At 45.1% G+C, this 72,089-nt stretch overlaps 1 protein-coding gene across 1 annotated transcript; it reads left to right on the plus strand.

Annotated features, from left to right (window-relative positions):
• The first annotated feature begins 15,820 nt into the window (after positions 1-15,820).
• LOC137372276 (UDP-glucuronosyltransferase 1A1-like) lies at positions 15,821-34,989 on the plus strand. The gene is made up of 5 exons (XM_068036011.1): positions 15,821-16,790; positions 21,513-21,644; positions 24,208-24,295; positions 25,722-25,941; positions 31,894-34,989. Exons 1-5 carry the CDS (start codon positions 15,861-15,863, stop codon positions 32,168-32,170), a joined length of 1,647 nt encoding a protein of 548 aa, XP_067892112.1. The 5' UTR covers positions 15,821-15,860; the 3' UTR covers positions 32,171-34,989.
• The last annotated feature ends 37,100 nt before the right edge of the window (positions 34,990-72,089 follow it).

The raw sequence follows: 72,089 nt of genomic DNA on the forward strand, positions 1-72,089 counted from the left end.
GGGTGACAAATGTGGCATCTCGCAGTCTGCAATCCACAGGTGCATCAAAGAGGTGTCCAATGGCCTTTTTCGATGTGCCAAAGATTTCATCTACTTACCAGGCAGCAAGGTCTGCAGCCTTCGCTGGATTCCCTAGAGTACAAGGGGTGATTGACTGTACTCATATGGCCATTCGAGCTCCCTGGGACCAGCCTGCTGTGTTTGTTAATCACAAAGGCTTCCACTCTTCAAAGATTCATTTGGTTTGCGACCAAAGGGAAAGTATCATGCAGGTCTGCGCAGGTTTCCCAGGGAGCTGTTTGAGGAACTCCCAGCTGCCAGCAGTTTTCGAGCGACCAGCCGAAGTGGACGGATGGATCCTGGGTGACAAGGTTTGCCCACATTGTATGTGGTTGATGACACCAATACGTCATCCCCAAAGCGCTGCTGAAAAGAGGTACAATGTTGCACACGCATCTACCAGAGCCATCATTGAATACATCATTAGCATGCTGAAAATGCAATTTATTGCTTTGACCAGTCTGGAGTGACTCTTCAGTAAACGCCACAGAGGGTGTCAGGAACAATCGTTGTCTGCTGTGCCTTGCACCCCCTTGCCATTAGATATGGCAACATTCTGCAGGTGGAGGAACAGGAGGAACACCAGTCCTCCTCAGATGAGGATGACTATGAAGAGGGTGTGGAGGAGGACAACAATGCCAATGATGTCGTCATTAATATATGAACGATGGAGAGACATGCAAGGAACATCATGGAGAACCTCATTTCTGCACGTTTCAGCCAACAGTAAGCCACATGATCAAGGAACCTTGGGAGGACAAACAACAATTCCCCACAGAAATTCCCTTTTGCATGAGGTCTTTTTCATCCCTGCAATCTTAACGAAGTGTGGCTGCAGATTCATGTGATTGCCATTTGAAATCGATGAATGTGACTATACACCATGTAAGTAGCATTAAGTTATGACCGTAGAATACAAAAGCTGTATTGGAAATAGTTATTAATCATCCAATGGGAAATCGGCCATCATTGAAGACAGAAGGCTAAAATTCCAATGAGATATGGACACTGGACATTTCCTGAGATGCTTTGCAAGCATCGTTGTGTTCCTCCCATAGCCTGCAAAAAAACATCTTTGTATCCACCTGTAACCAAGCAAAACATTACCGAGAGTGGATCAAATTTTGCAAGGAATAAAAATGTTTTAATACAGCTTTGCATTCATTAACATTGCTACATCACCTGTGCCCCACCTTCGTGCTCAAAACTGTTTCAATTTTCTTTCTCTCCCACTATGTCTAGGTGCTACCTCAACATTAACAGCTGAGGCGGAGGCAGTCTGCTCAGTGCGCTGCCCTGTTGTAGTAGATGACCATGGCGGGCGTCCTCTGGAGGAACGATGCCAGATGGCTCCATCCTACTGGGGTCGGCAGCAGTGGTGCTTGAGTATCCCCCATGTGCTCACCTGCTGGAGGTAAGTGGGGGGGGAGGGGGGGATGAGAAGCCGCTTTCCCTGGGGGTTTCCTGAGAGGAAGGCCCCGGGGCAGCTGGCACATACTCCTCCTCTGTCTGTGTGCATGATGGCACCTGCCTGTCTCCCTGAGGGGAAGGAGCACCTGGAGGGAGATCCAGATTCCTCATCCCCCTCTTGCTTAGATTCTGCTGCATGGAGCCCACAGCAACAGCAATGGAGTGCAGGTCAGATCACAGATGGCTCAAGTGCTCAACCAGACTCGCCACGGAGTTCAGCAGACTCTCTACTGAGGAAGCCATATGTTCAAATGCCTGGGACATGGCAGACGTCATGGCTTGAATGGACGCCTCCATGGCATGTGCTAAGCCACACAGGACCTCAGGCATCTCTGACATTTTCCACAGGGCTTTGCTGCACATCCAGCAGACTTCTCATAGCTATAAACAGAGGATCATCATAAGCGTGGGGCTGAGCAGGGGCCTGGTCCCCAGCAGTCCTCCAATTGTCAGGGGACCCAGCTGGCACATGCTCCCTCAGCTGCTGGGACGTGTCTGTGTCGTGTACACCAGATTGTGACCCAGATTCTAATCTTAAACCTCTGCGGACCCTGTGGATATATCTGCGCTGGCGGTGGTGGAAGAAGAGGCAGGTGCTGGTGTACTCTCTGGGGCATTGGCTTCTTCTTGCTCCCCAGAGGAGGATTCTTGGGTCACGTGATGTTCTGTGGTTCAAGTGCGGGAACCTGCAGTGGAGACACAAACAGAGACACTTTAAGCATGTGCTTCATGTGAGTTCTCACAATTTCCTTCAGTTTCCACATATGGCTGTAAGAGCTGAGATGACACTTCATCCTCACGCCTTGTGGATCCTGCCTCGCCATCTCTGATCGCTCTGCCTCCCTCCTGTCTTGCAATCTCGAAGCCTCCTCCACACCCGTGGTCAGCAGTCTTATGTCAGGGACTACCCTCCTCCCGTCTTAGCATGCTGATCTGAGCAAGTCATTGATACGCTTACAGCACTGCACTCATGTTGTAAGAGTTACCCCATGGTTCGAGACCTCCTTCACTACTTCCATCCAGGCCGCCTTGGTGAGGCAGAGGGTCTTCTGACTCCATCTGCAGGGAAGAGGACCTCCCACTTTTTTCTGATGGCCTGGAGGAGAATCTGCAGGGAGGCATCACTGAACCGTGGGGTGGGACGCTGCCTGCTGACTTCCATGTGATTCACTTTGGCTGCAAGGAAAATAAATGATATGAAGTTGGTGATGAGTTTCACGAAAGAAGGGAGGCAAAAACATTTTGATTTAAGTGAAAGCTTCAGCTAAGTTATTCTGAAGATACTTACATGAAAGGGAGGCTGCTGCTCCTTGAGACTTCCAGCACAGAATGTTTTATATCTGTGGCGATCATGGTGCTTGGGGCAGTGAAGGCGGGTTCCACCAATGAAAGGCCACACCGCCACATGACCTCACGTGTTCCCTGTGCCTTTTGTAACATGGCTAATTTAAATACAAATTCACGTGGGAAACGGGATTTGCAGCGGGAGCAGAAGTTACGACAACTTAAGTAGATAACTGCTTTCCACCCACTGCTCCACAGATGCTAACCTAAACAATGTTCACAGACTCTGTGCAAACCAAATACAAGGACATGCCGCTGTAATGTTTCACTTTGCTAAATAATATTTCCATTTAACAGCACAAACTGTCCTTTGTGTTATTGGTGTAGTATGCTGCATCATTACTGTTATTTTACTGAAACCCAGCTAAGTTTGATTGATGTTCCAATGACCCTAAATTTATTGGAGTTTGGAAAATCATGGCGAGTTCCATTGGTCAGATTTGTTCTTGCAACCCTCAGCTCAAATGCTTTTTTTCCCACAAAGTTGCCAGAAGTGCAAGCTAATAATGGAATGGCGAGGGCAGCGGGGCATGTGGCAGCTTGATAAACCCCAGGACCAGCAATCCATTTCCTTAATGAATGAGGTAAAAGGATCACGAAAGAAACAAGAATGACAGACAAGGAAATAGGGTGAAATTAGATTCAAATCAGGTCTAGAAAGAGAAATAAAGAGAGGGAAAGAAAGATTGGATTGAGAGAGAGAACATCGGAGACAAAGGAAAAGTAAAGAAGCATTTATAAATTTGACATTTTTAAAATCCCCAACAACAATTCACAACCTAAAGGAATGAGAAGTCACCCATTTAATTGTTCACCTTCTGGGCAAAAGTGGTGGAATGGCGGTCATTAAAGGGTACTTATGCTGTTAATTGCTGGGCTTACATTTCTGCAGTGAGTTTAAGAACATAGGAGCAGGAGTAGGCCATTCAGCCCATCGAGCCTGCTCTGCCATTTAATACGATCGTGGATGATCATCCACTTCAATGCCTTTTTCCCACACTATCCTCAGATCCCCTTATGTCACTTGTATTTAGAAATCTGTCAATCTCTGCTTTAAACATACTCAATGACTGAGGTTCCACAGCCCTCTGGGGTAGAGAATTCTGAAGATTCACAACCCTCTGAGGAAAGAAATTTCTCTTCATCTCTGTCCTAAGTGGCTTCTCCCTTATTTTGAAATTGTGTCCTCTGGTTCTAGACTCCCCAACCAGGGAAACATCTCAGCTGCATCTACCCTGTCTATCCCTTTAAGTATTTTGTCGGTTTCAATGAGATCACTTCTCATTCTTCGAAACTCTCGAGAATACAGGCCCAGTTTCCCCAATCTCTCTTCCTACGACAGTCCTGCTATCCCGGGAACAAGTCTGATGAACCTTTGTTGCACTCTCTTTGTGGCAATAATATCCTTCCTAAGATAAGGAGACCAAAACTGCACACAATACTCCAGGTGCAGTCTAATAAAGGTTCTATACAATTGAAGCCAGACTTCACTACTCCTGTACTCAAGTCCTCTTGCGATAAAGGCTAACACACCATTAGCCTTCTTAATTGCTTGCTGCACCTGCATGTTCGCTTTCAGTGACTTATTGACAAGGATACCCAGATCCCTTTGTACATCTGCACTTTCTAATCTCTTACCATTTAAGAAATACTCTGCACATCTGTTCCTCCAACAAAGTGGACAACCTCACATTTTTCCACATTATATTCCATTGTCACATTCTTGCCCACTCACTAAGTCTTTCCAAATCCCCATGAAGCTGCTTTGTATCTTCCTCACAACACACATTCCCACCTAGTTTTGTGTTATCCGCGTACTTGGAAATACTACATTTTGTCTCCACATCCAAATCATTGATATATATTGTGAACAGCTGGGGCCCAAACACAGTTCTCTGTGATACCACACTAGTCACAGCCTGCCAATGCGAGAATGGCCCATTTATTCCTACTCTCTGCTTTCTGCCTGTTAACCAATCCTTAATCTATGCCAGTATATTGCCTCCTATCCCATGTGCTTTAATTTTGCTAACCAACCTTCAGTGGGGGATTTTATCAAAGGCCTTTTGCAAATCCAAGTATACCACATCCCTTTATCAATTCTGTTAGTAACATCCTCAAAAACGCTCCAACTGGTTCATCAAATATGATTTCCCGTTCAGAAATCCATGTTGACTACGCCCAATCAGATCATTATTATCCAAGTGTCCATTTATCACATCCTTTCGAATAGATGCTAGCATTTTCCCAATAACTGATGTAAGGCTAATGGGTCTGTAATTCCCTGTTTTCTCTCTTCCTCCCTTCTTAAATAGTGGGGTGACATTTGCGACCTTCCAATCTGCAGGAACTGCTACAGAATCTACAGAATTTTGGAAGGTGATCACCGATGCAGCCATTATCTGCATAGCTACCTCTTTCAACCCTCTGGGATGTCGAATATCAGGTTCTGGGGAATTATCAACCTTCAGCCCCATTAATTTCTCCAGTACAACCTTCTTACTAATACTAATTTCCTTCAATTCATTTTCCCTAATCCCTTGGATGTCTACTTCTGGGAGATTTCTTGTATCTTCCTCAGTGAGACAGACACAAAGTAATCATTTAGTTTCTCTGCCATTTCTCTATTTTCCATTAAAAATTCTCCTGCCTCTGCCTGTAATGGACCCACATTTGTCTTAGCCAAACGTGTCCTTTTTACATACCTATAGAAGCTTTTACAGTCCATTTTTATATTTTTTGCTTGCTTACAATCATATTCAATTCTCCCTTTCTTTATCAGTTTCTTCGTTCTCCTTTGCCATATTCTAAAATCCTCCCAGTCATCAGGTTTACTACTATTTCTGGCAACTTTGTAGGCCTTTTTTTTTAATCTTATACAATCCTTAACTTCCTTTGTTAGCCACGGTTGACTGCATTTTCTTTTGGGGTTTTTGTGCCTTGAAGGAATGTATAGTTGCTGTAAACTATGTAATATTTCTTTAACTACTATCCATTGCCTATGTACTGTCATACCTTTTAATGTATTTTCCCAATTCAACTCAGCCAATTTGCCCCTCATACCTTCATAATTTCCTTTGTTCAAATTTTACACCCTGGCTTCAGATTGAACAACCTCACTTTCAAACATAATGTCAAATTCGATCATATTATGGTCCTTAAAGAATTTTGCGAAATTAATGTGCAAATGCTAGAACTTCATGAAATTTGTGCGCAGGTTAAGGGTGAGATACTGTTTTCGCAAAGCTAACAGTTGACATTTAGCCAGCAATTTGTGATAATTTGTAATTTACGGAGTATCTCTTCCTCTCTGGCTGGCTGATATGCGCATTAATAACAGCGAGCATTGTTCAGACGCCCTGATTTTCTCAGCAAGTTCTGGATCATTGCTTCTGTTTAACGTCACCCTAATCCCAAGAAACTGAATCAGCTGAGGATCACCTGGGAAGAGTCAAAGTGGGAACAATTGAACTATATTGTCAGGTAGCGTGATTGGAACGTACACCACATCAGCAAGAGGTTTGTGGAAAATTGGAGTGCAGGCCTCATTTGACTGGTTTGGTGAGCTCCCAGCATTGCTCTCATTGCTTATTGGCATTTCCCTAATAGAGGTGGGGCGGAAACTCAAGCATTAGCCAGTTGAAGGCAGCCTGCACCTCTGAAAGGGAAGGTTCCCTTTGGTTGCTTTCACCTGAATTGGAGTTGAACATTGGCAAATGGATGGCAGAGTTGAAGCAGAAAAGGCTGTTCTGACTTTCAGAAGCTGCTCCAGAGGTACCGGTAGAGGAGGTGAACAGGAGGAGGTGAGCCTGGGTGGCTGATGAGTTCCAAAATTGCCCAGCAACAGTGGGCAGGTATGGCACAGCAGACTAAAGCAAGGAATATAGAATATAGAGCCCAGGACCTGGCTGTAAGGCCAGAAAAAAATTCAATGATCTGATCAGAGCTGCGAAGGTTGGAATCATACTGAGACCACTCAGCCCTGTACGCTTGTAGCCCCAGCACTCTCAAGCCTGCCCTCCCCTGCTTCCCATCACTGTCCCCCAAATCACAATTGTACACTTCACTGAACTGACTTTGGCTGCTACTGACACTCTGCACCTCCTGCTGTCCTCGCCACCACTCCCCTCATCTCTTGTGCCTGACTCCTGTGCCATCCTTCATGTACCAGTAACACTAATCTACCCTGACAGCCATGTCTTCACAACTTTTCACCAGCCTGGGAGATTTTTAGGGTACATTTGGGACGCCATAGTTGACACAAAGCTCATTTCCTACACCTCCGCAGTTAATAACATCCTGGTTGCAAAATTAAGGCTTTATTTCACTGGAGTTGAGAGCGTTAAGTTGTCTTCAAGTTTAGGAAGGGTTATGATGTGGGAGAAAGTGATAGGTTGGGCTAAACGAGTTAAGTTATGAGGAGAGGTGGCATGCACCATGGGCGAATTTTCAGGCAGCGCCAAGGGTGGGAACCGAGGCAGATGGGGCCAAAAAATACTGGCACCAGCCATTTCTGCTGAGGCAGGTTCGGGCCGGCAGGGCTGCCCACCCCCACCAGGCCCAGTTGGCCTCGAGTTTCCCAATGCAACATGGGGCAGCTTAACTGCCTGGACGTGGGCACGAGTGACAGGCCAGGAGGATGTGAGTGCCCCAGAGAGGCCCACAGGCCCTCCCTGCCTGTCCGGATGCGGGTGTAGCCAAAGACCCTCCCTGTCGAGGGATTTCCCCCTTACAGGTGCAGCCTGGCTGCTGAATCTGCTTTTTATTTAAAGTTTTAAAAAAGCTGGTGAGAAGGCACCTCCATGTTGAAGCGCCCTCTCCATCACTTACCCTCTACTGCAGCCTGCTGCGCCCCTCAAGCTGGAGGTCCTCTGATTGGCCCTCCAGATTCAAGAACCTCCTGCCACCATTAATTGGACAGGGAACCTATCTCCATGGCAATGCAGGGAGCACTTATAAAGAATTTATCTACCTCTGCCTTAAAAATATTCAAAGACTCTGCTTCCACTGCCTTTTGAGGAAAAGAGTTCCAAAAACACACAACCCTCGGAAAGAAAAAATTTCTTCTCATCTCTGTCTTAAATGGGCAACCCCTTATTTTTAAATAGTGACCCCTAGTTCGAGATTCACCCACAAGGGGAAACATCCTTTCCATATCCACCCTGTCAAGACTTCTCAGGATCTTTTATGTTTCAATCGAGTTGCCTCTTACTCTTCTCAACTTCAGCGGATGCAAGCCTAGCCTGTCCAACCTTTCCTCATAAGACAACCCACCCATTCCAGGTATCAGTCCAGTAAACCTTCTCTGTACTTCTTCCAACGCATCTACATCCTTTATAAGGCGACAAGTACTCCAGTTGTGGTCTCACCAATGCCCTGCATAACTGAAGCATAACCTCCCTACTTTTGTATTCAATTCCCCTCGCAATAAATAATAACATTCCATTAGCTTTCCTAATTGCTTGTCAAACCTGCATACTCACCTTTTCCGATTCATGCACTAGGAGACCCAGATCCCTCTGCATCTCAGAGCTCTGCAATCTCTCACCATTTAGATAATATGCTTCTTTTTTATTCTGCCTGCCAAAATGGACTATTTCACATTTTCCCACATTATACTCCATTTGATAGATCTTTGCCCACTCACTTAACCTATCTATATCCCTTTGTAGCCTCATTATGTCCTCTTCACAACTTACTTTCCTACCTATCTTTGTGTCATCAGCAAATTTAGCAACCATACCTTTGGTCCCTTCATCTAAGTCATTTATATAAATTGTAAAATATTGATGCCCCAGCACTGATTCCTGTTGCACACCACTCATTACATCTTGCCAATCAATATTCAGATCCCAATCTAGGTCATCCTGCAGCCATGTCTCTTAATGGCTATCAGATCATACTTACTTATTTCTATTTGTGCCATCAATTCATCTGTTTTGTTTTTTGAATGCTATTTGCATTCAAATACAGAGCCTTTAGTTCTGTCCTTTTATTATTTTTGTAAGTCTAGCCTTGACTGCTGATTTACTCAGATTTGTACACCCTATCCCTTCCAGTCACGGTCTGTTTATCATTTCTCATATTCATACCTCTCCCTCTTGCCTTGTCTCTCCTCTTTGATTTACCGCATCTTCCCAAATTTGATCCCTTGTCCCCACTATTTAGTTTAAAACCCTCTCTATTTCCCTAGTTACACAGCTCGCTAAAACATCTGCCCCAGCACAGTTCAGGTGTAGACCATCCCAATGGTACAGCCCCTACTTTCCTCAGTTCTGGTGCCAGTGTCCCACAAACCGGAACCCACATCTACCATATCAGTGTTTGAGTCATGCATTAATTTCTCTAATCTTATTTGCCCTATGCCAATTTGCACGTGGCTCAGGTAATAATCCAGAGATGATCCCAAGATCAGCCATGATCATATTGAATGGCAGAGCAGGCTTGGTGGGCCATATGGACTACTTCTGCTCCTATTTCTTGTGTTCTTGTGTTCCTTCCCTACATCCATAGTCTCCTTCCCTACATCCACAGCCTCCTCTTCCCATATATTCGCAGTCGTCTTCCCTATATCCCGTAGTCTCCTCTTCCCCTACATCCGCAGTCTCCACTTCCCCTGCATCCGCAGTCTCCTTTTCCCCTAAGTCCGCAGTCTCTTTCAGTCCGAATTGCCTGTGTGCACCCTGTAATTCTCCGACCCTGGGCTACTTCTAGTTCCCAATGCCCTCTGCTACATCAGCAGCGATCATTCCTTCAGTCACCTTTCCCATACCCTCTGCAACTCTTTCTCTCCATGTTCAAGAATCACATTAAAACCTTTGTCTTTATCAGTTTTTTTGCCACCATTTGATCCTTGCTTCTGTTTTTCCCTTTCCATTGCTCGGTATTCATTTGCTGTCCGCCGTCCTGCAAAACATCCTGAGATCTCGCTTTTGATACTGTGAACGATATAGACGTGGAGACATGCTCTCCTGGCCGAACTCCCACCTTCCACCCTTCATAAACTTAAGCTCATCCAAAATTCTGCTGTCTGTATGTCTCAGCTCATTAACCTACATTGACCCCTGGTCGAACAATGCATCGATTTAAAAATTCTCATCCTTGTTTTTAATCCCTCCATGACCCCTGTCAATGTAACCTTCTTCAGCCCTACAACCTTCCGAGATCATTGCACACCTCCAATTCTGGTCTCTTGATCATCCCAGATTTTTAGTGCTCCACCATTGGCAGCCATACCTTCAGCTGCCAAGGCCATCTCTGGAATTTCCTGCCTTAACATCTCCACCTTTCTCTCCTCCTTTAAGATGCTGCTTTGAACCTACCTCTTTGACCATGCTTTCAGCACCTGTCTTAATATATCCTTCGGTGGCTTAATGTCAGATTTTGTTTCTGGTATCACTCCTGTGAAGTGCCTTGGGATCAAGGTTTTCCAAACGCATTGTTGCCATTTCACTTCTGCCTGTGATTCTATTTTGGCATTTTTCCAGAACTTGGTTCCAAATAAGAGTGCTCAATTACTTTTCTTTCTTGGCCTGACAATATATTTAGCATGTTTACAATAAGGGGTTGTCTGTCCCTTCGCAACACCTGCTTGAAATCTGAGACGTATTTTTAACAATCTTTCTTCGCTGGAATCCAACTGCATGTTTTCAACATTTAATTGGATTGTTAATTACACTCCAAAGTCAAGCCTGAATATCGGGTTGTTTCCGTGACAATTATATTGATAAAAATTAGCAAGTCATGATTTGAGACCAATTCTCCCTGTCACTGGGTGATCAACATCTGCGAGTCAGCAAGTCTTTTGTTGCCATAAATATACAGAACCTTTCATTAACAACTCAGTGTTAATAAAAAGTGGGCACAGCTCCTGAGACAATTGTTCAGAGCTGGATTAAAACCAGTTTGAAGGTGCATGTTCGTTGGCAGCCGGCACGTTTGCAAAGTTGTGTCTGTGTTAACTGTTCCCTAAAGTTCCTTGAACATTGTAAGGGCTAAAATGCACAACTGGAGAAATTTACTTTGAGCCTTTGCTGTTCAGCTAAATAGAACAGAGTTTGCAGACAAGGGAACAGAATGTTTGAGGTGAAAAATAAAAGCTTGTCAGAATAGGGTTAAAGGTTAATTGTAACCACGTGTTGGCAGGAAGTACAGATTCAGATTTCCTTTTATTTCAGTAATTTTCACACTGGAAATGGCACAAGCAGAAATATAGGAAACATGAACGAGATTGATTCTGTGGAAGGGGGATAGCAGCAGAATGAACTACTCAAAATGTAAACCTCTTCTCCAGATCATTAGTCCACAGTCCTGGATTACTTGACACAACTACTATGCTACTGTACCTCATAGGATTTGTCTTCAAGTCCGAATTAAAAATTTGCTGCATTACAAAAGTGACTGTACTTTCAAAGTACTTCATTGATTGTGAAGCAGTTTTGGATGTCCTGAGGTCCTGAAAGATGCAAATAAATGCCAACTTCTTTCTTTCTCAAAGTACAGTATCCTATAATGTAACTTTATTCCTATGTGAAATGAAACATATGAACAGGAGTAGACCATTTAGCCCCTTGAGCCAATTCCACCATTCAATGCGATCATGGCTGATTTGCAACCTAACTCCATATACCCACCTTTGCCTCATATCCCTTAATAACTTTGGTTAATAAAAAATCTATCAGCAGTTTAAAAATTAACAATTGATCTCGCATAAATTGCTGTTCGTGAAAGAGAGTTCCAAACTTTGTGCATAGAAGTGTTTCTTAATTTCATTCCTTCAAGGTTTGGCTCTAATTTTTAGCCTCCAAGTCCTGGACTCACCAACCAGCAGAAATAGTTTCTCTCTATCTACCCTATCTGTTCCCATTAGTATCTTGAAAACTTTATCAAATCACCTTCTAAATTCCAGGGAATACAACCCTAGTTTGTGTAATCTGTCCTTGTAATTTAACCCTTGGAGTCCAGGTATCATTCTGGTAAATCTACACTGCACTCGTTCCAAGGCCAATATGTCCTCCTTAAGGTGTGGTGCCTGGAACTGCTCTCAGTATTCCAGGTGTTGTCTAACCAGGGCTTTGTATAGCTGAAGCATGACGGCTACCCCCTTGTATTCTAGTTCTCTGGATATAAAGGCCAGCATTCCATTAGCCTTTTTGATTATTTTTCTGTACCTGTTCATGGCATTGAATGATCTTTGTACCTGGACACCTAGGTCTCTTTGAACCTCCACTGTTTTGATCTTTTCACCATTTAGAAAGTACCCTGTTCTATTCATTTTAGGTCCAAAGTGGATTTACCGACATTGAAATCCATTTGCCACAGTTTTCCCCATTCACTTAATCTGTCCATTTCTCTTTGTAATTTTATGGTCCAATCTACACTGTTTACAATGCCGCCTATCTTTGTGTTATCAGTAAATTTGGATATGTGGCTTTGTATCCCATCATCTAAGTTGTCAATAAATACGGTGAAGCGTTGCGGCCCCAACACAGCTCATTGCGGGACACAACTAGTCACGTCTTGCCAATTGGAGTGTCATCCCATTATCCCTACTCTCTGTCTCTGTCTCCTTCCGCTCAGCTAATTTCCTAACCACGTCAATAATTTGCCTTCAGTTCCTTGAGCTTCAACTTTGGCTAACAGTCTCTTATGAGGGACTTTATCAAATGCCTTCTGGAAGTCCGTATAAATAACATCCACAGACATTCCCCTGTCCACTACTTTAATCACCTCTTCAAAAAATTCAATCTGGTTCGTCAGGCCTGACCTACCCTTTACAAATCCATTCTGGCTCTCTCTGATCAGCTGAAAATGTTCAAGCTGTTCAGTCACTCTATCCTTAATTATAGATTGAGCAATTACCAACAACAGATGTTAGGCTAACCAGTCTGTAATTCCCCGTTTTCCCCCTTTCACCTTTCTTAAATAGCAGAGAGTTTTTAAAATTCTTTCATGGAATTTGAGCGTCACTGGCAAGGGCAGAATTTGTTGCCCATCTCTAATTGCCCTTGAGAAGGTGGTGATGAGTGCCCTCTTGAATTGCCGCAGACCATCTGCTACATATGAAATTTAGACTCTCCCATTAAAACCATGTTGCCTTTGCTACATGCTTGTCTAATCTCTGCATTTATACAATCTACCACTTTATAGCTGCTACCAGGGGTCCATACACAACTCCCATACAGAAATGCTTTTCTATTTATTAATTCTACACACAAAGTTTCCACTGCCTGTTTATCTCTCGCTATATCCTCTCTTATTGTGGAAGTGATGTCATCCTTAATCATTAAGGCTGCTCCTCCCCCTCTGCGATTTTCCCTGTCTTTCCTGTAAACTCTATAACCTGTTCCACATCCTGACCATTTTGCAGTCATGTCTCAGGAATGGCTACCATGTCATGCCCTCCAAGTTGAATTTCTGTCTGCAATTTATTCAATTTGTTCCTTATACTCTGTGTGTTTGTATAAAGAATGCTTATTTGGGCCACTCACTCAAATCTGTTCTGCAACTCTAATGTTTTACTCACAGAGTTTATGTTTTCTCTCCTTGTTTAATTACTTTACATCTTTTAGTTTTCCTTTTACCTGCAGTACTAAAAGCCCAATTTCTGACAGTTCTTTTCCTTCCCAAAAATACTTTATTCATAAAATTTGTAGAAGTACATTCCATGGTTTCCAGCACTCTCATTATATAATGGTGGGAGGGCCTTTCCCCATTGAACCTTAGCAGCAGCTACCCCAAGCTTTAGTGCATCCCTCAGCATGTAGTCCTGGACCTTGGAATGTGCCAGTCTGCAACACTCAGTTGTCAACAGTTCTTTGTACTGGAAGACCAGCAAGTTTTGGGCAGACCAAGGCGTGTCCTCTTCATCGAGTTGATGGTCTTCCAGGAGCAGTTGATGTTGATCTTGGTGTGTGTCCCTGGGACCAGCCTGTAGAGCACAGAGTCCTGTGTTACAGAGCTGCGTGGGATAAACCTCGACAAAAACCGTTGCATCTCTTTCCAGACCTACTTTGCAAAGACACATTCCAGAAGGAGGTTGGTGACAGTCTCTTCCCCACTGCAGTTGCCTTGAGGGCAGCATGTGGTGGAGCTGAGACTCCGGCTGTGCAAGAATGATCTGACGGGGAGGGCCCTTCTCAGCACCAGCCAAGCTTAATCTTGGTGCTTGTTTGAAAGTTCTGGCAATGAAGCATTCTGCCAAATGAGTTTGACAGTCTGCTCAAGGAACCATCTAATAGATAGGATCCGCCATCTCCTCTTCCTGCAGGGCCCCGAGGACGTTATGGGTAGACCACTGCCTGATGGACTTGTGGTCAAAGGTGTTTTTCTGCACAAATGTTTCCATGAGTGACAGGTGGTTTGGCATGGTCCCACTGGATGGAGTGTTCTGTGGCAAGATGCCCAGATCCGTCCTTTGCAACACCGGGGACAGATAGAACCTCAGCATGTAGTGACACTTGGTGTTTGTGTACTGGGGTTCTACGCACAGCAGCCACACACAAAGGTGACCATCAGGATGAGGGTGACGTTGGGTGATCCGTTATCAATCTCCAGATAAAGCGGAAGGTGTCTTGGGTCACTACTGCGATTGAGGAGTGGGGTGTGGGCCAGACGTGCGCCATCTACAGCAACACCGAGAGCGCCTTGTACCCGCAATGGAGAGGGAGTGTCGCTCCCACATGCCAAGTTTCTGTTAGGCTTTGGCTATATGCTTCTTCCAGTTTTTGGCGCATGCCCCAGCCCCACCAAACCATATCCCCAGCACCTTCAGGTAGTCTGACCTGATGGTAAAGGTGGTGAAGCATCAGTTGGCCCAGTTCCCAAAGAATATGGCCGCACTGTTACTGCAATTTATTTTGGCTCCCAAGGAAAGTTTGAACTGGTTGCAGCTGAGACGGTGACGTAATGGTAATGTCGCTGGGCTAGCACTCCAGAGGCCTGGGCTCGTAATCCAGAGGCCCGAGCTAATGTCCTGTGGACACAGGTTCAAAACCCACCACGGCAGCTGGTGGAATTTAAATTCAATTAATGAATATTTTAAAAATCTGGAATTGAAAGCTAGTCTCAGTAACGGTGCCATCTAGTTCACTAATGTCCTTCAATGAAGGAAATCTGCTGTCCTTACCTGGTCTGGCCTGCATGTGACTCCAGACCCACAGCAATGTGATTGACTCATAACTATGCTCTGAAATGGCCCGCAAACCACTCAGTTCAAGGGCAATTAGGGATGGGCAACAAATGCTGGCCTTGCCAGTGATGCCCACATCCCATTAAAGATTAAAATAAAAAATGTTCATCGGTCTATTTACCGACAGTGGATCCAAGCAGAAGATGGTGGCATTGTCCACGTACAGGAAGACTTTGGCCATCGGGCTCCGCTGCCCTGGGATTGCCACCCCTCTTGATGACCACATCCTTCCTGATGGACTCGGAAAAAGGTTCAATACAGCCCACAACAGGACAGAGTAGAGTTGACAGCCCTGCCTGACTCCAGATTTGATTGGAAATCTTTCCAATTCCCACCCATTGATCGAAGGTGTGCTGGTGATGTTTGTGTAGAGCAATTGGATCCAATCTCCATTTTGGAGAGTCTGTCCGTTATGCAAGTATGTGAGATTCTGACTGTAACTCTATTCCCTTTTGTTTGTTTTTGAACTATTATTTATACTACCTTTTCCACCTGAGTGCTCCCACCGCCTCCCCAACACCACCACCAATTTACTAGTTTAAAGCCCTTGTGACTGTCCTATTCATCCTTTCCCTGTGGACCATGGTCCCAGCCCGCTTGAGGTGCAGCCTGTCCTGATGGTACAGTCCTGGCCCAGCATGGGTTAAAAATTGAAAACATTAAGTGAGAAAATGTGAGATAAAGTAAGTGATTGCATGCTGTCATGTTAACCATTAATAGTTTAGATGTTACAGATTCTGCAAATGGTAATATTTTAAACAGCATTTGTATGGGACCTTTCCCAGACAGTATGTAAATGCTGAGGGCTCAAACCAGATTCTGTTACTCAATATACTGCAGTGGCTTTAAGTTACTTCACAGGATGGCTTCAACCTACCAGCGTATTGGTCAGCTGGGATGTCTACTGGTTTGCTTGCAGTGTTTTTGGAGTCCAGCTGAAAGTGGAAAGCTGCTGGTTATTCCTGTCGATGGGAGCCATTGGCTGAGCATGCAAGTTGTCCTGGAGGAACTCCATGAAAGAGGACATAAAATTGTTGTTGTTTATCCTGAAAACAACTTGTTGATCAAGACGTCCCTTCACTACAGCAGTAAGATTTACTCCACTGCCTTCAGCAAAGCTGATGTGGACCAGTTTTACAAAAACCTAATAGGGATGGCTTTTTATGATGGAACCTTTTACCAAAGGATTAGTGGAAGCTTGCAGCATGTGAGTAAAATGAGGCAGTTCTTCCTGAGTATCTGTGAGGATCTGTTGTTTAGCACAGAGCTGATGCAGGAGCTGGCTGAGGAAAAATTTGACGCTTTACTGAGTGACCCTTTCAGCCCATGTGGTGCTATTGTTGCGGAGTATCTCTCACTGCCCTCTGTGAATCTGTTGCGAGGGATTCCTTGTGGTTTGGATAATTTAGCCACTCAGTGCCCCAGGCCACTCTCCTATGTGCCAAGAATTTTCACAGGGAACACTGATCGAATGACCTTTCTCCAGAGAACAGAAAACGTGCTGGCCAGTTTATTGGAACCATTGTTGTGCCATTTTATATATTCACCTTTTGAAGAACTGGCCACCAAGTTCCTTCAGAGAGATGTGACACTGGCCCAACTGCTGAGTCAGGCTTCCATCTGGTTGCTGCGATTTGACTTTGTATTTGAGTTTCCGAGACCTCTGATGCCAAATATGGTGCTAGTTGGAGGCATCAGCTGCAAGGAGAGAAAACCTTTACCTCAGGTAGGAACAGCACTGGTATGAATGGAATGAAAGAATATGCATTTACGTGGCAAATGCAAGGATAGGGACATTAAATGCCAAATACACAGTTCAATGGAACTAGAAATGCATGTAATCTGATATAGTTATCTAATTATTTAGGTTGTAGATCATTTGAATAGTCATTTATTTAATTCGATATATTTATCGGTGCGACTTCAATATCCAAACATGTACTTTTGGAAGTTATATATGTGTTGAAGAACACTGATACACTTCTCATTGTGCCCTTAGAACACTTCTTCACACCTGGAACATTACCAAAGTGTCTCCACCATCATCATATATTTGAGATTTTGTTGCAAAGCTGCACTTCATTCAAGCCTATTTCTTGATTAAATGTTGTACTAAATGAAACTCTGGGAGCTGACATAATATATTACATTAAAGTAGATTGAGATTAACCCAGGTCTCATTCTTAATTCACTCTCTTATGGGTATCACCAGCAAGGCCAGCATTTATTGTCCATCCCTAATTGCCCTTGAAAAGGTGTAATGAACGACTGCAGTCCATGTGGTGTAGGTACACCCACAGTGCTGTTAGGAAGAGAATTTCAGGAATTTGACCCAGCAACAATGAAGGAACAGTGATATAGTTCCAAGTTGGGATGATGTGTGACATGGAGGGGAACTTTCAGGTTGTGGTGTTCCCAAATGTCTGCTGCTCTTGTCCTTCAAGGTGGTAGCGGTTGCGTAGTTTTGAAGGTGCTGTCTAAGAAGCCTTGGCGAGTTGCTGCAGTGCATCTTGTAAATTAGTGCACCCTGCAGCTGAGGTACGCCATTGGTGGAGGGAGTGAATGTTTAAAGTGACTGTACATCTGCTTGCCATTATCATGGAGGAGGAGGAATGGGAGGGGGAGAATAAATGACAGGAGATCTGGAGAGTGCAGCATCACCAGCAGGGACTGCACCCCAACATTAGGCTTTCCTAACAAAAACAAGAAATGCTGGATTCACTCAGCAGGTCTGGCAGCATCTGTGGAAAGAGAAGCAGAGTTAACGTTTCGGGTCAGTGACCCTTCTTCGGAACTGACAAATATTAGAAAAGTCACAGATTATAAACAAGTGAGGTGGGGGTTGGGCAAGAGATAACAAAGGAGAAGGTGCAGATTGGACCAGGCCACATAGCTGACCAAAAGGTCACGGAGCAAAGGCAAACAGTATGTTAATGGTGTGTTGAAAGACAAAGCATTAGTACAGATTAGGTGTGAATATACTGAATATTGAACAGCAGCAAGTGCAAACCTGAAGAAAAACAACCTGGAAAAAACAGTGGGTAAGCTTTCCTCCACTGGTTAGATGTATTCCAGCAGATTTCAGCACATGACCTCCTGCCTCCTATTGCTCCACCCCCACACTCCTGACATTTGTCGCCCACACGTCTGTCTATGTGGTTCCTGCTGTTCCACGCCAAATGGGAAACAAACAGCCTCTTCCTTACTCCTTTAGATGGTTCTTGACTTTTCCTTTCTCCAATATTTTTATAATGAATAATCAAAAGCATTCTTAGAAAATAAAAAAACCCACAGCATTCTTTTTAAAGCCCTAACGATTTTTCTCCCGGTTTGCTCGGAGACGTGTTGGGAAGATGAATCTTTTATTCCTGGAGAGTCCAGGACAATCCTGAAGGGTTGGCAACCCTGCCCCATGTTCAAGAACCTGGCTTGGAGAGCATGTGGGCCTCAACTGATATCCTAGGCCTTTACAAAGGAGTCGATTGGCTGACTCACCAGTGCATAGCAACTGCACTCTCCAGAGAAGTGGTAGCATTCTTCATCTCCCTGGAGTCTCCATGTTCCCCAAGACCGCTTTCCCATATCTGGAGATCTCACCTGGTCTTGAGGCACTCGCCTGGCATGGTGAAATGTGTTTACACTGGTATCTCTTTGGTTGCAAGTTGGGGAACTCTGACTCTGCTTGGTGAAAGCCTGAAGATGGGGTGTCCTCCCAGGAAAGGAGGAAGGTGTAAGGCTCTGACTTTCCATTACTCCGTCTGGCAGCTCACTGTGGACAAGTTGCAGGACACAGTCAGGATCTGTGATTTCTATCTCCTTCGGAATCTACTAACCCTCCCTCCCTCTCCACCCCATCCTTGTCACCTCCTGCATCTCCTCTTACTCCTCCTCTTCATCTTTACCTTCCGATGCTTTGAAAGATCTGTGGGAAAAAGTGGAGGAAGGCAGCGCAATGTCCTCGTGTATTGGCAGATAGCAAGTGGACAGGTACTCACCTGGCTCTGGTTACTCCCTGTGTCCCCACCACTATTTTTACTCCCGAAACGGGGGGAGTGCACTGTTTTACTAGTTCCACCTCCCCAGGTCACAACATATATTTACATTTTTTCCCAGTTACCCATTTGGTCAATCATAGACTCTATTTTTATCCCAGAATAAAATACACTAGCTTCTTTATTAAACAACAAAATTATCAGTTTATTATAAAACAAGTCTTAACCAGTAACGATGCAAAGTATTAACACACAGATTGAAAACTAAAAGTTCCCATTTTACCTTACCCCTCACACACACACACACACACATATACACCGGTTAACTGAAAAAATAGAGATTTACTCTTTAGAGCTCTATTACAAAAAACCAGGAAAAAAGAATACTTTAGCCAAATACTTGCTAATAGAAGATATGGAAAGACGTCAGATATCCTTAGTTTCGATTTGGCGTCCCAAATACGCATAGATGGCTGTCACTGGGATCTTTCTAGAACAGTTCTTGTCTACAGCGTTGTAGATCAGTTTGGGCAGGCTTTCCAGGAGAAATGCGGCAACAGTTTCAGTCTGTTTCTTGTGCTTGCTTCTCAGGGCTTCTTAAAGAGATGGAAAAGTTGACAGGAATTTTTAAAGAGATGGAACAAGCTGAGTTGGGGTTTGTTCCCTTGGCAAGTTTTCTCCAACTGTCTTTTCCAAACTCTGTCCACACTCCCACTCACTGTCCAAAGCTAAACCAAAAACATCTCGGGAGTCTAGCCTCCTAACCCCTATAACTCTTGACGTGCCACTTGTTTGTTAACATCTTTCCCCAAGTCAAAAAAAACCCTTCTGGGCAATTATCTGAAGCCAGATGCCTTCCAGTAAAGACTTCTTTTTAGCACCTCTTGATTCTTTCAGTATCTGTTGTTTACAAGCTCAGTCCAAAAGACCTTCTGATCTTTTTTTTTAAAGAAAACACTAAGTTCCAGCATCTATGCATCAGTTTTGAAACCCAAGACCTCAAAAAAACTGTAACAAAAAAATGCAAGCACTCGTAATACCATAGTAACAACTCCACCACATTCTCCTCATGGAGTCAGAAAGCCGAGGGTTGTGACCACCTCCCCGGCTCTTTGCCCTCCCAGATGTTGTGTGCCACCTTGCCCTGTGAAGACAAAAGAGAGAGACGTTGGAGATACTGTCGATGTGGAACAATCAAAAGGGCAACTGGTCTCCGCCTTTCTGGAGAATTTGTTGCAAGGTCATTGAGTTCCACTTATGAGAGGTGAGCTCATTGAAGCTCTTAAGGTTCTGAGGAGGCTTGACAGAGTAGATGCTAAGAGGGTTGTTGCCCCTGGCTGGTGAATCTAGAACTTAGGGGCATTCTGGGGTCGATCCTTTCGGACTGAGACAAGGAGGAATTTCTTCATGCGCAGTTGGGTATCTTTGGACTTTTCTATCTAAGGTGGATGCTCAGTTGTTGAGTATATTCAAGGCTGAGATTAATAGATTTTCAGACAGTAGAGGAATCAAGGGATATGGAGATCAGGTGGGAAAGTGGAATTGAGGTCAAAGATCTGCCATGATTATATTGAATATCAGAGCAGGCTTGAGGGGCCATATGGCCTACCCCTGCTCCTATTTCTTATGTTCTTAAGAACCTTAAGTGTGGGGCCCACAGTGAGCGAAGAAGAAAGAGAGAGCATGGTGAGTGTATTACCTTCCCTGCTCTGGTCAGGTCATTGAACTTCTTACCACATTGCACTGTTGTCCTGAGGATAATAGATGTGGCATTCAATGCCTCCATTCATGCCCACCTCCTGACGGCACAAGTGCGAGGATGTGGGGGAGCTGAGGATCTGATCACCCCCTACCTTCCAGTGCACCCAGTTGGGCCTGCAGGTCTCTCTCCATGAAGTTGAAAGCCCTCCTCCTGGCCGTTTCTCCTTTCAATCAGCAGCAGTTACCTGTGTAGGGGAAAGATTCACTCTCTGCTGAGTGAATTAAATTAAATAATGAAAAGTTTTATGATAGAGAGCTATCTGACTCTTACCCTGCACTCCCCAGCCTTGCCTTGAAGGGCTGCACTTTTATAGTGCTTCACCCTCACACTGTGAGCCCCATTGGTTATGTTCCAATTATGTTCATAATACATTGGCTACTTATGCCAGGCTCAACCATTTTTATGTTCTGGCATATGCTAGTGGATTGGCAGGAAATTTGAGCATAACTTGACATCAGCAGAAAGATGCAGGAATACAAATATTTTCAGATGCAGCTTCCGGGTTACAGGAAATTCCATGCCAATATATATTATCACCTCCTCAAGGATAGTGTCAATAATAGATCCCATGAATTACTGTCTCACCATTGGTCATCTTGGTATCAACAAGGTTTCCTGAATCAACCGTGGAGCTAATGTTTCAGTCAGTCATTTTAAATATTCAAAATGACCACACTTTTTTTATTCTCCACAGGATTTAGAAGAATTTATGAACAGTTCTGGAGAACATGGAGCTGTGATCTTCTCCTTAGGGTCAATGATGTCGGAAATGCCAATCACAACAGCCAATCAGATTGCAGAAGCATTGGGTCAAATTCCTCAGAAGGTGATTTCAGATAGAGGAGTAATCAACAATAATTTATGCTGCTAATTTCAGTCTAGTAGTATTAGGTGTCTATTCATTGCAGCTTCACAAAAGCTTCACCTATTAAAATCCTTCCAACTCATTCAGTCTCTGCTGCTTTGTAATCTGTGGACCATAAGGATTGGGCAATATGTCAGAGGTTGGGGGAGATAACTTGGGACCCATAACTTGGGAGAGGTCTGGAAGAAATATCAGAACTTGGAGAGGGGACAAACACCAAGGTAAGGAAAGGTGATAGAATCCTAGAATGATATAGCACAGAAGCAGCCTATTCGGACAATGTGTCTGTGGCAGGTCTTTGAAAGATCTGTCCAATTAGTTCCGCTCCCCTGCTGTATTCCCGTAGACCACCATCCTTTTGTAATATGCAGTGAGCTTCTATCAAAGCCCTGCCATTTGCTGCTGCCCATCAAGGTTTGTTGCAGTAGATCCATTGTGTACTTCCTTTGCTCTTTATGCTTTTAGGCCTCCCTCTCCTCCAGCTCCTGATGCACTAAGGTATCCCTACCACGTGATTGATAACAATGCAATACTATTCATTCTGATCACGGCTGTAGTGATTTACCTTTAGCTAACAGTGCTAATTCCAGGCCTGACTTAGAACTCAGAACTCCAGTTTCCTTATGTGTCGCCCCCTCTGCTCAATCCTGTGTCAATTTTGTATGCATGGTTTCAACCAGGCTTCAGTCATATCGAGGATCTGTTTGGACTAGTTTTTGTTAACACCTTTAGCATCACAGCAGGCTTTGGAGTAGCAGCAGTAATGCAACCACATTTTGTTAATCAAAACGAGACATCAAAACAAAATTATGAGGGGCATTGATAGGTTGGATAGGAAGAAACGTTTTTGCTTGGCGGAGCGGTCAATAATCAGGGGCACAGATTTAAGGTAAGGGGCAGGAGGTTTAGAGGGAATTTGAGGAAAACGTTTTTCACCCAGAGCCTTTGTTGGAATCTGGAACACACTGCCTGAAGGGGTGGTCGAGGCAGGAACCCTCACAACATTTAACAAGTATTTAGATGAGCACTTGAAATGCCATAGCAGACAAGGCTACGGGCCAAGTGCTGGATAATGGGAATAGAATAGTTAGGTGCTTGATGGCCGGCACGGCTACGATGGGCTGAAGGGCCTGTTTCTGTTCTGTATAACTCTATGACTCTAACTGGAAACACTCACCAAATCAGGCATATGGACAGAGAAACAGTGTTAATGTTTCAAGTCGATGACCTCTCAACAGAACTGGAAGATGTTAGAGATGATCAGTTTTTAAGCAAGTGCAGAGGCAGGGGAAGAACTAAAGGTTGATTAGGTGGAAGGCAGCAGGGATTAAATAACAAAAAGGATGATGGTACAGGCAAAAGGGGCTGATAATAGGACAAGTAAAGAAACAAAAGATGGGTCCAGAGCAGTTGTAAATGGTGACAGCAGAATAGCAGAGTGAGAGGGAAGAATGGGAAATCTGGCAAAAGAAAATGCTGCAAAAAAGATGGGTAGAGTCCATTGATCAGGTATCAAAAGGGATCCGCACTCCAAACACAAGCCCACATGACTCCTCCTCTGCCCCCAGTGGCTGTGGTGCAGCCATCCTGCATTACCTGCTTTCCAAGACAAGTGATTAAGATTGAAAGTTGTTTAACTCAGTATCAAGGCTGGAAGACTGTAAAGTGCGGAGTGATCCTGAAATTTCCTTACCACTTTCCACTTGCCTTGATTACTCCCATCTACTTTTTTTTGAACTGACACGGAGGAAAACATAGCAACAGTACCTTTGTGTAATATTTCTAAACATTATACAGATAAGTTGCTTTTTATTGTATTGCAGCCTCAGGAAACTATCTCTGAAGATTAATTTGAGCATTGATAAAGACCTGCCAAAAGTCTGCTACCCAATGAGATAGTTTCAAAGTTCATAATTTGGGGATTGTGTAGATTTACTCAAAATAATGCATTGAGTTGGGGAGGGAAGGATGAGGGGTAACTGCATACAAAGAAAATAACCAACATTTATAGAGCACCTTTCATGATCTCAGGATGTTCCAAAGCACTTTCCAGCCAATGAAATATTTTTTGAAGAGTAATGTAGGAAACATGGCAGCCAATTTGCACACAGCAAGATCCCACAAACAACAATGTGATAATGGCCTGATAATATGTTTTAGTGATGTTGGTTGACTAATATATATTGGCCAGGACACTGGGGAAAATTCCCTGTTGTTCTTTGAAATAGGGCCATGGGATCTTTGATATCCATCTAAGAAGGCAGGTGGGGCTTTGATTTAATGTCTCATTTAAATGACAGCACCTCTGACAGTGCAGCACTCCCTCAGTACTGCATTGGGACTGTCAGCCTAGATTTTGTGCTCAAGTCTCTGGAAAGGGAAAGGAACCTACAACCTTCTGACTCAGGTGAGAGAGCGACTCACTGAGATGCAGCCGACACCTAAATACCTGAATATCTCATCAATATCCGTAATGAGATTGATCTGGTAACTTATTATTGGAATGTTGCCTCTTTTGTGATAGGTCCTGTGGAGATACACTGGGGAAAGGCCTTCTACACTGGCACCAAATACCAAACTGATGAAATGGCTGCCACAGAATGATCTGCTGGGTAAGAGAGCAACACGTGCTGATAGAGCCACACCACACGTGCTACCATTTGTGACAGGGTGGGAAAACAGATAGTAACCCAACCCAGTCACTATGAGGCTTCATAGTTTACTTCATAGTAGGAATATATGTCTTTGGAAATACCTGATTATGACAAATTGAGGTTTGTAGGAATGCTGTTAAACTAGACTGCGATCTGTGATGCTCAGTCAGCTTTTTGGTGAGTGAATTTGTTTAGGGAAGAACTTGAGCTGTTTTCTGATGTGTGAGCATTTAAAGGGCTTTCCTGCCCAGTTTCCTTCTGCTTTTTGGGCCTTCCCATGATGCTGCCACCATTCCCCAGTGACCTCATTTGCATCTGTCAGAGTGACTGCCAATGGCGAAGCAGCTGTGAGCTTCCTGGTTTCACCTTGCAGATGTACTCTGGGCCAGTTGGCCGGAGATATATAAGGCTCGGCAGCTGATCAAAGGTGGAAGTGAGGAGTCTGTGAGCTTGAAGGGTCTGAAAACATTCATTTCTGCAGCTTCAAAGCATGTTTTGCACCCCTCTCTTCCTCCATGTAGACCTGCATCAGTTTCTAACTGCCCAGACTATCTCAAGACTGTTGGGCCTCCCCACCTCCTGCAGTCAGGGCATCTCAGCAGCAGGTGTGCCTTTTCCTATGGATACATCCAGTCTACGCTATTATCTGGAGGAAGAACATCACAAAATGACACATCCTCCTCCCCTTCCACCCCATTTCTGTTTCTCCACCTCCCACATGTTTTATTAATTACCTTCTGTCACTGACATTTCATTGCCACCAAGGTGAAAGTATCTAGCCTAGGTGCTAGCACACAATGAAGAGACAAGTGACACTATAAAGATCTCCCTTATTCCACCCCCTCCCTCTCCCCCAATCAGTCAAGCCCTCCTCTTTTTGGCAGAGACCTATGCTCTGTGGATGACGCACTGGATTTCCTACCCTGCCAAAATAACAGCGAGCTGCCTATCAGCACACACGACTCGTGGGCAGCTTGAATTTAAATGAAGCCTGGCCATCAAATGGTTTGGGATTCTCGCTGATAACTCTGTGGTCGTTCTGAGACCCCACTCTCCAATCCATGTATAGTGAAGGTGAAAACTGACCCCAATCTTTCCATATTCAGTGCATGGGAAAAGGACAAGTTAATAACGCCAGCAACTGAGTTGGCACATTTGAAATAGAAGCAGAAAATACTGGAAATGCATCACATTTCTGGTAGTGTTAGGAAAAAAGTAATGTAAAGGTCCCTTTATCATTAAAGAGACCCTTCATCAAACAGGCGTCTCTTCGGGACTTTTTGGATAATCTTCCAATACTGCACACTGCTGAAGGCAATTGATTCAAGTTTCATTGGATCGCAGTAAGTTTCACATTTTTGTTTTCCCTTGTTCTGTGGTCTAGGACATCCCAAAACACGAGCTTTTCTGACTCACGGAGGGTCACATGGAATCTACGAGGCTATCTGCAGTGCAGTACCAATGGTCATGTTGCCATTGTTTGCAGACCAGATAGAAAATACAGAACATATAAAGCGTCATGGAGCTGGCATTGCCTTAAGTTTGAGAAATATCTGCTCTCGGGATCTAATGGATGCGTTAAGCATGGTTATCAATGATACCAGGTAAGTGAAGTTCACACAGCTTTGATTTATATGAAATCTCCAAAGTCTTTTTCGATACTTAAAACCCAAAGGTTACAAATAAAGCAGAGTAAAGAAAGATCTATCCAGTCGTTTATAAGAAAAAAAGAAAGACTTGCATTTATATAGTGCCATTCACAACCTCGGGATGTGCCAAAGCACTTTCCAACCAGTGAAGTACTTTTTGAAGTCCAGTCACTGTTGTAATGTCGGATACGCGGCAGCCAATGTGTGCACTGCAAGCTCCCACAAACAGCAATGGGGTGATGTTGGTTGAGGGATAGATATTGGCCAGCTCACTGTCGAGAACTCCACTGCTGCTCTTCAAAATAGTGTCATGGGGTCTTTTATGTCCACTTGAAAGGAAAGTCAGGACCTCATCTATGTGTGTCAACTGAAAAATAGCACCTCTGACAGTGCAGCACTCCCTCAGAGCATTAGTCTAGACCTTGAGCTCAAGTTCCTGGAGTGAGACTTGAACTCATGCTCTTATGACTCAGAGGTAAGAGTATTACCCATTAAGCCAAGGCTGACATAAAATAGCAGATTAATCAACAAAACTTAATGTATGGAGAAAAATGTTGCCTCGAGAGTGACCCCACTGACCCACAGCCGACATCTTATTGATTGAGGGTTGAACCCGCCAGCCTTTCATCATAAAATGCCATTGTTTTGATTGCACAAGGAATAAATTATCACTTTCGTATAGTACTGAGTATAGTGCAGATCTAGTGTATCACCAGTCTTTGTCTCGTGTGTATAATTGGGGCTGTTGATTATATAGGCTGATAACTTGATTATTGGTAGCTGATTCCTGGTAAATCAGAAACTGGAGGAGTGAAGCCTGCAAAGTTCCCAATGCACCAAATGTACTCTGGATCGGGGACTTCAATGTCCATCACCAAGAGTGGCTCGGTAGCACCACTACTGACCAAACTGCACGCAGTATTCGAGATGTGGTCTCACCAATGCCCTGTACAACTGAAGCACAAACATCCTTACTTTTATTTTCAATTCCTCTGGTAATAAAGGATAGCATTCCATTAGCCTTCCTTATTACTTACTGTACCTGCATACTAACTTTTTGTGACTCATGCACTAGAATACCTAGATCCCTCTGCACCTTGGAATTCTGCAGTCTTTCCCCATTTCAGAAACACTCTGGTTTTTATTCCGCCTGCCAAAGATAACAACTTCTCATTTTCCCATATTATAATCCATCTGCCAGATTATTGCCCACTCACTCAACCTATCTATATCAGTCTGCAAGCTCCTTATGTCCTCTTCACAACATACTTTTCCACCTATCTTTGTGTCATCTGCAAATTTAGCTCCCATGCTATCACTCCCCTTATCTAAGGCAATGATATAAATCGTAAAAAGTTGCGGTCCCAGCACAGACCCCTGCGGGATTCCACTCGTCATATCCTGCCAATCAGAAGAGGACCCATTTATGCATACTCTCTGTTTTCTGCCAGCCAGCCAATCTTCTATCCATGCTAATATGTTACCCCCTACACCATGCACTCCTACTTTGTGCAATAACCTTATTTGTGGCACCTTGTCAATTGCCTTCTGGAAATCCAAGTACAGTACGTCAACGGGCTCCCCTTACCCACAGCATATGTTAATCCTTCAGAGAACTCCAATAAATTGGTTAAACATGATTTCTCTTTCACACAACCATGCTGATTATTCCTGGTTACCTTGAGTTTTTCTAAGTGCCCAGCTATAGTCTCCTTAATGATCATGTCTAATACCATCCCCATGACAGACGTCAAGCTAACTGGCCTATAGTTAACTGTTTTCTGTCTCCCCCCCACCCCTCCCCCCCCCCCCCCCCCCCCACCTTCTTGAATAGAGGGGTTATATTTGCTACTTTCCAGTCTGATGGAACCTCACCAGAATGTAGCAAATTTTGAAAAATTAACGCCAACGCGTCTACTACCTCATTAGCCACCTCTTTTAAGACAGGAGGATGAAGCCCATCAGGAGGACTTGTCTGCCTGCAGCTCCATCAGTTTGGTCAGTACTGCTTCCCTGGTGATTGTAATTTCACCAAATTCCTCTCTTCCTTCCACCTCCAGATTTACAGCTATTACTGGATTTTTTTATTGTATGCTCTATATTGAAGACAGAAGCAAAATATTTGTTCATTTCATCTGCCGTTTCCTTATTATCTGCTATTAACTCCCCATTCTCACTCTCGAGAGGAACAACACCCATTTTACTTCCTCTTTTCCTTTTTAAATACCTGCAGAAACACTTGCTATCCATGTTTACATCTCTAGATGGCTTCCTCTCATAGTCTAATTTCTTTCTGCTGATTAACCTTAGGTCATTCTCTGCTGTTCTTAATATTCTGACCAATCATTTGACCTGCCACTCATTTTTGCACAATTATGTGCTTTTTCCTTAAGTTTAATACTTTCCTTAACTTCTTTAGTTAACCACGGATGGTGGGTCCTCCCCTTAGAATTTTTCTTTTTAGTAGGAATATACTTATTCTGAGTATTCTGAAATATCCCCTTAAATGTCTGCCACTGCTTCTCTATTGATCTATCGCCTAGTCTAGCAACCTAGTTCACTTCAGCGAGCTCAGCTTTCATGCCCACATATTGCCCTTATTCAAGTATAAAATACTAGTCTTAGACCCACTCCTCTCTCTTTCAAACTGGATGTAAAATTCAATCATATTGTTGTCGCTGCTACCTAGAGGTGCCTTTACTCTGAGTTCATTAAGTAATCCTGTCACATTACACAACACCAAGTCTAATATAACCTGCTCTCTGGTTGGTTCCTGAATGTGCTGCTCTAAGAAACTATCTCGAAAGCATTCTATGAACTTTTCATCCAGGCGACTATTGCCAATCTGATTTTCCCAGTTTATATGTAGATTAAAATCACCTGTGATTATTGCCGTCCCTTTATCACAAGCACCCAATATTTCTTCTTGTATACTTCATCCTACATTGTGGTTATTGTTAGGGGGCCTATAGGCCACTCCCACCAGTGACTTCTTTCCCCTCCTATTCCTCATCTCCACCCAAACCGATTCGACATCCTGATCTCCTGAACCAAGGTCATCTTTAAGTATTGCACCAATTACATCCTTGATTAACAGTGCTACCCCTCCACCTTTACCTCGCTTCATATTCCTCTTGAATGTTATATACCTGTCAATATTCAGGACACAATCCTTGTCATCCTGCAGCCATGTCTCCGTAATGGCTATCCGATCATATTTATTTACTTCAATGCACGCTATCAGTTCGAAAACTTTGTTATGAATGCGACATGCATTCAGATACGGAGCCTTCAGTTTTGTCTTTTTGTTATCTTTGTAACATCTAGTCTTGACTGTTGTTGTGTTCTTCGGTTTTTTCTCTCTGTCCCTTCCTGCCATTCTCTGACCTTCATTTCCCATATGACTATTCTGCTCTCCTGCCTTGACTCTACTCCTTGATTTGCTACATCTACCCAGGCTTGATCCCTCTCCCCCCTTGTTTAGATTAAAGCCCTCTCTACTTCCCTAGCTATACAGTTTGCCAAAAGACTGGTCCCAGCACGGTTCAGGTGCAGACCATCCCAACGGTACAGCCCCCACTTTCCCCAGTACTGGTGCCAGTGCCCCTCAAACCGGAACCCATTTGTCCCACACCAGTCTTTGAGCCACATATTCATTTCACTAATCGTATGTGCCCTCTGCCAATTGGCACGTGGCTCAGGTAATAATTCGGGGATTATTACCCTTGAGGTTCTGCTCTTCAATTTTGTGCCTAGCTCCTCATACTGTCTAAGCAGAACCTCTTTCCTAGTCCTCCATATGTCATTGGTACCTACATGGACCATGACAACTGGATCCTCCCCCTCCAACTCCAAGTTTCTGTCCAGCCCTGAGCAGATGTCCCGAACCCTGGCACCAGGTAGGCAACACAGCCTTCTGGACTCGCGCTCTCGGCTGCACAGAACAGTGTCAATCCCCCTCACGATACTATTCCCTACTACCACTGCATTCCTTTTTGCGCCCCCCACTTGAATGGCTTCCTGTACCACAGAGCCATGGCCAGTCTGCTCATTCACCTTGCAGACCTCACTTTCGTCCACACTTTGAGAGCACCTCAAACCTGTTTGACAATTACAAAGTCTGGGGCTCCTCCACTACCATCTGCTCGGTTGCTTTACCTGCCTCACTCACGGTCACATCCTCCTGTCCCTCACTGCTGACCAAAACAGATGACCCTGTTCTAAGAGATGTGACCATCTTCCAGGACAAAGTGCCCAGGGATTTCTCCCCTTCCCTTATGTTGTGCAGTGTTTGCAGTTTGGCTTCCAGATCAATAATCCTGATCCAGAATTCCTCTAGCTGCTTGCACTTCCTGCAGACGTGTTTGTCCTGGATCACCTTGGCATCCAGGAGCTTCCACATACCACAGCAGCAACATAACACCTGTTCTGCCATTGTTACTTATGCTATTAGTTAATTTACTTTAATTACTTCCTTAATAAACTTAGAATAAGACCTACGTATCATAGAATTTACTGTGTATGTAGACCTTCCTACTGGTCATAGACCTTACCAATGCTCATAAAGCGTTGCCAATACTAATAAACCTTACTACTATTAGTAAACCTTACAAATACTGATAAATGCTGAGCAAACTTAATACAGCTTCTGTATTAAGTTGTCCGAATGTGAATGAATACACTCCCTGCTGGTGTCTCTCTATCTCTCTCTCTCTCTCTCTCTCACTCTGTTTGACAAATGATCAACTCTGCTGCAATTTTTAGTTGATGTCTTACTTAGTATTTGATTGATTGAGATTAGATTAAATTAAAAGTTTACCGGTATAGCCACCTCGGCTGCTTTCTGTTACCTGCTGTCTCTGTCGACTGTGACGTCACTTTTCAATTTTTTTTCCCCTGCTCTGCTCTCTCTCTGCAATCCAATCCTTCTTTTAATGTCTTCTTTATAACTCCCATTCTCCAACACTAATCTACTACTATTTTTTCCGAAAGTCTTGCCAACTCTCCCTGGTGCCACCCCAGTGCCATGCTAAACATATCTCACTTCCTCCCATACTGGGAAATTTTCATGATGCTGAAGGGACTTGGTGCTGCTCCCCACACATCAGTGGGTCAGCACATTTCCCCTCAGGCAGACATCGCACCTGAATAGCACTGAACAAAGGGTGGATTTCAACCTCGTAGTGATGACGTACGCACTGTAATGCTCCATTTAATCCATTCTGAAGGAATCAGTAGATATCGCAAACAAATCATTTCTGTTAATTATTTAACGAAGCTCACTGTTGTGGTAAAATTCCACATGAATACTCCAGTGTCTGGATGGTCTACCTCAGCCTGTCAGTTGGTTCAGTGTCCTCACTCTCTTCCCAAAGTGATCGAACAAAACTGCAGCCTGTCCACCCATCTCCACATTTCTGCTACAGTTAGTTGCTCGCCGTAGATCTAGGCTTCCCAAGTCAAACATACTGCCAGCTGTGCTTGTGCTCAGTGTGTCTCAGATCATGTTAGTGCACAAGGAAATAGTCAGAGATGACCTTTCCTCAGAACAAACTACACCTATCTACCCATCCGAGTTTTTCCTGTATCTTGTGTTTATTTCGGTCATCGACCTGAAACGTTAACTCTGTTTCTCTCTCCACAGATGTTGCCAGACCTGCTGAGTATTTTCTGATTTTATTTCATGGCAGAAGGATGTTGGTCTAGCAATTACTGTGTCCATTTGGGCTGCACTTACAAATGTAGTGTTGGTGTAGTGGAGTGAGACACTTAGCTTGTCTTTGAACCAGTGAGTATGTCAATAGTGTTGCATTAGGAGGATAGATTCAATGGTCCTCCTGCTTCAGGTTTCGGGAAGCACTGCAGTGGGGACAGCAGTCTTAGATATGCCATGCCTTTGTGTTTCAGATACAAGGAAGCCGTTATGAAGTTGTCTACCCTCCACAAGGATTGCCCAATAGGGGCACTGGAGCTCTCCGTCTATTGGGTGGAGTTCGTGATGAGGCACAAGGGGGCCGAACATTTGCGAACTGCAGCTCACAACTACAACTGGATCCAGTACCACTGCCTGGATGTCATCGGGGCACTTCTTGCCATGGCACTGCTGCTTCTCTGCTTGGTGATCAAGTGCTGCTCATTCTGTCTACGCAGAGTGAAAGGCCAAAGAAAGAGGAAACACGATTGAAGTGCCTTCTTAAAAGTGAACCTTCCTCTGACCACCTGATAGTCTGATGGATGAAACATCCCTTTATGTGCATGTAGCAGTGGAGTCAATCCCCAGTGCTGGTTAAAGACTGAGTCCACGAGCGCTAAAATGGGGTTAGGTAATTCTCTCAGTTCCCAGCAGGACTATTGGGCTATGCAGTCTCTTCGAAGTCAATAATCTGTTTGATCACGCATATACATTTATTATATACGCACATTTTCATATATATATATAGGGCTGAATCTTTCCACTGCGACTGAGGTCCCGTCACCAGGTCGAAAGCTGGAAGCGACCCCGTTTCGGTAGCAGTGGGACCCGGGGAGAGGCATATTCCCATGAGTGGCCAATTAAGTAGCCACCACCAAGGCTGCCATCTCAACAACTGCTCGTGTGGCCATTGCTGGGGCTGCAACTGGAGGGTGAGGGAGCCTCAACAGATGAGGCACTCTCGCAGAGGGGTATGTGAGTGAACGCCAGGGTCAGGCAGGCAGGCCCCAGCGATTGGGGGGCTGGGAGAGGGGGGGTGATGGGGTCACTGAGGGCTGGCAGCACCATTGCCAAAGGAGTGGGCCATGGAGTGCCCAAAAAGCAGAGCCCCACCTGAGCCCACATGGGAGGTGGGTGCATGGGTCCCACTGCCACCTGAGGAGACTGTCCAGTGAAACCTGGTGGCCTCCCAGCAGGCTTGGGGGATGGGGGGTAGACCCCTCCTTTTTTGGCACTCCATGTTCCGCCGATGTGTCCCCCAGTTGCAATGGCCACTCCTGTGGAAACGGCGCGGCTGGCCTCCGTGAACTCCAACCTCCCCGATCAGTGGGGCCTGCCTGCCTGGCCCCAGCATTCCCTGACCCCACTTACCCTTCTTCGAAGGCATCTCAGCCATTGAGGCACCCTCACCTCGCAGCTGCAGCCCCAGCAATAGTCATCGCTAGTGGTGGCGTTGCTGAAATTGGACAGCCTCTGCAATGGCCACTTAATTGGCTATCCCTGGGAATATGCCTCCCTGGGTCCTGACACTGGCCGATCTACCACCATTCCCACTGCTAGAAAAATGGCATGCCAGCCGGAAAACGTCAGGCCTAACCCCACAAGGCCTTCCTTTGCCATTTTGCCAGCCTTCCCGCCTCCCAACCTGTTCCTGTAAAACTCCAGCCATATATGTGTGTGGGTTTGTGTGTCAGAGATGCAATTAGGTCCAGCAATGCCTCTGTTTTAAAAGTCTCATCCTTGTTTTCAAATCCCTCCATGATCTCTCCCCTCCCAATTTCCTTAACATCCTCCAGCCCCACAACCTGCTGAGATCTCTATGTTCCTCCAATTCCAGCCATTTGTTTGTCCCCCACTTCCTTCACCCCACCATTTGCGGCCATGCCTTCAGCTGCCTGGGTCCTAAGCCCTGGAATTCCCTCCCTAAACCTCTCGGCCTCTCTCTTGCTCTCTCCACCCTCCTTTAAGACTTTGCTTAAAATATACCTCCTTGACCACCAGTCCTAATATTTCCTTATGTGGCTCAGCATCAAATTTTGTCCGATCGTAGTGCATTCAAGGCACTATATAAATGCAAGTTGTTACCGTAGAAAAAGCCTGAGAGCAATGAATTATGTTCACATTGGAGATTCTCACTGACAATACCCAGTGTCAGCATGATATCCTCCCTGAATCACCTCTGACTCTGCCTTAATAACCTGCCTTTCCCCAACCTGGTCCCTGGAGGAATAAGTCCTATTTTCCATTTCCCATTTTCAACACTGCAAGCACTCCACCAAACTGACAATCTCTGTCAAACTAGAGGAACATTACACTTTGAGTCTGGAGCTCACTAGGAGGTAGGTCAGGCTGATCAATGCCACAGATTTGTACTGTACTTGAATTTCCAGAAGGCATTTGACAAGGTGCCACATAAAAGGTCATTGCGTAAAGTAGTCTTTCAGCTGGCAGAGAGAGAGAGAGAGACAGGGCTTGTCACCCATTGGTTTGTCTCAAAACCTTGGGCAAGGGAAAACAGTTTTTAAACTGAGGATGAGAAGAAGGACAATTTTTCATCCACTGAAAGGAAATCCACAATGGTTTCTTTTTAAACCATGAAATGGCAGTTGATATGAAGGTTGAAGCCATTTTCCTTGTACCAAATATCTCAAGATCACACAGTTATATCCCTACAATTCCTCCCCACTGTACTAGGCATTCCTTTGACTTGGACCTCATGCACCCTCCTCCCACCTCCTTCATTCCAACATTGGAGGCCATTCCTTCAGCCTCTGGGCCCTATTTTTGAGGTTCTCTCCCGAAACCACTCTGCCTCCCTGTGCTTCTTTCAGACCCTCTTTAAACTGCAGCTTTTGACCAGATTTTTGGTTGCCGCTGTTTAATATCTCTTTCTTTGGCTTGGCAGCCATTTTTTTCTGATCGTGCTCTTGCAAAGTGTTATGGGATGTTTTAGCTTTGTTCACAATGCTATATTAGATGCAAGCTGTTATTGTATATGAAAAATTTAATGAAAGAAAACCATATGACAGTTGACATGAAATCAAGTAGCTCAACAATTCTATATTGGAAAAATTAATTAATGGCTGTCCTCAAATCAATTCAAAATAAGCTTGATGCGACGGCTTATGAAGCAATTGTAATGCCTTGATTAAATGACAACTTTGCAAGCAATCCTAATCTTTTGTTGTTAAGCTTTTGTAGGCAAAGCGTATTATTGCAAGTTTTAGAAAAGGCGCTCGTGCAAAAAAGGGTGATTGATGAATAGAAGCTCTTTTCACGACAAACCAAACAATAAATAATTTGTTCTCTTATCTGGCTTATTGAAAAAGCTCATACCCATTGGGGTCACGTTTCACCTCCTTTGCCTAGAGTTAACTGGGTACTAATGGCTAGGCCAAGTGACCGAGCGGTGGCTGCCCAAAGCACTTGCCTGTCTCAAGTCATAGGCCCCTTTTAATATGCGAATGTGGTCTTTGGTGTCAGCCATGGCTCAGTGGGTAGCATTCTTACCTCTGAGTCAGAAGGACCAGAGACTTGGGGACGAAATCTAGGCTGACACTCGAGTGCCAGTACTGATGGAGTGCTGCACTGGTGGAGGTGCTGTTTTTCAGATGAGACTTTCAATCAAAGCCCTGTCTGCCGTCTCATGTTGAAGTAAAAATATCCCATGGCAATATTCAAAAAAAAAGCAGGGGAGTTCTCTCCAGTGTCCTGGACAATATTTATTCCTCAAGCAACATCACTGAAACAGATTATCTGCTGTTTGTGTGATCTTGCTGTGCACAATTTGGTTGCCACATTTCCTACATTACAACAGTGACCACACTTTGAAAGTATTTTATTGGCTGTAAAGTGTTTTGGGATGTCCCAAGGCAGTGAAAGGCTCGGTATGAACATGTCTTTCATTTTCTTTCTCGGGCCCTGATTACCATTTTATGCCATAATCGGCTCCACAAAAAGAATCTGCCTCTCTGGAGCACTCCAACTCTATGATTGTGGCAGCCTCCTCTCCCCATCCCCACTCAGCCCCCTAACCCCATTCCCACCCCAGCCTCCATCGGCACCCAGCTTCCTGGTGACCCTGCATCAGAAGGCCTCAATCTGCGGAGCTGCTTCAGGATGTCTGTTTTGCACTTCACCCTGCAGCTTCAGAATTGCAGCCACCTGTGAGAATGGGCAGTTAGCTGCCCTGCTCTGCTCTGAAGTCAAAATCAACCCCATTGTATTTGAAAGTCCTTTAATCCCTCTCTGTCTGTCTGTGGAAAGTAGATTAAAAAAAAGGTGCAGGGACACAGATTCAATTAAACAGTAATCAGCAAAAGTTTTAGCCAGACGCAGGAAGCCAGAACTGCTGAAAGATGATCGTTGGAAACCATCTGGGTCAAGCCAACTCATCGTCATCGGCTGTTCCTCGATTTGAGGATGACATTTACTCAAGGTCACGAGTTGCTGCCATGGGATTCAGGTGCTCAAACCCGCTGACAAGGGTGGTGCTGTTGTTGTCTGATGCACTGACCTCTACCATGCAGTGGCTGAGCACCAACTCTCAGACACTTCTTCCTACCTCCCCCTGGACCATGACCTCAGCACCGAACATCAAGCCACTGTATCCAGGACTGTCACTGACCTCATCTCCTCCAGAGATCTTCCCTCTACAGCTTCCAACCTCATAGTCCCACAAACCCCGGACAGCCCGCTTCTACCTCATTCAAAAATCCATAAACAGGACTGTCCTGTAAACTCATTGTTCCAGCCTGTTCCTGCTCCATTTCTTCCTATCTTGACTCTATCTTTTCTCCCCTGGTCCATTCCCTTCCCACCTACATCCGTGACTCTTCTGACACCCTACATCATTTTGACGATTTCCAGTTTCCTGGCCCTAACCGCCTCCTCTTCACTATGAACATACAATCTCTCTACACCTCCTTCCCCCACCAGGACGGTCTGAGGGCTCTCCACTTCTTCCTTAAACAGAGGCCCAACCAGTCCCCATCCACCACCACCCTCCTCTGCCTGGCTGAACTTGTTCTCACATTGGACAACTTCTCCTTCAACTCCACTCACTTCCTCCAAATAAAAGTTATGCCTGTCTTTTTGTGGGGTATATCGAATATTCCTTTTTCCAGTCCTACTCAGACCCCCTCCACCAATTCTATTTCTGGTACATCGATGACTGTATCGGTGCCGTTTCCTGCTCCTGCACCCAATTGGTAAACTTCATCAACTTTGCTTCCAATTTCCACCCTTCTCTCACCTTTACAAGGTCCATCTCTGACACTTCCCTTCCTTGACCTCTCTGTCTCCATCTCTGGGGACAGGCTGTACACTAGTATTCATTATAAACCCACTGACTCCCACAGGTACCTTGACTACACATCTTCACACCCTGCCTCCTGGAAGAACTCCATTCCATTCTCCCAGTTTCTCTGTCTCTGATGCATCTGTTCTGATGATGCAACCTTCCACAATACCGCTTCTGATATGTCTTCCCTTTTCTTTAGCCGAGGATTCTCCTGCACTGTGGTTGACAGGGCCCTCGACCGTGTCCGACCCATTTCCCGCACTTCTGCCCTTACCCCTTCCCCTCCCTCCCAGAACCACAACACTTTCCACCCCACCAGCCTTCACATCCAAAGGATCATCCTCCGCCATTTCCGCCAGCGTGGTGCCACCACCAAACACATCTTCCCTTCTACTCCCCTGTCAGCATTCCGAAGGGATCGTTCCCTCCACGACACCCTGGTCCACTCCTCCATCACCCCTAACACCTCGTCCCCTTCCCATGCAATCGCCAAAAGGTGTAATATCTGCCCTTTTACCTCCTCTCTCCTCACTATCCAGGGCCCCAAAAACTCCTTCCAGGTGAAGCAACAATTTACTTGTACTCTTTTCAATTTAGTATACTGTATTCGCTGCTCACATGGCAGTCGCCTCTACACTGGGGAGACCAAACACAGATTGGGTGACCACTTTGCGGAACACCTCCGCTCAGTCCGCAAGCATGACCCTGAGCTTCCGATTGCTTGCATTTTAATTCACCAGCCTGCTCTCACACCCACATTTCTATCCTCGGCCTGCTGCAGTGTTCCAGTGAACATCAACGCAAGCTTGAGGAACAGCTTGAACAAGCTTGAGTTCAATAATTTCAGAGCATGACTACCTTTTTAAATTTAATATAATTTAATTTTTTAAGCACGGGCCTGTCTTAAACATGTTTTAATGGGGTTTGCTTTTGGACAGAGCTGTTCATTATTCTGCCATTAACACTCTCTCTGGACTAATGCTTTATCTTTTAAGACAACTATTATCACTCCCCTTGCCTTTGTTCCGTGATATCTTTGTTATTTAATCTCTCCTGCCCTCTGCCCTATCACACACCTTCCCTTTTGTTGTTCTTCCTCCCGCTGCCTTTTCATTTGCTCAAAGCCTATTACATTATTACATTTCTAACCTTTGCCAAATTCTGATGAAAGGTCACAGACCTGAAACATTAACTCTGTTTCTCTCTGCACAGATGCTGCCAGACCTGTTGAGTATTTCCAGCACTTTCAGTTTTCATTTCAGATTTCCAGCATCCGCAGTATTTTGCTTTTACATTTATCTTGTGTTTGAAATATCTCGAACAAGGAGTTTGATCAGAAGCTTGTCCATTCCTGAGATACTAGAGTCTTGAGTTCACAGCTGTCAATTGAAGGAAAAGGCTAAATTAGCTTCCCAACTACAACTCCCACAATGCGTTATTGTGCCCGTGTGTGTGTACTCTGTGGATAAAACTCCCAAAGTGCTTTTGTGCCATTCTTGGTAAGCAACTAAATCCCTGCAACTTCCTGAATGGATTGAAGGATTCCTCCTTCAAGTCCAATGAACTCCGCCATGTCTTGGAGCCTGGGGCGGTGACCGTACAACACAGCAGGGGCAGCATTTCCCTGCATCATCAGGCCCAAATGTGGGTCAGAAACCCGCACTGTGTGGGAAACAGTCGCTGTGATTTTCCCCGGGGTGGCCAATTAATGGCCAGAGGGCATGCTCTCGAAGCTGCAGGGTCAATCAGAGGCCTTCCAGCTTGAAAGGAGCAGCAGGCTGTGATGGCAGGTAATTGAAGGAGAGGGCGATGTGAAATGGAGCTGCCCTCTTTCCAACTTTATTAAAGTGTAATTTAAAAATGGCTTTTGCAGCACGGCCACCCCTGTGGTGGGGAGGAACATCTTTACCAGGCAGCCTGCAGCTGCTGCTGAACCCAAGCAGGGAGGTCCTCAAGGCCTACCTGGTGCGTGGGCCCCACACCCCTGTCCACCACTGGGAGGCCGCCTCAGTCACCTAAACTGGCCCCCGACGCCTGCGGGCACCAGGCTGTCTGGGATTGTTGGCCTTAAGAGGCCCTTAATGAGCGTGTCATCTACCCGCCACAAGAATGGCCTGGGGGCAGGATGGAGCCGGGGAACCGGCACGCTGACCTGCGGGGCTATTTTTAGCTCCTGATTGCCTCCGATCCAGGTCCTCACGGGGCCTAAAAATCAGGCCCCAGGATTTTGTTGTCATGAACACATGCTATGCCGAATGATGATTTTTTTCCTAATCCGTCAGTTGGAAACCTGCTTCTAGCCTCATTTACGATTCACAATAATTTCCATGGAAATACTGGCACTTCTAAATCAATCCTACTTCTGGTAGGATTCGCTCCAAGCCTGAAGCTCCGTGACATTGCCATACACTGAAGGGAGCACTAGTATACTTTTGATATTGTCATGGTCCTGTAGTTTTTTTCCTGGAATATGCGGTTTGCCTTTAAGGCTTGCAAAGGATCTGTACTGCTTTAAGAACCAACAAGCGTTAGGAGTTATTGGAAGATGCATTTTCGTTGCCTTAGAAACAGCCATTTGGAGATTACTATTCAAAGGGTGCATTCTCGTTACTGGGAGTGCGTATTAAGCGATACATTTGTTACAATTCAATTTTGAACTGGCTCTTTAGTTGAAGACAGTTTGTTCTAACAGAACACAGACACCGAGGACACAGACAGCAGTGGTGACAGCACCTGGAAAAAGTGCACTCAACCATTTAAACTGAAGGAATAGGATTTTAGTCTGTTTAATTATTATCTCTCAAAATTCTAAAAGAAATCAAGCCAAAACAGGGATCTCTGGTAATTTGAACTGAAGAAAGGGAAGTTAGACTGTGACAATCTTTTATCCCACAAAAACTCTAAAGTCAGATTGATTCTAATGAAAGTGTTTGCAAGTCGGTAATTGTTGAAATTTGCTGGAGGAGGAAAGCATCACCTACTGCTGAAGTTAGACTATGAACTGTTCTACTGTGGAAGAACCTTTTTTTTTGCACCAGACGACTGTGAGGACTTCAAGCAACATTCTGTGAGGACTTCTAGCAACATAGGACTGTAAATTTGCAAGGACTCTAATTTTAAATGTTGTTTATATCTTCATAGTGTTTAAGAATTTAGTTCTTCTAATTAAAGCATTAATTTTTTGATTTAAAGACGCTTGGTTTGGTTTGCCTCATTCGGGGGCTAATAGATGGTACAATTTGGCTGGGTCTTTCTTTAATTTGGAAAGTTTTAAATGATATGTTATGCAATCTGTGGAGCGAGGGGATTAAATTATCAGTGCGTTTCTCCCACCACAATCAGAATCATTTATTTTGATTGGGGGCTTTGACTGGAGTGGTCGGTCGTAACAATATAAAAACAGAAAGTGCTGGAAATACTCAGCAGGTGTGGCATCATCTGTGGTGAGAGAAACAGAGTTAACGTTTCAGGTCTGTGACCCTTCATCAGAACCTGAAACGTTAACTCTGTTTCTCTCTCCACAGATGATGCCAGACCTGCTGAGTATTTCCAGCACTTTGTTTTTATTTCAGATTTCCAGCATCTGCAGTATTTTGCTTTTATTTTGTGGGTCTTCAGGTGACTGAACAGGCCGATTCTTAACCTACAGATCTTTGGGCACATGGGGCAGGACGTCCCACGATATAGTGGGATCCGGAATGTGGGATTTGCTTCCTTTTCTTTCCTTCTCTGCTGCCACTCTGCCTCATCATTAAGGCGTTTGGACTCAAAGCATGATGCAGCTTGATGGACAAGTTGTCGCCATTTTGAATAATTAATAGCAAGCTTCTCCCAGTCATCAATGTCAATGCTGCCATGCTTCAGTTGAGCTTCAGAGAGTCTTTAAAGTGTTTTCTTTGTCCTCCCTGGAAAGCTGACCACTTGAGAGCTGAGAAGACAGGACCTGGCGGGGGAATCAGTTTTCAGCCATCTGGTCACTGTGTCCAGTCCATCGAAGTTGGTTTTGCAGGAGTTTTGCCTGAATGCTTGTGGATCTGGCTTCAAGAAGGTCACTAGTGTTTGTTCGACAGTCCTCCCATTGAATCCAGAGAATGCAGTGGAGGCATTGCTGATGGAATTTCTCTAGTGCTTTTGTGTGTTGCTGATACACAGTCCAGGTCTCACTGCAGTACAGGAGTGTGCTGACAACAACTGCTCCGTACACTAGGACATTTGTTGCCTTGTGGAGGTCTTTGTTGTCAAACATTCACTGCCGAAGAAGGCTTAGCTGACGCAACAAATCCGGTGTTGGATCTCCTCGTCAATGCTGGCCTTTTGAGAGAGGTAGCTACAAAGGTGTGGGAAGTGCTCAACATATTCCAGAGTCTCTCCTTCAACATTGGAGGGAATATTTGGCTGACCAGGAGTGGGTTGATATGAGTTTTGATTTGGCAACATTCAAGGACAGGCCAAGTCTCTTGTATGCAGAATTGAAGAGATTGAGAGCAACCTGCAAATCTGGTGCAGAGTGAGCAACAACACTGCAATAATCTGCAATCTGTAGGTCTTGTATGTCTACGGTGGTCAATTTAGTTTTGGCACGGAAGCGATTGAAGTTAGAGTTTTCCATCTAGGTGATATTTAATACTCACACCAGAGGGCAGCTGATCTGTCACGAGGTGAATAGCCACTGTCAGGTAGATTAGAGTCATAGAGTCATAGAATTATACGGCACAGAAACAGGCCTTTCGGCCCATCGTATCTGTGCCGGCCATCAAGCACCTAACTATTCTAATCCCATTTTCCAGCACTTGGCCGTAGCCGTGTATGCTATGGCATTTCAAGTGCTCATCTAAATACTTCTTAAATGTTGTGAGGGTTCCTACCTCTACTACCCCTTTCAGGCAGTGCGTTCCATATTTCCAACCACCCTCTGGATGAAAACATTTTTCCTCAAATCCCCTCTAAACCTCCTGTGCTGCTGCCTTCAGTGATCTATGGACAAGTGCGCCAAGGTCCCTCTGACTCTCTGTACTTTCTAGGGTCCTACCATCCATTGTCTATTCCCTTGCCTTGTTAGTCCTCCCAAAATGCGTCACCTCACACTTCGCAGGATTAAATTCCATTTGCCACTGCTCCACCCATCTTACCAGCCCATCTATATCATTCTGTAATCTAAGGCTTTCCTCCTCACTATTTACGACACCAATTTTCGCGTCATCTGTGAACTTACTGATCATACCTCCTATATTCATGTCTAAATCATTAACGTACACTACTAACAGTAAGAGTCCCAGCACCTATCCCTGCAGTACACCACTGGTCACAGGCCTCCATTCACAAAAACAACCCTCGACCATCACCCTCTGCCTCCTGCCACTAAGCTAATTTTGGATCCAATTTGCCAAATTGCCCTGGATCCCATGGGCTCTTACCTTCTTAACCAATCTCCCATGATTGTGAGCCCCCATACTACTATCACACAGCCTTGCTTGCCCCCGGTCTGGATTTTGAAGGCATCTGTTTCAGATCTCCCACTCAAGACAGTTGATCATGGAGCAACTGCAGGATTGTGCTGAAGTTTCTTGGACATCCACATCTTTGGAGCATAATCCATAGAGTCTCACAATTTACTGAGGCAAATGCTTTCGTCAAGTCAATGAGTGCAATGAAGAGTTCCTGGTGGTGTTCTTGTCATTTTTGCTGGATTTATCGGGCAACAAAGACCATGTCGGAGGTTCCTCTGGAAGGTCTAAAGCCACACTGTGTCTCTGGGAGGATTCCCTCATCCACAGGAAGTAGACAATTCACGAGAATGCGTGTCAGGATTTTCCCTGCTAGGGACAAGAGGGAAATACCTCGATAGTTTCCACAGCATGACTTATCTCCCTTCTTGAAGATAGTTACAATTGTTGCATTCCTGAAATCGGGGGATGTTCTTTTTCCTCCCAATTCTGTAGGATGAGTGCATGGAGTCTTAATGTGAGCAAAAGCCCACTACCAGCTTTGACGACCTCAATAACTTCAACCTCAAGTAACTATGCACTGATGTGGTCTAACATGGCATTTTTTTTATGATTACACATTGCTAAATTTTGCAGATTGAATTGTGTCTGGGTATCATGTCTGTTCTACATGTTCACCTCCCTGTCCAATTTAGCAATGTAATAATTTGCAGAAAATGCTGGAAACACTCAGTAGGTCAGGCCACAACTGTGGAGAATTAATCTGTCAGGTCAATGACCTTTCATCATAAGTGGAAAGTTCATGAACCTGAAACATGGGGCTGAATTTTCCCAGCCCGGGGAACTTTCCCGGAGCAGACTGGAAAACGGATCAGCTGATCGCTCCTCGGAGGTTGGCAGCTGATTAACATTATTAAGACCCCAATTAGGGGTGATTTTGCGGCCTTGCTGTCACTTTGCGGCTGGGGGAGCGGCCTGCTCCACCATGTATGGAGACCTCCAGCTCATGTCCCAATGATGGGCAAGAAAAGCCGCACCTGCAGGCCAAATGATTCTGCTGGAGAGGTTTGCCGTCCATTCTGAGGGGCCTAACAGCTTCACCCTGATAATGTTTTATTTCCATCCACATCTCCGAGGTCTCCTCCATGTTAAGGCACGTTCGTGGTCCCCTGACCTGCCTCAGCAGCACCCACCTCTCCAGTTGGGGCTGATGAGGCTCCAGAGCTGCCGGCCTTAGAGCATTGGGAGTCCGCCTGCGAAGACGGTCATTTAGGAGGCTGCGTCCTGGAAGACTGCGCCGCTGGTCTCACTGCTGGTAATTCTGGGCTCAGGACCTCCATTTCACCCCCACGTCGGGGTCCTGAAGCCCATGGAAAAATCCAGCCCGTTAACTCTGTTTCTCTCTCCACAGATGCTGCCTGACCTGCTGAGTATTTCCAGCATTTTCTGTTTTTATTTCAGATTTCCAGTGTCCACAGCATGTTGCTTTTGTTTTAACAATTTGCACCAGGCCTTGTTCCACTCACAGCCATTGAACAAATACAGGTGAGTAAAACACAAATATCCAAGTCACAAGGGGATGCTATTGTTACATCTCTGGGTTGCACTCTCGAACAAGTAGGTGTAAGGCTGTGCCAGCCAATTGCTGTAAATATGACACTCAGAGCACCTTGGGTAACATCACTGAAACTGTGAATGTATCAATGCCAGACCTCAGTAAGATTTTTATTCATTCGATTTACCGTATTCAGTCGTGGATTCTGATGATGGCTCCTCATGTTTTCAGATTGGCAGGGCTGAATTTTAACCTTTAGACCCACTCACAGTGGATGAAGCCAGCAGCACATCAAGAACCTGGAAGTTTCAGCAATGCGTTTATCAATGGCTTTTTAACCCAGCCACTGCATTTGCATCTGACTTCTGGGTTTCCCGACAAGTTAGAGTGGCCGGGTGTGATGATGATCTGCATCAGTCTATTTCAGCTTCAATATTTAAAGGGATCCTGCGCAGGTCTGAATGGAAGCATTTTAGACGTGTATTGACTGAGGCAGACCCTACATTGAGGGAGGGTCAACATGGCAATGCAGCACAGTGCTTCAGTGCTGCGTCCCTGAAGATAATGCTGTTGGCTGTAAGGGCCTACAGGGAGATTCTGTTCCCCGCAGACAGGAAGAAGAATGCAGCCTCTAGTGTGGCTTGATGTGGCTGAGGAGGCCAGCAGCAGGAGTGTGGTGTCTTGCTGCTGGATAAAGTGCCGCAAGACATTCAATGACCTGATCAGGACAGGAAAGGTGAGTATTCAAAGTACAAACCTCCCGATTCTGCCTTCCCCAGCCTTCTCCTGCACAACACTCCTCATAGCGGCTTATCTTGCAGGTGCACCCATCCCTCTCTGTCCAGGCACCTCCTCACATCCCCATCTAACCAGCCACCATTGACAGTCACCTTCAACTTATTACAATGTCACACCCATCTCTCACAGTGATCCTCCACAAATGCTGTCCCTCAATCCTCTCAAAATGTTCCACTGTTCACACTCAGAACTCTTGTCTTTCTTTCCTTGCAGAAGAGAATACAGAACACCAGAGGGAGGCAGAGAACCAGGGATGGCCCTCCAGTCCGAGCCACTCTGACAGCAGCAAAGGAGGAGACAATGGAGTTCAGCTGGGTCTCGGCATGCCAGGCCATCGGAGATGGAGAGATGACTGTCTCCCAGCTACCTGGTGACACAGTTAACTACAACACAGCTGCATGGCATACAAAATGGTCATATTGACTTAATGTCAGCAGCCACTGAAATATGATGATCTGCACATGATAATTTAAAACCCTCTCACTTTGTCAATTCTAAGGGCGGCACAGTGGTTAGCACTACAGCCTCACAGCTCCAGGGACCCGGGTTCGATTCCGGGTACTGCCTGTGTGGAGTTTGCAAGTTCTCCCTGTGTCTGCGTGGGTTTTCTCCGGGTGCTCCGGTTTCCTCCCACAAGCCAAAAGACTTGCAGGTTGGTAGGTAAATTGGCCATTATAAATTGTCACTAGTATAGGTAGGTGGTAGGGAAATATAGGGACAGGTGGGGATGTTTGGTAGGAATATGGGATTAGTGTAGGATTAGTATAAATGGGTGGTTGATGGTCGGCACAGACTCGGTGGGCCGAAGGGCCTGTTTCAGTGCTGTATCTCTAATCTAATCTAATCTCCCACAGGTGCCACAAGTGTCCCTCAGGAGCTGGTGCTGGAGGAGGATGAAGACTCCTCAAATGAGGTCACTCACTCTGAGGATGCACCATCACACGACTCATGAGCCCCCTCAACCAGCTCAGACACAGGTCTCAATGGGGGGGGTCAAGAAGGGTAGTTGGGTTGTCACATGGTGTCTCACACATCACAAGTGAGCAGGGGCAGGTGTTGGAGAGAGAGACAGCATTGGAGATTCCCCATCGGAGGGCGGAGGACCCTCCAAACTCTGCTCAGCTGGATGCAGATGCTGAGCCTGAGGGTCAATAAAAAAGAAGACTATTCTGGAGCAGCAGCTGAAAATGTGTGAGGTTGTGTCAGCATTTCCAGAGGCAGTGCACACCATTGGACAGAGACTGGAGGAGTCCCTCTCCAGCATGAGAACCATGATGTCTCAGGCCTTTGCTCTGATCTCCACCACCATGGAATGAGTGGTTACCTGCATGGAGAATCAGACGTGACAGACAACTGAGTGCATGCTGGTCCTCACCAATGGTCTGTACACACAGTCTGCCACTTTACACAGGATGGAGGAAAGCCTTGCCTCGGCCATTCAGTACCTCACTGAAATGCAGCAAAATACTGTCCAGCTCTTGGCTAGCAGGGAAGTGTGGGTGGGCCCTGAGAGGGAATATGGAGAAAGGGCACATGGAAATGGGGACTCTGCTCAAGGCATTCCTTGCACTCTTGACCCCTGCACTGCTCCCCGCCTCAGTCTATCTTGCACACGCATTCATGATGATCTTTCGGTAGTTGTGGACCAGTTGAGCGTTGATGGATTGTGTGAAATCTGTGACTCCTTGGACCAGCAGGAATCCAGCAAATCCGAGGGCCTTCTCATTCTGACTGGCCTCATCAGTAGAGAAGTGCGGGTATGTGCCGGCCCTGGCAAACATGTCATCCGTCACCTGGGAGATGCACTGTAGGCAGCTGATTGTGAAATTCAACAAATGTCTCCTGCAGATCCCTGGAAGCAGATGGGGGCGAAACGAATCAGATCTGTGGTGACTTTGACCACCACGGGCGCTGTGTGCTCACCTGGTAGAACATTTTCTTCCAGGAGGCTGCAAATGTCAGCAACAGCCTGACGCGAAAGTCTGACCCCCCTCGGGCACTGGTGTTCAGTGAGCTGGAGCTCTACACTCACCCCCTGTCTCTTATGGAGTGGCAGTTGGCTGAGGAGAAAGCTGTTGCTGCTTCCACTGCTGTTGGTGTTGGTCTTACTGCTCCTCTTGTTTCTCATCAGAGGTCCAAAGTAGAGCTTCATAAGCTGTTCCCATGCTGCTGTGAAGACTGACAGCAGAGAAGTGCAGATACATAGATAGATACAGCACTGAAACAGGCCCTTCCGCCCACCGAGTCTGAGCCGACCAACAACCACCCATTTATACTAATCCTACATTAATCCCATATTCCCTACCACATCCCAACAATTCACCTACCTACACTGGGGGCAATTTACCATGGCCAATTTACCTATCAACCTGCAAGTCTTTGGCTGTGGGAGGAAACTGGAGGACCCGTCGGAAACCCATGCGGCCACAGGGAGAACTTGCAAACTCCGCACAGGCAGTACACAGAACTGAACCCGGGTCACTGGAGCTGTGAGGCTGCGGTGCTACCCATTGCGCCACTCCAAGTCAAAGGCAAAAACCTTGAAGGGAGCGCAAATGAGCTCCAAAGTCTTTGAAATCACCTCCAGTGAAAGCAGTGAATGTACACTCTCAGTATAAGTCCTGTGAGCAAAAGCCTTTTATTTAGGCAAGGAAACGGCTGTCATATCTCAGCATTTAAAGCCTTTCCCGCTTGTCAATTACTCAGCCCAGTCAATCCCTTTTGCTTTGTTCAACCTGACAAGTTTCCAGGAAGCCCTGGAAACCCATGCTCTCAGAGTTAGAATTGGAATCCATGGCTAAAACAGCAGTTAATAAGCATTTAACATATTTAAATGGGGGTCGGTTAGCTAGACAGCTAGAGTGTGTGGAAGAAAGATGCCAATAGCACAGGTTCAATCCCTGTACCAGCTGTGATTGTTCATGGAGGCTGCCTCCTCACCTTGACCCACACTCGAGGCGTGGTGCCCCTCATGCTATACATTACCAATTGTCTCTCTCCAATGGAGAAAGATGTCTCTGGTCCTTTGGGATTACAGCGACAACAACAATATATTTAAATGGCAGACCTGCCTGTCCCGGGGGCGGGCGGGGTTTCCCATCTGCTGAAGAATTTGCTCAGGTTACAGGCGAAAGTTTGTGGATTTCTGCTGGCTTCCTGCCATATCGGCAGTTTCAGTTGTTTTATCCTGTTGCCTGTACAGAAACCGACCCACCGAGTCAGGTTAAAACTCCCCCTCAGGGTTTTAGGCTGTGCTTGGTTAGCGGCACGGTATCATTGTGCTGGTGCCCTCTTCAAGTTATATGATTTCTGAATTTTTTCACCCTTGGAGCACCTATTCAAGTCTTCAACAACAACAAAACCCTCTATGGCTGATAAAATTTATGTACTTGCTCAAAAATGCTTCCTCCCATCTTTTGTTTTCAAAGATGTGCTTAATTATACTTTATTCATAAAATTTGTAAAATTAAATTTTCGGCGCTGTGACAATTCTGTGAACAGTTCAAATTGGACATTGCATAATATACAATACAGATCAAATTTCTTTCAAGACAGTACATGAGATGCCTCACTGCACTTGCCATTACACTTTATATTTACAATGTACATTTACATTTCACGTCAAACATTCTCTGGTGCATACAGCCCAAGGGGTTTTACATGGTTTCCAGCCCCTCGGTGTACTATGCTAGAGGGCCTTAGATGGTGGCCTTTCCCCATTGAACATTTGCAGCAGCTGCCCCAAGCTTTAGTGCATCCCTCAGCATGTAGTTCTGGACCTTGGAATGTGCCAGTCTGCAACACTCGGTCATTGACAGCTCTTTGCACTGGAAGACCAAAGAGTGTCTTTCTTCGAGTTGATGGTCCTCCAGCAGCAGTTGATGCTTATCTCAGCGTGCGTCCCTGGGAACAGCCCACAGAGCACTGAGTCCTGCGTCTCTTTCCAGACCTGCTTTGCAATGGTATATTCTAGAAGGAGGTGGACGACGGTCTCTTCCCCACCACAGCTGCCTTGAGGGCAGCGTGCGGAGGCGTTGAGACTCCAGGTGTGCAGGAAGATCTGAAGGGGAGGGCCCTTCTCACAACCAGCCAGGCTATATCTTCTAACGTGCACACATAAAGGTCCATTTCTGAGTAACATGGCTTCTTAGCGTAGTCTTAACCATCATTTATGCACCCTTCAGATCATTTGCGTAGGTCAAAATTAATCATTGACAGCCACACAACTGTACAAAATACATTTACATCAAGCAATCGAAAGATAAAGGGTTGAATTTTATGGGCCCTCTTGGGACTGGAACGGGGGCGGGGAGGGCCTAATAAAATTGTTTCAGAAGGCGGGGGCGGAGTGCCTGTCACCTTCCCAACACCTTCCAATTTAGTCCAGGGCAGGGAAGGCCGAGGATAGCCTTCCCAATTAATGACCACTTAAGGGCCTCTTCCCGTCTCTACCTCTATTTAATGGAAGGTGAAGGGATCTGCTGCCGTGGGGAGATGCCACCAGGTGAGAGTTGGGGGCCCCCAGAAGGCCCGCCGACAGTGATTGCCGCTGCCCCCTCCCCCCTCTCCCCACCACGGGAAGAATCCAACCCTCACCAACCACCACCCCTCCATTCTGTCGCCAGGGGCTGCCTGAATGGCCCCTGCAACCCCAACCCCAGTTACCTCTCTCAGGTCTTCTCCGCTCCTCGGTACTGTGGGGCTGCCTGCAGTACCAGCAATGGGCACTGCTCCCAGTGGTGCTGCCAGTACTGCAGTGCTGCCAGCCTACCGATTGGCTGGCAGCTCTTGGAGGTGGGAGCCTTAAAGGCAGTTAATTGTCTGCCCACTGCGGAATTGCAACGGTGGTCCGATGGAGGGCTGAGGTAGGGTCTCCCTCCGGCCCACCTCTGGGACCCCCTTTGTCAGAACAAAATTCAGCCCAAGGTCTAAATACTCTTAAAATAGTTGTCATTAATTTTTGTTCACCTATACTAAAGAGCGAAATTCCCACATTTCCGAAAGAAAAGCTTTACTCATTTTCCCAGGACTTGTTGAAGATAATGAAATCATTCTAATTCAACCCTCTAGTTGAGCTGGATCTATTCACTTTCGAGCAGCATAAACATAAAAGTGACCTGACAGCATGTATAAAATAATGAAAGGGATGGCTAACATGCCTATTGATAGATTATTCCAGTTTAAGAGATTAGAGAGGACCAGGGGACATGAGTTTAAACTATGTAGGAGTAGGAATAGACTGGATCTTAAGCAGTTCTTCTTAACCCAGAGAGTAGTGAGCCTCTGGAATGTGTTACTGATTGTCTGTGCACCGTCAAGTGGGAGCTGGACCAATTCCTGACAGGGTCAGAGATTGCAGCATTTAGACCCTTTCTGGTGAGTAGGACACAGACAAGAATTATAACCAGGGCCCAAAGGTCACCTGTTCCTGATCCAAATAGAATCATACAGAGCAGGGGAGAAGGCCATTCAGCCCATCGTGCCTGAGCCAGCTCTTTGAAAGAGCTATCCAATTCGTCCCACTCCTCTGCTCTTTGCCCTACAGCAAAAGTTTCCTTTTGAAAATTACTATTGCCTCTGCTTTCACTGCCCTTTCAGGCAATGCATTTCACATCATCACAAGTCATTGGGGGGAATTTTATGCTCTCCCCTGCAGCAGGTTTGGAGGTGGAGAGGGCATATAATCAGGTGGGATGGTGGCAGAGGGCGAACTCTACCACCTTCTGCGTCTGCCGAAATTCAGTCCAGGGCGGGAAGGCACGTGAACGGCTTTCCTGCCCTGCCACCAATTGAGGCCCTTAAGTGGGAAATTAATGCTCAATTAAGGGCCTCATCCCAGCGCCGCTGCAATTAGCCGAGTGGTGGGTGGGCCTGTCACAGGAAGCACGGCAAGAAAAACTGTGTGGGTTGCTTGGTGGTTCCGGTTGGGGGAGGGGGGAGGGTTCCCTTGTTAAAAGGCAGTTAGTGCCTGAAGGAGGGACATGACATCAGGAAGGGGGGTGCCTGCTGAGTGCCACTCCTGCTGACGCCCCTACACACCCTCCCCCACGAGCCCCACCTGCAAGACCCTTCCTGCCCTGACCTACCTGTGGCCCGGGTCCAGCGCTGCTCCTCCTAGTGGCAACAGCCTATGCCATTCGGCTCCAGCAAAAGCCTTTGTCATAGCCAAGCAAAACACAAAGGCAGCGTTTTCGGACCCCGCCAAAGTCGGGAGCAGTGGTAGATGGGGGCCAGAAATACCAGTGCCAAGGTGAGTTCCGGGCCCGACAGTGACTCCCGTCCCCACAAGGTGGGTGGCAAATTAAAGTCATTGAGGGCCTTATTAAGGGCAGTTAAAAGAGGCCGACTGGAATTTTCCATTTGGCCTCTGGTTTCCCAATGTGATGGGGGATAATTTAACTGCCTAAAGATGGGCACCCAGCGACAGGCTGGGGTCAGCGTTGCAGGCAGGCCTACAGGTCCTCCCTGCCCACCTGGGTGTGGGTGTAGCCAAAGGCCACCCCCCCACCCCCCCCCTACAGTGCTGCTGCTGGATCTTCATGTTGAAGTGCCCTCTCAGTTACTTTACTGCAGCTGGCTGCTCCTCTCAAGCTGGAAGGCCTCTGATTGGCCCTCCAGCTTTGAGAGCCTGCCTGCTGCCCTTAATTGGACAGGGAACCTGTCTCCATACCAATTAAGGGGGCGCCCTGGTCAAAATCCCGAAGAGGGCTGTTTCCCCACTCCCCCCACACCCCCCCTTCCCCAGGGGCGGGTTCAGGACCCAGAAATAGTCCCAGCTCCTGTTTCCAGCTCCAAAGTGAAAATTCAGCCTCAATATTTCGACATGCTACAGACTAATTCATAATAGGCTGGAATTTTCATGGGGATCCTCCAATCTCGTTTATGTCGTTTCCGCCAGGTTTCCACTGAACTTTCAGCGGGAGATCTGAAGAGCCCCACTGCGAACTGACCGGCAAATCTCTTTTCACTGTGGTGCTTGTGGCAGGCGCTACCTGTGAATATGCTGTCAGGTGCAGACAATGCAACAGTTCCTTCATTTCTCACTCAAGCATTGCACAAAGCATGAAACAAACAGTGGAATGGTATGAGAGGTGGGGTGTACTCCTGAAGGGGATGGTGGGTGTCTGTATGTCCACTAGGGATTTCATTCATCTCATCTGTGGTCCTGGAAGGTTCGCCATGCTTCCAACTGCCTTGATTTATCTTGGTCATTAAAACATTTCCAGCACTGAATAATTGTGGGATGATAGAGTTGGCATTGACCGTCACTGTCGGCTCCCTCCAGAATGCTTGCATATCCTTCTTTATATGCTCACTGACCTACATTTGCTCCTGGTCTGGTACCGCCTTGATTTTAAAGACTCTTATCCTTGTTTTCAAATCCCTTCCTATCTCTGTAATCTCCTCCAGCCCTGCACCCCTGCAAAATCTCTGCACTCCTCTAATTTGGGCCACTTGCAAATCCTGATTTTCATCGCTCCATCGCTATGGCAGCCCTGCCTTAAGCTGCCTAGGCTCTAAGCTCTGGAATTCACTCCATTAACCTCTCCCTCCTCGCCACCTCTCCTTCCTCCTTTGATGCTTCTTAAACATACCTCTTTGGGAGCGGAAAGGAAGTAGTCGAGAGAAGGGGATACATGGAGAGGTAAGGGAGAGGGGGGAGGACAGAGAGAGCAGGAGAGGGGAGAATTGGAGGGGGAGAGAGGTGTGGAGATGGGGAGTGTGAAAGGGATGAGGGGAGAGAGGGCAGGGAGAGGAGGGGAAGGGGACAGGAAGATATGAGGAGGAAGTAGGGGTGGGTGGGAGAAGGCGGGGGTTAGGCGGATGAAAGAGATGAAAGCAAGGAGAGGGAAGAAGATAGAGGATGAGGAGAGGCAAGGAGAGTGAGAGGAAAGAGAAAAGAGTAGAGACTGGAGAGCAGAGAGGGAGCGGGGGGAAGCACAGAGGAGAAGAACAGGGTGCGGAAAATGAGGGTGGAAGCGGAAGAAGAAAGAAGGAGGTATATAGGAGCCAAAGATATTGTTGAGGTTTCGAGAAGCTGCAATAACTACAAGTCTACATGCAGGGGAGAAGCACCAATTGACCACAATGTTTCAACCCCTGGGACCAAGGTAATGCACGGGGAATTGCAAATCTTCCCAGATACATGGGGGAGATAGTGGCCTCGTGGTAATGTTACTAAAGTAGTAATCCAGCAGCCCAGGCTAATACCCTGGGGACATGGGTTCAAACCCCACCACTGCAGTGATGGAATTTAAATTCAATTAATTAATGCAAATTTGGAATTGAAAACTCGTTTCAGTAATGGTGCCATGGAGCTATCATTGATTGTTGTAAAAACCCACCTGGTTCACTAATGTCCTTCAGGGAAGGAAATCTGCTTTCCTTCCCTGGTCTGGCCTACACGTAACTCCAGACCCACAGCAATATGGTTGATTCTTAACTGCCCTCCCAAATGGCCTAGCAAGCCATTCAGTTCTCAGGGGCAACTCTCTAGGGAAGAGCAAAAAATGCTGGTCTTGCCAGCAACGCCCACATCCCATGAAAGAATATATAAAAAAGAAGTCACCCATGCACCTACCTCTAAGGTTCAGTGGATACTAACTGAAAGCTTGGTGTGTATGGAGAGTAGAATGGATTTGGGATTGCATGTCACTGTTGAGAATGACAGGTTCAAAGGTAGGTCAGTGAGAGTTTCCAATACGGTCTTTTTTAAAACTAAAAAGATCTCAGTGTTATAATGATGTAGAATTTGAATAGACTTACATGTCTTTGGGCCACTCACTGTATCGCTTCTGCTGAAAGGAGATTACGTTTGGTTGTGGATGAAGGAGGCCCCTGGTGTTCACTCAAAGTGGAGGAAGTAACTGCACCAGGAACCCCTATCACAACTCTAACTACCAGTTTAACCAGATCTGCAGCTACTTGTACAATCTTTCGTTCATAGAGGGAGTCAGACTTAGGGGTTTTCCAGGCATTCTGACACAGAATGTTGCAAAGCAATTTTAATACATTATGGTCTGAAATATGCTACCTGAAAGGGTGATGGAAGCACATTCAATAGTAACTTGCAAAAGGGAGTCAGATAAATACTTGTAAAGAAGAAATTTGCAGGGCTATAGGGAAAGAGCAGGGAAGTGGGACTCATTGGATAGCTGTTTCAAAGAGTCAGGATAGGCATGATGGGCTGAATAGCCTCCTTCTGTGTTGTATGGTTTTATTGATTCTATATAATAGATATATGGAGAGATAATGTGCACAGAACTGAAACACAGTTAATGTTTCAGATCTGTGACCCTTCATCAGAACCTGAAACATTAACTCTGTTTCTGTCTCCACAGATGATGCCAGACCTGCTGAATATTCCCAGCACTTTGTTTTTATTTTCGATTTTCAGCATCTGCAGTATTTCGCTTTTATATTTTTGATGTGATCAGGAAACAAATCTTTCAGATCCCATTCATAGTGTCAAAAAAGGCTGAATTTTGAAAGTGGGACACAAATAGGCTTCATTCCTACCGTTCAAATTCATCCATTGTCTCATTTCGTCCCTATCTCGATAACCTCCTCCAGCCCTACAACGTGTCAAAAACTCTGTGTTCCGCCAATTTTGGCCACTCGTGTATCTCCAATTTTAATTGTCTCATCATTTGCGGCTGTGCCTTTAGCCATCTTGGCCCCTAAGCTCTGGCAGCTTGGATCCAGAATTGGCTCAGGGACAGGAAACAAAGGGTAGTAGTTGACGGATGTTTTTGCGAATGGAAACCTGCTTCCAGTGGCGTTCCACAGGGCTCAGTGTTGGCTCCCTTGCTGTTTGTGGTATATATTAATGATTTGGACTTAAATGCGGGAGGCATGATTGGGAAATTTGCTGACGACACAAAAATTGGCCGTGTAGTTAATAGTGAAAAGAGAGTCGTGGACTCCAGAATGATATCAATGGTTTGGTTGAGTGGGCGGAAAAGTGGCAAATGGAATTCAAGTGTGAGGTGATACATTTGGGGAGGGCAAATAAAGCGAGGGAATACACAATAAATGGGAGAAGAAGTGAGAGACCGTGGAGTGCATGAAGGTGGCAGGACAGGTAGATAGAGTGGTGAAGAAGGCATATGGAATGCTTTCCTTTATTGGCCCAGGTATAGAATACAAAAGCAGGGATGTAATGTTGGAACTGTGTAAAACGCTGGTTAGGCCACAGTTGGAGTATTGTGTACAGTTCTGGTCACCACATTACAGAAAGGACATAATTGCTGTGGAGAGAGTACAGAGGAGATTTACAAGAATGTTGCCAGGGCTTGAAAGTTGCAGCTATGAGGAAAGATTGGATAGGCTAGGGTTGTTTTCCTTCGAACAGAGGAGGTTGAGGGGTGACTTAATTGAGGTGTACAAAATTCTGAGGGGCCTAGATAGCGTAGACAGGAAGGACCTGTTTCCCCTAGCAGAGAGGTCAATTACTGGGGGCACAGATTTAAGATGATTGGTAGAAGGATTAGAGGGGACATGAGGAAAAACCTTTTCACCCAGAGGGTGGTGAGTGTCTGGAATTCACTGTCAGGATCGGTGGTAGAGGCAGAAACCATCAATTCTTTTAAAAGGTACCTGGACATGCATCTGAAGTGCTGTAACCAGCAAGGCTATGGACCAGCTGCTGGAAGGTGGGATTAGATTGGGCGGCTAGTTTTTTCAGCCGGCACGGACACAATGGGCTGAATGGCCTCCTTCTGTGCCATAATTTTTCTATGGTTCTAATTCACTCCCTAAACCTCTCTGCCTGCCTTTCCTCCTTTAAGACACTTCTTAAAACATACCTCTTTGACTAAACTTTTGGTAACCTGGCCTAATACCTCCATATATGGCACAGTGTCAAATTTTGTCTGATAATTGCTACTGTGTATCCCAATTTTCTCCCATCCTTTCCTCAAGGTCATGGCTGAGACATGGAGTATAGTTAAACAGTGCTGGCACACCAGTGATATCTCTCCCCTGAGGCATCATTCTTTAGGTTTTGTTCATGTAAATTGGGTGTAGCAGCGCTAAGTCATACCGAGTCACCACATTTCACTTCTGTCAATGGGTATTGAGCGATATAAATTAATGAGTCACTACAGTCTGCTTATATAAATAGGGATTCAGTTTTCTGCTCTCTCAGGAGATTACATAGCCATGGGGTGGAGAGGGGGAAGGGTGGGAACTGTCCAGTCATGATGCATCAGCCATCATGAGTTAGCGCCGGCTTGATGGACCAGCCGGTCTTCACCTGCCTGTTATTTTTGTATCGTTATTTCTTTATGCAATGCTTTGTAGATTTCTAATTTCACTTTCATTGTAGGAAATCGTGTAGGCAAGGTTTAAGTAACAAACACAGGGACTACCTGATAACTCTCAAAGAAGGAAGCTTGACATTGATTGGTTGTGACTACATTGGAAGATCCAATGGCCAAAGGGTCAGATGGCGGAATATTCATACACTGCCGCACTAGGGTTGCTCCACTTGCCAAGAGTCATTCATTGAGTGACAATCGCTCATCTATTCACACATGGGTTTTGTGTCCAGTGTGCACCTACCACACTTGAAAAGTTCACTCATGCAAATTGTGTGTCACATTTGCATCTAATTGGTTTAAATAGCAGCAGCAGGTTAAAACTGAACAAGTCGACAGCTAAACAATGGACAAGTCACAAACACAAGTACAAAAAGTAACAAACCGCAAGCAGTTACTGGTACAATCACTGTCAGAGAAGAAGAAAAACCTATGATATCTTACAAAAATATTTTGTTGAAAATGCATTTGACTGCTATCTTGCTTTGTCAGCATCCTGAAGATCTAATACTAATAATGTACACACGAGATATTTGCGAAATTCACAAGCTCAGGCAAGAATGGTTACAACACAGAAGGATGCCATTCGGCCCATTGTCTCCATGCTGGCTATCTGCAAGAGCAACACAACTAGTTCCACTCCCCCGCCCTTTCCCTGTAGCCTTGCAAATTGTTTCTCTTCAGATGCTCATCTAATTCCCTTTTGAAAGCCACACTTGAAACTGCCTGCTCCACATTGTCGGGTAGTGCATGCCAGATCTTAAACACTCGCTATGTAAAAAGGTTTTTCCTCATCTAGCCATTGGTTCTTTGCCAACCAGCAATTGAGAAGCAGAGGGCTAAGGAGGGAGCAGCAGAGGGATTTGTAAACAAGTTAGAGGATTTTCAATTCAAGACACTGGAAGATATTTGTGATGGATGAGCAGGATTTACAATGGGACAGAATGTGGGCAGCAGAGTTTCCAATGAGTTGAGTTTGTGTATGGTGGAGCTCGAGAGGCCGGCTAGAAGGTCATTAGAAATGTCAAGACTACAAGTGATAAAAGTGTGGATGCTGGTTTCTAGAGTGATGATTGAAATAAAGACGGAGGCAGATGATGTTTCAGAGGTGGAATGGCAGTCTTCATGATGGTTTTGGATTTCGGGGACTTGGAGCTCAGCTGAGGGTTAGCTTGGGCACCAAGGTATTGTATCATGAGCTTCAGCTTGAGCAAGCAGCTTTAGGGGGTATGGAATTGAGACAAGAGGAGGGCAGAGATTCCAGTGGAAACGGAACATTATAACTTCAGTTTTAACAATAACTTATATTTATATAGTGCCTTTAACATAAAACATCCCAAGGTGCTTCACAGGCGCATTATAAAATAAAGTATGACACCGAGCCACAAAAGGAGATATTAAGAGGTAGGTTTTAAGGAATGTCTTAAAGGAGGAAAGCAAGGTGGAGAAGCGGAGAGTTGTAGGGAGGGTATTCCAGAGCTTGGGGTCTAGGCAACTGAAGGCACGGCCACCTGTGGTGGAGTGATTAACATCAGGGATGCTCAAAAGGCCAGAATTAGAGGAGCACAGATATCTCGGAGGGTTGTGGGGTTGGAGGAGATTACAGAGATAGGGAGGGGCAAGGCCCTGGAGGGATTTGAAAACAAGGATGAGAATTTTAAAATCTTGACCTGGTGTCAGTGTAGGTCAGCAAGCACAGGGGTGATAGAGGAACAGGACTTGATGCGAGTTAAGACATGAGCAGCAGAATTTTGGATGACCTCAAGTTCATGGAGGGTAGAATGTGGGAGACCAGCCCGGAGTCCATTGGAATAGTCAAGTCTAGAGGTAATGAAGGCAAGAATGAGGGTTTCAACAGCAGATGAGCTGAAACAGGGGTGAAGTTGGGCCATGTTACAGAGGTGGAAATAGGTGGTCTTAGTGATGGTGCACATATAAAGTTGGAAGCTCACCTTGGGGTCAAATTTGGCACCAAGGTTGTGAACAGACTAGCTTAATTGCAGATTGTTGCCAGGGAGAGGGATGGAGTTGGTAGCTAGGGACCAGTCTTCCCAATATTTAATTGGAGGAAAGTTCTGCTCATCCAGTACTGAATGTCAGATAAGCAGTCTGATAATTTAGCAACAGTGGAGGAGTCGAGAGAAGTAATGGTGAGGTAGAGCTGGGTGTCGTCAGCGTACGTGCGAAAACTAACGCTGTGCTGTCGGATGATGTCGTCGAGGGGCAGCAGGTAGATGAGAAATAGGAGGGGGTCAAGCATAGATCCTTGGGGGACACCAGAGGTAATGGTGTGGGAGCAGGAAGAGAAGTCATTGTAAGTGATTCCCTGGCTACGATTAGATAGATAAGAATGGAACCAGGTAGAGCAGTTCCACCCAGCTGGACGACAGTGGAGAGGCATTGGAGGAGGATGGTGTGGTCAACCGTGTCAAAGGCTGCTGACAGGTCGAGAAGGACAAGGAGAAAAAGTTTGCCTTTGTCACAGTCCCAGAGGATGTCATTTGTGACTTTGATAAGAGCTTTTTCGGTACTGTGGCAGGGGATGGAAGCCCGATTGGAAGGGATCAAACATGGAGTTCCAGGAAAGATGGGAACTGATTTGGGAGGTGACAACATGTTCAAGGACTTCAGAGAGGAAAGGGAGATTGGAGATGGGATAGTACTTTCCATGGCAGTGGGGTCAAGAGTTGTTTTTTTGAGGAGAGGGGTGATGATGGCAGATTTAAAGGAGAGGGGGACAACACCTGAAGCAAGAGAACTGTTTACAATATTAGGTAACATGGCGATAAGGAAGGGAAGTTGAGTGATCAGTATTCTAGTGGGAATGGGATTGAGAGAACAGGAGGTGGGTCTCATGGACAAGATGAGCTCAGAAAGGGCATGAAGGAGAGAAACTAGAGAAAGATCAGGGCTAGGGCAATGAGGAGCATTACAGGAAGTTTATCCAGGTGGGCTAGTGGAAGGGAGGGACGCGGCAGATCTTAGTGTCTTAGAAGTCCATGAGCTCCTCGCACTTCTTTTTGGAGGTAAGGGTGGAGGGGACTGGGGAGAGGGGTTTAAGAAGATGGTTTGTAGTAGAGAAAAGAAGCTGGAGAAATTCTTGACTGATTCACAACTTGTGGCCAGATTTTAACCCCCTATGGGGCAAGCATGGAGGCCAGCAGATGAGAAAATTCATGCCACCAGCTGGCCTGCTGGTTTGCCGGCACCATCCCGCCCCCGATCCATTTTCCTCGAGATGGGATGATGGGGTGGCAGACAATTGTTAAAGCCAATTAAGGCCTATTGTTAGAGGCCGACTGGGGGGCCAGTAATCCAGGCAGGCTTTGAGGCCCTCCTCACTTGCCTGACTTCAGCTGGAGCCGCAGGCTGCCCAGCCCTCCCTCTTCAATGGTAGCCCAGCTGCTGAGGGCACCTTTTAATTAAGAGTTTAAAAAGGGTGCCTCATCTTGAAAATCACTGCCAGATGACTGTTCCCCACTCAGTGCAGGGTTCTGGCACCCATTTGACCCCAATGACAGGGTCCTGACCCAAAGGGCAAAATTCTACCCTTGATGTCTAACAGGAAGTCTTCAGTATATAGGTACCATAGGCAGGTTACATAGACTGCATAGACAAGGTTTGTACTTGCTCAAGTATAGAAGATTAGCGGGTGATCCAATTGAGGTGTTTAAGATGATTAAAGGATTTGATAGGGTAGATAGAGAGAAACTATTTCCTCTGGTAGGAATGTCCAGACAAGGGGACATAACATAGAGTCATAGATTTATACAGCACAGAAACATGCCCTTCAGCCCATCGTGTCTGTGCTGGCCATCAAGCACCTATCTATTCTAATCCCATTTTCCAGCACTTGGCCTGTAGCCTTGTATGCTATGGCATTTCAAGTGCTCATCTAAATACTTAAATGTTGTGAGGGTTCCTGCCTCTACCATCCCTTCAGGCAGTGTGTTCCAGATTCCAACCACCCTCTGGGTGAAAATTCTTTCCTCTAATCCCCTCTAAATCTCCTGCCCCTTACCTTAAATCTATGCCCCCTGTTTGTTGACCCCTCCGTTAAGGGAAAAAGTTTCTTCCTATCTACCCTATCTATACTCCTCGTAATTTTGTATACCTCGATCAGGTCCCCCCTCAGCCTTCTCTGCTCTAAGGAAAACAACCCTAGCCTATCCAGTCTCTCTTCATAGCTGAAATGCTCCAGCCCAGGCAACATCCTGGTGAATCTCCTCTGCACCCTCTCCAATGGAATCACATCCTTGCTATAGTGTGGTACTCAGAACTGTATTCCAGCTGTGGCCTAACTAGTGTTTTATACAACTTCCTTAAATTAGAGCTATGCCGTTGAGGGGTGATGTCAGGAAGCACTTCTTCAAACAAAGGGTAGTGGAAATCTGGAACTCTCTTCCCTGAAAAAGCTTTTGAAGCTGGAGGTCAAAATTGAGAATGATAATTTTTTGTTTGGCAAGGGTATTAAGTGTTGCAGGACCAAAGCAGGTAAATGGAGTTAAGATACAGATCAGCCATGATCTCATTGAATGATGGAACAGGCTCGAGGGGCAGAATGGCCTCCTCCTGTTCCTATGTAGTCGTGCTGGAGAGTTAAGCTGGGCATCATTGGCACACACATAAGGAAGCTAGCCTTATGTTTATGGATAATTTTACCAAAAGGAATCATGTAAAATGAGCAATACAAATAGCAATAAAACAGTGAACTTGTGAACTGTATTTAAGATAAATTTCACAAGATAAAAAGCAGCTAATTAAATGAGAGACCTTTAATACAGTGTTACAGTAAACATACTGTGTAGAATCAGTTCTACTGCCCATGCCTGCCCAAGATCCAGCACGGTTTTTGCTGCTGCCCCCAGGAACACTTTGACAATCCCAGTTATCAAGTGACGGGAGACGAACGCTGCCCCACCTCTGCTTGAACTTTGTGGTTGCGAGCTGCTCCTGCACCCTTCTTTCCCTCAGCTCGAGTTCCCACTTCACCCAACTGCTACACGCCCAGCTCACATTGCGAAACCCTGCCTGCCCTCTGTTCTTCACTCCACTCAGCACTGTTCCAGGCTAACTATAAAGTGAGGCCACAGGACATCCAATTGTTTTAGTTACGATTTGCAACCTGTTTTGATTTGTGATCCATAAGATTAGTTTTACAAATTTCAATTCCTGAGACAGAGCTTTGGTTCAAGGTAACTGGCAAAAGAACCAGAGGGGAGATGAGGAAAGATTGTTTTTACACGGCGAGTTACGATGATCTGGAATGCACTGCCTGAAAGGGGCGGTGGACCCAAATTCGATAATAACTTTCAAAAAGGGGTAGGATAGATACTTGAAAAGGAAAAAATGCAGGGCTATGGGGAAAGAGCACAGGAGTGGGACTAATTGGATAGCTCTTTCAATGCACTGGCACAGGCATGATGTGCTATATTAATTCTGAGTGTGTAGCAGCAATTCAAGTAAATACACTACACAATCTGCCATCCATTATGGATGGGAATTCCCCAAGCCAGGATGTGTGCTTGTGGCAGACAAAGCAATGTGACAGGACCATAAGTTTGTAAAACCTTCTTTAAGGATATGTTAATGGCTTTACAATCTGCGTCATTATTGCTGATTATAAGTATCTCTCCTAACATTTCCAAGAGACTGACAGATCTGTCCACAACATAAACCTCTGTCACTGAGAAGTCTGTTTGGTTTTAGATAAATGACAAATAGTAAATTAAAATTGCTTGGTACTAAAGAATTCCTTACAGTGGGAATATATAGAAAGTCTGGAGTAATAGTAAGTATTGTTCGGCTTGTAATCAGTTACAATGCAACAAGGGAGACAGTACAGTCTGTGCCTGCGGTCAGGTAAGATTTGAATGAGAAACAATATTTACACTGAGCATTTGTAACCAAGTGAAATTTATACTGGATGATACCAGAACTGAGAGGTAAAACTAGGAGGAAATACTTAGCAGGCTGGAGCTCTTTTCTCGCGAAAAGAAAAGGCTGCGGGGTAACCTAATAAAGGTTTTTGTAATTACGAAGATGTTTGATAGTGTAGACACGGAGATGTGTCTATTGTGGGGAGTCCAAATCTAGGGGCCATGAATATAAGATAGTCACTAATAAATCCAATAGAGAATTCAGGAGAAACTTCTTTACCCAGAGAATGGTGAGAATGTGAACTTTCTACCACACGGAGCAGTTGAGGTGAATAGCATAGATGTATTTAAGGGGAAGCCAGAAACATGGGGGAGAAAGGAATAAAAAGATACGTTGATAAGATTAGATGAAGTTGAATGGGAGGAGGTTCATGTGCATAAATACCAGCATGTACCAGGTGGGCAGAATGGCCTGTTCCTGTGCTGTAAATACTATGTAATTCTATGAGCATTTGCAAGCAAGTGGAAGTGAGCTTTTGTGCTGCAACCCAAGATTTAAAGTGAATATATGTAGTAAAGCAAGAGCTACAGTCAGAAATTGTGCCAGTTGGGAGTTGCAAAGTATGTATGAAGTAAACAGAACAACGTGGGTTTGAGTTCACTCCAGGGAATTGTGCACAAAATCCAGATTAACGCTCCAGTGCAGTACTGAGGGAGTGCTGCACTTTTGGAGGTGCTGACCTTTGGAGAAATGTTAAACTGAGATGCTGCTGCTCTCTCAGGTGGATATAAAAGATCCAATGGCATTATTTAAAATTCTTTGCAGACTGCTGTTTTCACAGACTATATAATGCCGTCGTTAAGCTTTTTCAAATAGATGGGTAAATGCCATTGGGAAAAATCTAAGCAAGGAAGAGCTATATGAATTGAACAGGAGAGCTGCATTTGACAAGATAGCTTATTGCATAAGGAAACTGTGTGGTACAACACAGATGAGTGACTTCTGAATTATACAGACTGTGTTAGCCGTGGCTCAGTGGGTAGGGTAATAAGAAGCTTTTTTATGTTGTCTGATGCAGCATAAATGAGATGCGTGAAGTTCAGGTAGTTGAAGATCTCAAACAGGTTTATTGAACAGCTAAACTATTACATACAGTACAGAGACACCTATTTACAGGACTTGCCTCTTGATGTTCCAGTTACAGAGTAAGATTGGCACGTAGTCAAATGATCACGTTGTGGTACTTAGCTCATTAGCATACTAAGATTTTAAAGAGACATCACTCTTAAAGGCAATCACACGACAGGTAGCACTCTTGCCTTTGAGTCAGAACAATGTGGGTTTGAGTTCACTCCAGGGAATTGTGCTCAAAATCCAGGTTAACACTCCTGTGCAGTACTGAGGGAGTGCTGCACTGCTGGAGGTGCTGACCTTTGAAGAAATGTTAAACTGAGACGTTGCTGCTCTCTCAGGTGGATATAAAAGATCCAATGGCACTATTTAAAAGAAAACGCAAGGATGTTCTCCCCAATGTCCTTGACAATATTTATCCCTTAACCAACTCCACTGAAAACAGATTACCTGGTCATTATTGTGTGACTATACTTCAAGAATACTTAATTGACTGTAAAGTGCTTTGTGATGTTGTGAGGTTGTGAACGGTTCTGTATAAATGCTGGTCTTTCTTTCTTTCATCATACAGGTCAACCGCATGAAGGGGAAAGGGCACAGCACAAGAGAGCTGGGCGGTTTCAGCAGCGTACATACACCAAGTAGCAAAAGCAACAGTTCTAAAAGAACTGACTCAGGCCCCCGGAAAGCATCATTTGAAACAGCCATGAATAAAAGAAATAGAAGTGAAAACAAATTATTACATTCTGCAGGAAAAAGGCTGTAGGTTTATCTAACATTCCTTTACTCAGAGGGAAAACACCATGTTGGTAATATGACAAGCCCACAATGCACACTTCCTGTGATAATGTGAGGAATAAGCATACAAATGTTAAATGCACATGTTAACTCTGGAAGGATCTGGTGTCATGATCAACTCCAGAAATATGATTTTGAGACTTTAGAGAATTTTCTAATATGTTGCAATTTACAATGAACGTAGGCAATGCATTTCTTTCATCTAAAGCGAAGAGATATTTGCTCAAACATGTTGACGACTACTCTCATTACCATTTGAGAACAAATCATTTGTCTTTTATGTTTTAAAACTTCTTTATTCCAATTACAGCACACAGAATCATAGAACGGTTACAGCACAGAAGGAGGTTATTTGGCCCATCATGTCTGTGCCAGCTCTCTGCAAGAGCAATACAGTCAATCCCACTCCAGTGCCCTGTCCCTGTAGCCCTGCAAATTGTTTCTCTTCAGATGGGAGAAAAAAAGAAAATAACTTACTTTCTTCAAAAAAAATGTAATAGCAAATAAATGATTTAAACAGTTTTCTTCTTGATTTTAAGCTCAGTCTGGCCAAGAATAGGCAGTAAATTTAGAATTGTACATATTCCTTTGAAATGCAGGCTCTCTCCCAACTGACAGTGCATTTCTAGGGAATTCTCTCCTACTAAGTTTCAATTTTTGCATTAAGATGGGACACACTGGTTAATTTTAAATCCTTTTATATTTTACAATTCACAGATTCATGATCTTAAAGAAAATTAAAAATCAGGTAACCTTTGAGATTCCAACAAAACATCAGGCACACCTGCCTCAATCATGAACCCGCCAGTCTGCAAATGAACTCTAACCCCTCCGCACCCAGATCGCTATCGTCCCATCCAGTGATCCCAGATTGTAGGAGTGCACTTTTCCCTCACATCAACCTGGCACTCCTCCCTTTCCTCCCAGTTCCTGTTGGCATTGCCAATGTTTCTGGATTGCCCTAGAATTAAAGATTAATCTGCAGGACACAGCTGCGAACAACCCAGGAAAAATATCATAGGGATTAAAAAAGATTCCTTTTTTTAAGTCATAAAAATATTGGGCGTGGGGATAAAAGGGCTGCTGATTGACAGTCAGGTATTATCCAATTGGATAATGAAGGGGGGGGCGGGGGAAGGAGGGACTTAAATTCCAAAAGGCTGGAATCTGCAATGTTATTGATAGTGGAGTAATCAAACACATTACTGAATCTAACATCAGCCTCGTGGGGTACTTCAACAAAAGATTTTCAATGTCACGGGCCCACTTAAAGTGTGACAAAGCAGCCCACTAATTTCCCTCCTCTCCAGGGAAATACCCAGCCATGAGGCAAATGAGGCCAGGGTGCAGCCAAAATATTTAAATGTCTCTGGTCTGGGGGAGTGAGCCATTGTCGAGGCTGCATAAAAGGGCTCCACCAAGCGCTGCCCCTCCCAAGGATAGCTCCTGTGGAATTTCAGCCCACGACAGAGATTTAACCACACATTACACAATTGAGCTGTGCTGGTTCTATTCTGAAGCTACCCAGGCTAAGCAATGTATTACACAAGGATAGCTTTATGGTCTGAACCAGTATTAGTTTGGAAGCATTCTGAGTTAGAAGGTTGGGGTTTCAAATCTAACTCCAGCTCTTAATCACTGATATTTCAATGCAGTCCTGATGGGGTGCTCCAGTGTCAGAGGTGCTCTCTTCTGGATGAGATGAAGGTCTCACTTCCCTGTTCAGGTGGACATTAAAAATCCCGTGACAATTTTCAAAGAGTAGATAGTTCATCCATTGTCCAAGTCAATATTCATCCCTCAACCAACAGCCCCAAGTCGTTAACTGTGGCTTATCTCCTTTACTGTTTGTGAAATCTTGTGTGAAAATTGACTGCTCAATTTGCCTACAAAACATGCAGTGACTACACTTCAAAAAATAATTTGTGTGACACATGGAAGAAGGTTGTGTAATATAACAACAAGTCTTTCATTCTTCTTTGTCAGTGTGCTACACAAGGGAAACAATAAGACCTGAGCAATGCACGACAATGGAGCGTGTGTTCCAGAAATTCTGTACTGACCACATAGTTCCCCCGTGGAACGCACTGTTCAACATCTGGAATGCCCTTTTGTGCAATGTCTTTTTCAGTTCCTGCAGTTCCCCGCTATGATAGAGCATTTGTTCCATGCAGCTGTTCTGTGCAATGACTTTTTCAGTTCTTACAGCTTCCTTGTGTATACAATCTAGCCAATAAAACTCCCCCATGTAATTCACTGCTTAGTTCATACAGCTGTCCCTGTGTAATATTCTATGCTGTTCATGCAGAGTAGGGTTGCCAACGCTCCAGGATTGTCCTGCAGGCTCCAGGAATTACAGATTAATCTCTTGGATTCTGCAAAGCCCAGGAGAAAAGTCCTTGAAACATTGTTTTCAAATGTGTTCTTTCCATCCATTTCCTTTCGTTTATTTAGTATTTAAAGATCAGAGGTGGGAAAATAGTCTATTTTACTGGGCATGGTGGTTGGAAGTGGGAACTTGTTATGAAACCTCCAGGAATACATCCAGCAAGAGTTGGCAGCCCTAACGCAGAGAACTGTAAAGGGTTTAAAGAATACAGGCCCTCATGTAAAGCAGTCTTCAGTCCATTACAGGAGTTACTGAGTTAAAATTATTGGATACGTGACAGACAATTACGATAGAATTAAACACATCTAAGACTGAAGTTTAGAACATATTGTACTACATTCAGCATCCATAATTATACAGGTTCTGAAATTCATGCCTTTAAATCTCAATTGGATGTAGCTCCACGTGCCAACAAATTCTACTGCTGCTCTGTCTCAGTCACTTAGGATTCAAGATCCAGAAACTGTCGTTTCCTTTTCCTGGCTGTTATGCTGTCTGCTTTAGGACGGGTTTCAGCGCTGAGGGAGGCATGCTCCTCTGCTGTTCTACTTTTGTGCCCCAATGACTCCCAGCAACTTTCATCATCTGAAATGTCCTCAAGTTCCAGTAGTGTCTGCAAGTTGACTTGTTCAGGCTTCAGGTCATAAAAGGAGTGATCATTGGTGAATCTGTGTGGGAGATTGGGAGTTTCAATGTGGACCGAGGATAGTGACCTCTTGGCCAGTGTCAGTTTAATACTTGTGGAATGTTCCACTGCTAATTCAGAGGAGCCAGTGTTTTCTTCCTTTGGCAGAGCCTCATCATCGACCTTTCCGCTTGTTTTTTTCTGGTTGTCCTCATTCCTTCCTTTGTTGCGTACGTGAAAAGATGGAACTTGCTCTTGTTCAGTCAGCTGTCCATTTAACTTTGGGTGGTCGAAAAGTTCAAAGTCAAACATCATTACTGCATCTTCAAATGTAAGCATCATTAACTTCTTCTCACATTCCTCATTTTGGTCAATTGAGCTGATGCCATCCGCTTTTCCACAGCTTGTCTCAACTTCTTGGTGAGAATTTTGGGCCTGATTAAGCCCAATACGGTATTGTTTATTATCCTCTTGTGACTGATTATCATTGCATGATGTAGGATTCAGAATGGGGTCAGTATTAGGATCAGAGCCAAGTGCCTTAGATTCAGGGACAACATCAGGGTCGTATTGCATTGACGCAAGATTGTGATGCTGCTGCTTGCTGAGTGAGTGAGTGACTTCAGGTTGGAATCTTTGAATGACCTGAACTTCCTGAGGCTGACACTGTTGTTTCTGCTTACAGTCATGCTGTTGGAGTTGTTGTAAAGACAGATATTGTGTGTTTGCATTACCCTGAGATGTCATGGGTATCTGTGGCTGGTTGGCTTGGTTACCAGAGGATGTACTGGGCCTGGGAGTGTAAATGGTATTCCGTACTTGAACTGGAAGTGTTGTGTAAAATGTCTGATTTCCTTCATAGACAGTAACAGGTGGCTGCTGGACTCGAATGCTGTGCTCAGGTGGTGGAAGTAGGACATAAAGAGAAAAGTGAAAATCAGGCGTTTGAGGAATTGGTGTTGTCATATTCTGAAGCGTGAAGGGCACTGGGTTTGAATACCGGGGCACTTCCATTCGAGTACCAGGCTGATCTAAACTGTTCATTTGTCCCAGATCATAGAAATAATCAACTGGATGCACAAGAGGTCCTGCAAAGGTAAATAAATAGGAATGTTACATTTCACAAATTGCAGTGTATGTATAAATTATCTTACGCATAGCTGGAAGAGCATGAATCTGAGCCTGTTACAGATCTTTTACTTCATTATTAAACATGCAAGGTGTTGAGGATTCTAACAATCTACCAAGTTATGGTAAATCTTTACAAATCACTGGCTACGCCTCAGCTGGAGTATTGTGTCCAGTTCTGGGCATCACACCTTAGGAAGGCCTTGTACAAGGAGCAGAGCAGATTCACTAGGATGGTGCCAGGGATGAGGACTTTAGTCACGTGGAGAGACTGGAGAAGCTGGGATTATTCTCCTTAGAGCAGAGAAGGTTAACAACAACATGTATTTATATAGTTCCTTTAACATAATAAAACATCCCAAGGTGCTTCACAGGAGCGTTATAAAGCAAAGTTTGACACCAAGCCACAGAAGGTGATATTAGGGGAGATGGCCAAAAGCTTGGTCAGAGAGGTAGGTTTTAGGAAACAAATTAAAGGATAGAGAGGTAGAGAGGTTTAGGAGCTAGGCAGCTGAAGACATGGCCACCAATGGAAGCTTTAGTAGAGGTGCTCAAAATCATGGAGGGTTTTGATGGAGTAGTGAGAAACTGTTTCCACTGGCAGGAGGGTCAATGACCAAAAGACATAGATTGAAGGTGATTGGCAAAAGAACCAAGGAGGGAGCTAAGGAGAATGTAGTTTTCTGCAGCAAGTTATAATCTAGAACTCACTGCCAAAATGGGTGGTGGAAATAGGTTCAATTGTAACTTTCAGTAGGGAATTGGATAAGTACTTGAAAAGGATAAATGTGCTTGCTATGGGGGAAGAGTAGCGAGATCAATTCGATGGTTCTTTCAAAGAGCCTTCACAGATATGACGGGTAAAATGGGCTCCTTCAGTGCAGTAAGAGTCTATCATCTGATGATCATTCCACTGGTAATGGTTAATATCCGTCATTACAAAATGCAAAAGCTGCCGGTTCAAATGAATCCAATTCAGACTGCCCACCTTAAGATCTGAATCAAGAAGACAAAATGAACATTGCAACAGCAGCAGCTATAAATATTTGGTTACACAAATGCCCCCAAATTCCCTGTCCCACGGATGCATCGCTAAAATGCAGAAAAAAAGAGACACTCCATTATCTTGACCATAGTAGCATATTATGAAGATGATTAATGACAAATGGATAATTGTGAAATGACAGGAAAATTGGAATTGACTACAACTTTAGTTACAGTGGAAACAAGTTAAAATATTGAAAGAAAATGATTAAAATAATAAAGAATTACTGGATTAGAAAGAAAATAGAGACAAGACTATAATGGAGGATAAAAGCAATGGCGGTCTAGCTAAAGGATTAATGTAAAGAAGAAGAAAAACAGCTCAAGGAAAGAAACACCATTGGTGAACCAAACTCAAAACAAGAGATTGGGAAAATGCAAACCCCACCAAACCAACCCTCCAATTCTGGTTTATTAAAATTCCCATGAAAGTAAGTACAAATGGAGAGTGGATTGTGTGTATACATTCCCAGCATGGGCCCAAGAGCAGTCAGTTTTATTCCAATAACCATGTAAACTTTGCAGACATCCTACACAACTCAATGATATTAGCATAACACCATAACACATACGACAAACTTCTTCTCCAAGTGTTGAAAATTTGAAGTCCTTACATAATTTTGTGGTTTGAGAAAACACAAACTGTAGCAGAAACAAAGAATGCAGAGGTGGCTGACATGCCGGAAGTTATGTTGGCTCAAATGATTAAGACCCATCTTAGAGGAGGCCATTCAGCCCCACAAATCTGTTCCATTCAGTTAGATCATTGCTGATCTACACCTCAACTCCATTAACCCATCATCATTCCATTTCCCTTGATTCCATTACCTAACAAAAATGTATCATCTCAGTCTTGAAAATTTCAGTTGCTCCCGTTCCCCCCATCCACCCACCCACCAGCCTGAACAGCTTTTTGGGGCAGTGTGTTCCAGATTTACACTGCTCTTTGGGTGAAAAAGTGCTTCCTGATTTCGCTCCCAAATGGCCCAGCTCTAATTTTAAAATAAAAGCAAATACTGCGGATGCTGGAAATCTGAAATAAAAACAAGAAATGCTGGAATCACTCAGCAGGTCTGGCAGCATCTGTGGAAAGAGAAGCAGAGTTAACGTTTCGGGTCAGTGACCCTTCATCGGAACTGACAAATATTAGAAAACTCACAGGTTATAAGCAAGTGAGGTGGGGGTGGGGCAAGAGATAACAAAGGAGATCTAGATTGGACCAGGCCACATAGCTGACCAAAAGGTCACGGAGCAAAGGCAAACAATATGTTAATGGTGTGTTGAAAGACAAAGCATTAGTACAGATTAGGTGTAAATACACTGAATATTGAACAGCAGCAAGTGCAAACCTGAAAAAAAACAGTGGGTAAGCAAACTGAACAAACTACGATGAAATGAAATAAACAAAAGAAAAAAAATTGTTAAAAAAATGTAAAAATGAAAAAAAAAAGAACAACTAAAAATAAAAGTAAAATGGGGAGCCCGTCATGCTCTGAAATTATTGAACTCAATGTTCAGTCCGGCAGGCTGTCGTGTGCCTAATCGGAAAATGAGATGCCGTTCATCAAGCTTGCGTTGATGTTCACTGGAACACTGCAGCAATCCCAGGACAGAGGTGTGAGCATGAGAGCAGGGGGGTGTGTTGAAATGGCAAGCAACCGGAAGCTCAGGGTCCTGCTTGCGGATTGAGCGGAGATGTTCCGCAAAGCGGTCACCCAGTCTGCGCTTAGTCTCCCCAATGTAGAGGAGACCACACTGTGAGCAGTGAATACAATATACTACATTGAAAGAAGTACAAGTAAATCGCTGCTTCACCTGAAAGGAGTGTTTGGGGCCTGGGATAGTGAGGAGAGAGGAGGTAAATGGGCAGGTATTACACCTCCTGCGATTGCAGGGGAAGGTGCCCTGGGACGGGGACGAGGTGGTGGGGGTAATGGAGGAGTGGACCAGGGTGTCGTGGAGGGAATGATCCCTTCGGAATGCTGGCAGGGGAAGGGAGGGGAAGATGCGACTGGTAGTGGCATCACGCTGGAGGTGGCGGAAATGGTGGAGGATGATCCTTTGGATATGGAGGCTGGTGGGGTGAAAAGTGAGGACAAGGGGAACCCTGTCACGGTTCTGGGAGGGAGGGGAAGGGGTGAGGGTAGAGGTGCGGGGAATGGGTCGGACACGGTTGAGGGCCCTGTCAACCACAGTGGGGGGAAATCCTCGGTTGAGGAAAAAGGTCATATCAGAAGCACCGTCATGGAAGGTAGCATCATCAGAGCAGATGCGTCAGAGACGGAGAAACTGGGAGAATGGAATGGAGTCCTTACAGGAGGTAGGGTGTGAAGAAGTGTAGTCGAGATAGCTGTGGGAGTCGGTGGGCTTATAATGGATATTAGTAGACAACCTATCCCCAGAGATGGAGACAGAGAAGTCGAGGAAGGGAAGGGAAGTGTCAGAGATGGACCATGTAAAGGTGAGAGAAGGGTGGAAATTGGAAGAAAAGTTGATAAAGTTTTTCAGTTCAGGGCGGGAGCAGGAAACGGCACCGATACAGTCATCAATGTACCGGAAAAAGAGTTGGGGGAGGGGGCCTGAGTAGGACTGGAACAAAGAATGCTCGACATATCCCACAAAAAGACAGGCATAACTAGGACCCATGTGGGTACCCATAGCAACACCTTTTAATTGAAGGAAGTGCATGGAGTTGAAGGAGAATGTTCTCACATTGAACAACTAATTTTAAAATGACTGAGTCTGCATTCCCTCACTAGAGGAAATAGTTTCTCTGCATCTAATGAACCCCTTAAGTCATTTGATTAGATCGTCCCTCAACCTTCTAAGCTTAAGGAAATACAATGGAACTTGCTGCCTATGAGGTGATGGAAGCAGAAACGATCAATGATTCAAAAGGAAATTGGATGGGCACTTAAGGGAAATAAACTTGCAGTGCTACAGGGATAGAGTGGGGGAATGGGACTAACCGGATTGCTCTACAGAGATGGACCAAA

The sequence above is a fragment of the Heterodontus francisci genome, chromosome 7 (genome assembly GCF_036365525.1).
Source record: "Heterodontus francisci isolate sHetFra1 chromosome 7, sHetFra1.hap1, whole genome shotgun sequence".
NCBI classification, from domain to species: Eukaryota; Metazoa; Chordata; class Chondrichthyes; order Heterodontiformes; family Heterodontidae; genus Heterodontus; species Heterodontus francisci.

Coding starts and splice junctions, on each gene's coding strand:
- LOC137372276 (XM_068036011.1), top strand. CDS start 15,861: ATGCTGAGGGCTCAAACCAGATTCTGTTACTCAATATACTGCAGTGGC. Junction 16,791..21,512: donor AGAGAAAACCTTTACCTCAG/GTAGGAACAGCA, acceptor TATTCTCCACAG/GATTTAGAAGAATTTATGAA. Junction 25,942..31,893: donor ATGGTTATCAATGATACCAG/GTAAGTGAAGTT, acceptor TTTGTGTTTCAG/ATACAAGGAAGCCGTTATGA.